The sequence below is a fragment of the Corvus kubaryi genome, unplaced genomic scaffold (genome assembly GCF_017639235.1).
Source record: "Corvus kubaryi isolate FWS band 111438036 unplaced genomic scaffold, C.kubaryi_AGA036_p1.0 37396, whole genome shotgun sequence".
Lineage (NCBI taxonomy): Eukaryota > Metazoa > Chordata > Aves > Passeriformes > Corvidae > Corvus > Corvus kubaryi.
The window spans coordinates 17,943,793-18,015,881 of NW_024581135.1; the positions used below are offsets into that span (position 1 = coordinate 17,943,793).

The 72,089-nt window shown below is 37.2% G+C and overlaps 1 protein-coding gene across 6 annotated transcripts; it reads right to left on the minus strand.

Annotated features, from left to right (window-relative positions):
* Nucleotides 1-13,657: 13,657 nt before the first annotated feature.
* GRB14 (growth factor receptor bound protein 14) lies at nt 13,658-56,794 on the minus strand. Of its 6 annotated transcripts, XM_042041085.1 has the most exons (14): nt 56,577-56,793; nt 38,341-38,497; nt 33,762-33,883; nt 31,557-31,631; nt 26,071-26,208; nt 24,917-25,027; nt 24,632-24,727; nt 23,983-24,063; nt 21,542-21,658; nt 21,369-21,426; nt 21,186-21,273; nt 18,319-18,412; nt 17,142-17,222; nt 14,411-16,148 (listed from the first exon to the last, which is right to left on the minus strand). In XM_042041085.1, the coding sequence occupies exons 1-13, from the start codon at nt 56,637-56,639 to the stop codon at nt 17,184-17,186; spliced, it is 1,239 nt and encodes a 412-aa protein (XP_041897019.1). In that variant the 5' UTR covers nt 56,640-56,793; the 3' UTR covers nt 14,411-16,148; nt 17,142-17,183. The 6 variants fall into 6 exon arrangements, with proteins under 6 accessions (XP_041897013.1, XP_041897015.1, XP_041897016.1 ...); XM_042041079.1 differs by lacking the exons at nt 14,411-16,148; nt 17,142-17,222 and adding an exon at nt 13,658-14,356 and having other exon boundaries at nt 56,577-56,792; XM_042041081.1 differs by lacking the exons at nt 14,411-16,148; nt 17,142-17,222 and adding an exon at nt 13,658-14,356 and having other exon boundaries at nt 56,666-56,791.
* Nucleotides 56,795-72,089: the final 15,295 nt, after the last annotated feature.

Genomic DNA, 72,089 nt, shown 5'->3' on the forward strand with positions numbered 1-72,089 from the left:
GTAGGAAGAGAGTGTTGAGTCCATTTGACTTAATTTGGAGACAGTAACATAAATCATAATGAGCATCTCTGTCCTACCCACTATTTGGGGATGAAGTGAGGAGAAACTCTTACTCTCAAAGTAGCTGTTTCCAAAGGCAAAGGGTACTCCACTTTTCAAATTGTTTAATCTCATTTCTTAGGGCTCCACTGTGCTTTCTCCATCTCTGCTGTAGAACCAGTCAGCTTGCATTTCTACCTCAATCATTAACTGTTTTCCAGATGCAGGAGTTTGGGGCAGAAGGTTTCACAGGAGAGAGGATACATCAAAATTATTCTTTGACCCAAAAGAAATAATACCCTTTAACTAATCTGCATGGGCCTGTACCTCCAGTTATAAACCAAATTACTGAAAAATTAAAGTAAGCTAACTGGAAAAGGTTTAACAAGGAACTGTACACATCTAGGTAGTTTTGACTAGATATGAAATCAATACTAAAAGGTTTATGTTTTTTTAAACTATCCTTAGGAAAGTGGACCTAGATATAGAACCAATTTTATAACATAAAGTTAACTGCTATTATTTCCACAGCAGAATCCAGAAGAATATGTTAGGATATGCTGCCATATGATCATATTTGCTCAGTTCCCCAGTTCCATCTATTTTCTTCTCTGATACAAGGGCAACTTGTGTTGCACCAAAAAAAAAAAAAAAAAAAAAAAAACACATAAAAACCAAAACCAAACAATAAAAAAACCCCCAAAACAAAACAAAAAATCCCACACACAACAAAAAAACCCAAACAACAAAAAAAAATACCCCAAACCAAACCATTACATGAGAAGATATTTGTCTAGGTATAATGCGTGACTTAAAGATCTGTTGGTCTGTATAAAACCATCACTGTTTACTTATTTGACTAACTCCTCTATGCGGCAGGAAAAAAAAACAACCATGAATGCTTACTCAAAGACATAATATGCTTTGAATTATAATAATAAAAACATCTGCACATAATAGTCACAGCTGAATACCATTAAATGTACTAATAGCACACTAATATATTTGGTACACTGCTATGCTCTGTTAGTACATACAGAGTACATAGGTTATACTTCAGAAGATGTCCTGCTGGGTACCAAGAGTCTAACACTTGAACATGTTCATGGAATTATTTTTGAGCTTGCCATCTTAAAAATAGTTTGGCTAATGTTCAGTAAAAAGCAAATGACTAAAAGCACACCTCCTCTGACCTCAGTGTACCACAGCAGCATGATTCTTTTCCATCTGTCACCAGGATCAGCAGTAAATGAAGTGGCAGATATCTCAATTTTTAAGTGCAAGACACCTCAGTGCAGGCACCTACTTCTTTGGTACTCTTTCACAGTTTCATGTACTCCTGCTCTCTATTACCTCTGCAGAAAATTCTACTCTTTTTTGGTCAGCAGAGGAAAACTGAAAATCTTCCACAAAAAATTGTAAACACTATATTTATTCCACATTCATCAACTTGATATGATAAGCCTTTATTGTTCTTCCTTCTAAAGATGTTTTTCCAGCACAAACACCAGGCAATGCAGAAACGTTTAGGTCAGACTAATGCGTTTCTGGCTGTAGGCTACAGTGCTTTTTTTCCCTTCTTCAGTGCCAGTGCTGTTTATCCTCATGCAGCATCGCTCTCAACCTTTCTCTGCCACTACTCTTTTTCCTAACCTGTTAGTTGCCCTTGTCTAGAGCTGTCATTGTGTCTATCCCAAGTTTAAAAACTGGACAGTAATATTTGAGATTTCCCATCGGAAGTCCATGGTGTAGTCATGATATGATTCTGGAAATGTCAGTTGAGAACAATGTGCAAAAGCCACTACTCTTTGAAGCATCATTTTTTTCTTGGGTTTCTACTATATAGAGAATCTCCTATGCATAAAATCACAGAATAAGCTGAGTTGGAAGGGATCCATCAGGATCATCAAGTCCAGCTCTCAGCCCTGCACAGAACCCTCCCCAAGAGTCACACCATGTGCCCAAGAGTATTTTCCAAAGGCTTCGTGAACTCTGTCAGGCTTGGTGCTGTGACCACTTCCCTGGGGAGCCTGTTCCAGTGCCCAACTGCCCCCTGGGTGACAAACATTTCCCTGATATCCAGCCTAAACCGCCCCCTGATTCAGGTTCACACCATTCCCTCAGGTCCTGTCACTGGTCAAAAGAGTGAAGAGATCACTCCTTGTCTCTCCACCTCCCCTCATGAAGATGTTGAAGACTGAAATGAGGTCTCCCCTTCTCCAGGTTGACCTCAGCTGCTCCTTAAAAGGCTTCCCCTCCAGACCCTTCACCATCTTCATGGCCCTTCTTTGGACACTGTAATTTGGATGAATAAAGTTTGGTTTAGACTTTTTATTATACAAAAAAACCCAAAAAAATTTAAAAACAGCAACAAAAAACCCCACAAAAACAAAACAAAAAAACATTAAAAAACCAACCAAACAAAACAAAGAAAGAAAGAAACAACAACCCACTCAGACTGAGGGTTGTTTCCCTGCCCTGCTCATATCAAAGATACCAGAATGCATTACAAATAATAAAATTGAGGCAGCAGTCTAATTCAATACACAGGAAAGTAGTAATATGCTGGGATTCACTGAAAACTGCTACTGATACACTTGATTGAGATATCGATTTACTCTTATTCTTCTTCTTCCCACTACCAACAAATAACATATAGTATAATGAGAGATGAAAATCTGTTTGAGACTAATTAGACATAAAGAAGTACTTTGTACAGATTCTACTTTACCAGATGGTTTCCACTAATATTCACTAATAAAAGCCTGTTTGAGGAGCTTGCATTCAGTTAGACTGGAGAAGGCAAGAAACAGCACAACTATGTCAGCAATTAATTTCCTTAGAAAGATTCTGTGTCAGTACTGTCCAGGAACTCTGTAGTTTTTATGGCTTCCTTTACTCTGTGCAGATTTATTTTCTGCAGTGCAAAGTACCTGACAGCCTTTCTGTAGCAAAACTGGGGTTTTTGGCTGTGAAGACAAAGTCTTAAGTGGAGCCCTGTCAATATATGAACATGCACATATTAATGTGAATCCTTGAAGGTAGTACTATCTCTGTCTTTCATTTATCATCAGTGTAAACATACTATTTACCTATCAAAAGTTTTGAACCACCACACTATGACAGAGGTCAGTCGATGTATCAAAATCTCTCTCATAAATACTGTTTCCGTTGGCAAGGTACTGATTCATCTCAAGTGTCATCAAATTATTTTTGGCACAATTTCTCTCTCTCCTGTTCCTTATTACATCACTGCACAGATAGAAATTCAGAGAAGTATATTTTCTATGAAAAGCATTTTAATTTAAGTAGTAGGGGAAACAACATAGTCCTGGCTGTTTGTCAGAAGATCTGAGGCAACATACATTTAAGCATGAATTGCAAATCCTTCCCAAGCAAACAAAATATTATCATGTAGAACCTAGAAGCTATTTGCTAAATATGACAAAATACAAGTAATTAGGTTGTACACACACATTTTAGATATGAAAAGTAACCACAAAAATACCTACCTACACAAAAAAAGGGACCCACCTCCCTTAAAAAAAAAAAAAAAAAAATCATATTTTGTGTTTCTTAATGCCCAAGAACCATTTCAACCCATGGTCTTGTCCCTTGCTCAGATCGTCTCCATCACCTGATGACTTTTTGCCATCTTCCTGTGCTCTTTCTGGTGGGATTTCTCATTACTGATCTTCACTTAAAATTATTCTATCTTCTAAATAACATCTTGGTTACACCCACACAAAGCAGACCAAGTGATTTGTTCCTCCTCCTTCCTCCCACACCAGTGAGAAAACAAACCTGAGGTCAGGACTGATTGTTTATTTTGCCTGAGAATCTACATCCACAGGCAGAATACTTGTCTCCCTCTGTACCAATTACACTTCTACCAACTGCATTGATATGAAATCCCTACCTTACTGAAACCATCTTAAATATGGGTGTACCTTGAATGTCCTCTGGCAGAAAGGCACCAAAAGGAGAGATTGTTTGAGATGATCTTGTGCTGCCTGTGAGGACTATTATATGTCCAGATAGAGCAGGAATAGAACACAAGAACCTCTTCACCCAACCTACTGCTAGAGCCAAGCACTCTAAACTCACATTATGATTCCTGGGACACAGAAATTCTTTGCAAGAGCACTGTACAGAGGTACAGTTTATAGACAGGTTATTTTGTTTGTTTAAAAAGGAAAAGAATGGAATTATTGAGCTTATTTGATACTTTGAGCCTGTATGTAAAGCGTGCATTTTTAAAAATAATCATCTGCATTATGAAGTCTGGGACATCATGAAAGATTCTATAAAGCACTTTTAAACTGTCCCAGTTATATATGTGAAAAGAAACTATAAAAATCAGAATGAATGAAAAATTCTTAAATTAGTACAAGGGCAGAGCAACAGCTTTTTTCAAAAATGGCTTTTATGCTGAACATGTTTGCAGTTTTCAAATTTATGGGTGTAGCTGTCAACATGCATATTCACTTTTAGAATATCGTCCTGGCTTAATGAGGTCTCCTGGAATGATTTCTTTTAATAAGAAGTTAACATGCTTACATATGTGATTTCCACCTTTCTACTTTTTTTAAAAATATCTAAGCTACTCTTCAGCAGAGATATCACAGTAAAGTTTAAAAGTAAACTTCACAGCACATTCAAATACTTCAACACTTCAAAGTCAGCTTCCAATGAAACTTTCAAGTAACAATTGTCAAAGCTAACTCCTAACAAGTGTAGATCCATATCTTCAGCATAAGAAACCTAAGCCAGAAAAGAGTCACAAGACAGCTGCATTTTAATTACAATTACATACCATAACCAAATGATGCCATATTAGTAAATAGAAATAAGACTTCTTACTAGTCTCTTCATCTTTGCTCAGGCCTCATAATTGCAACCCATACAATGTGTACACCTCACTTCTTTGTCTCACCATCTTTCCACCTGTCTCCAGTTTATACTGTTTCTGTTAGGCAGAGCATAAGATGTTTAGATTCAGATAATACACACAAACCTCTCAGAACAAAATCTCCCCTACAACATCTGGCTGAGTGATGGTTTGAAAATTATCCAGTAAAAATACCAGTGCTTCACTTACTCAGAACTGCTTCATGTGACTCCACAAGTCACTGACAGAACTGGTGAGGATTTTCAGATTCATACACATCCCTGAAAGAATGTCTCAGTTATGGGACAAACAGATTAAGACTCTTCCCCTGCCCCTGCAGCTGAAGTAGCTGTTCTTTTCAAATGTATTCCATTTCATCTTCTCATTCACTTTTCTGCTTTTCAGGGTTCAAACTGCCACAGATCACTTGGCTAAACTGCCATAGTTCTCTAGCTGTTACTTGGAACTTGTTTCCTCCAGATCCATCATCACTGTTCTCTTCTTAGGAGATCCCTATTTGTTTAGTTTTTCTTCTCTTGTGCTCCCCGCAAGCACTCTGATATACTAAAAAGCAAACCACACCACTATAAAGATGGTCAGTTACCTCAAGACTGATGGGGGTTTTTTTGTCTGTATAACCTAATATAGCAGAATTTCTCCACCATCACATTTATTTGTGAAGAGTCTGTATAAGATCAAATACACATTTCTCCTACTGTTACAACTTTGCAAACATCCTAAACAGTACATGTGCATGAATCCATTAAATACCATGCTTTCAGCGCTAGATTAAGCAACTGTAGATACAGAACCAATGCTGCTTCCAGATTACATCAAAAATTTGCTCAGAGAACTTACAAACCTCTTTTCTATAGGAAAATATCTAGGAAAATAACTGAAAAAAAATACTTGAGAGATTAATTTTTGCAACTAATAAAATATAATTAGAAATAATTATATACAGAACACAACATAAGTTGAAAGCCGAGAAGAACATCAATAGTTAACAGTCTTGCAACTCCTTGGATAAATGTGATGGCAAAAGCATCTTCATTCTTCCCTGTGTTTCTAAATCCATGCTGAGTGATATGGCCTTATTTCAAGTGGAAGTAGAAGCAGAAGTGGAACACATATTCCTGCAGACAAATAAGCATTTCACTTCACCACAGAACAACCTAGAATTTGTTTGCAACAAACTTCCATTATCTCTACCAAAGGGTAATACAATTCAGGTGTACTTCTTTTCCACAGGAAAGCCCTTTTAAGCATCACCTATACTGCTGGTACTCTAGATTAGCACATTAGTTTTATTTCTAGCAAAGAAACAGAAACAATTCGATCACTCCTCTAATGGTTTTTAGTTCTATAGTGATAAGGGATGAAGAACTTTTAAAGAAAAAGTGTCATACATCTTTCACAAGGCCAAAGCCACTTCATATATAGATTCCTACTGCAAGTTCTTACCTGCAGGAAAGCTAAGGGCCAGAATGGGGGAGGTTTGGTTGGATTTTTTGAGAGTTTTTTTTTTTTTTTTTTCTTATGCACACACAATACAGGATAATAAGCATAAACAGCAATATCAATGTACAAGAGAAAACCATTCTTAATTTTTAGTTCAACCTCATACACTGCTCTTCATTTACCTCAAAAATAGAGATGGATATTGTTCAGTCACAGTGAACCCAGTGACCACAGTCCATCATTAAATGTAATACCAGCTACAATTTCCACTTCAGCACCAATTGAAGTATCACCTTATTACACTTTGTGAATTTCCACAAGCCCTCCAAGTTATTTTTGACATCTTTGACTCTGATCCTGCCAACACTTACACACATTATCTTAAGCATACTGAAATCCATAGCACTATGCACAGCACACAAAGTACATGCATCATTTCAGAAATGAGGACTTCATTAATTGTTCAGTACAGAAGCAAACCCCTCCAGACGTGACGTGCACAGGTTAGGAAAAATCACTCCAACGGCATAGCTATTGTTGTTCCAAGTGTTAGCATCTCTTAAAATTCTCTCAGTACCCTTCCACCCTCCTACACATATCACCTCCTTTACATTCTCCTTAAATGCCTAAAAATAACTAGCTATGCATATGGTCTGAGCACCACAGCCCTATACCATGTAACTGGGGAAAAAATATTTTAGTTTGCATAGTTGACCTCACATCCATCATCAGAAGATATTTTTCCATGAGTTATTTCCCAGAACTTAAACATTTAGCATAGGCTGCAGATTTGGCAATTGCAAAGTTCCACATTATTTAGCAGAACAAGCTTTTTTGTTAAAAAATTACCACATCAAACTACGAATTAACAAAAAAAAAAACCAAAAAAACCCCAACCTGTGAAAGCTTCATGTGTTTTTTTTCTCCCACCTGCATTCTCTCACATTGCAAAGGGATTTGAAATTATATATTTCATTTCCCTCCGTTTAAGGATTCTTTTCATTTTAGAAAGTTTTCATTGACATTAAAAACCAGTCTAAACTTACGACCTCACATAGCAACATAGCATTCCATGCCTTATTCAGGAATGGGAGACCAAGCACTCATCCTTTGTTCAGCTTCAGCCACAAGGAGAAAAGCAGGAAGCACCTCGGTCAATGCGCTCTCAACTTTTTTCTATCAACATTCTTGCTCTAGCTAATGCTTTTTCCTCCGCTTCTTCCCTGTCCCCAAGTAGGTGACTGCTATAGAAGAAGCTGAAGTATCTCTGTCAAAAGTGGTGTTTTGAGTTATCTCAGAGCAAGAAAAAGGAGAAAGGACAGTTGTACATCCAAGTCAGTGCATCTCCAAGAGCACTGCAGAAATGCTTCTTGAGATTGCATTCTGCTAAGGCAGCTCCTAGGTCACAGTCTTAATTTCTCACCATCAAAGAGTCACACCTTCTATTTTACCTAAAGAACAATCATTTTTACTTACGCTTATCCTCCCCACTGAGCTCCTAGCCATGCAAGCTCAGTGGGCACAGCAACACAACACTGTTGTTGGGTCTCACTCTAGTGAAGTCTGAGCTACAGTTCTGTTTCCTTCTACAGTCAGGGCTAGAAACACACACTGCACTTCATGGAACTGAGGCCTAAATACTACTACATAGAGCGTAGTACTTGAGAACAAAGGCACTCTAATTTATAAAAAGAAGAGAGAAACTAAAAGAGGCAACAGAACATATACATGACACCCTCCACTCATTTTCCCTTCCCATCTCAAAACCTCAGTCTTAAAAAAATAAAGAAGTTCACTCACTATTCATACAAACCTCAAAATACGACACACCTACTATCCAAACCCAGACCCCCACATATTTATTAAGGGCAACTCATTAACTCTGACAGTTTCCAGCTGGTGGGGCTCATCAGCATCACCTGAGGGGCAGCTGCTGCTTTTCCAGGCAGCTGGGCTGCTCGCAGCCTCCTCTTCCAGGCCTCCCAGGAGAAGCTGGGGCAGGCCTTCACCTTCCTTCAAGCCTCATCCACAGCAACTCACTCCTGTGGTGTGCCTGGGGTTATCAGCCTTGGTCTTTGGTGGCACTGTACCAGGGAGAGCTGGAAGGAGAGGGGGAGAACAGAGAGCTTTGGCTGTCCCTGCTGCGGAGTGCTGAGTTGCGCTGCCTGCCCCACCCTGCCTGCCCTGCTGGGATGGCAGCCCACAGCTCATGCCTAAGCCTCCCTCATGTCCCCAGCCCACTTCAGCTCCCACTGTGTGGCCACGTCTCATTACCTCCCGAACCCTCTCACAGAGGTACCACAAACCAACTCACACCCCACCGCACGTACCAGCAGATGCCAAAAACTGTTCCATGTCAGCACCCTTGCTGGGCACCATCCACCTGCACTCCCCGCAGCCATAGCTGCTGCCTTGAGGACTCGCTTCTCTCAGGAACATGGGAAGGCAAGAAGCCTGGCCCCAGGACTGACTTCCGCTCCAGCTACTCCCTTAAGGGGCAGTAAAGTCATTTGTTTTCTTTCCCCCATGGAAAGGAGGACAGGCCCATCTCCTGAGCCAGCCCTGCAGGTCCAACAGCGCCAGGCTGCTCCCCCTCACGGGGGGCTCTGGAGAGGCCCTGCTGCCCACACCCCAAACAGGCCTGGCTGCTGCCACGGGCACAGCCATGAGTGGCTCACCGCCCACACCCCCTCAGAAACATGGTGTGAGGGCAACCCCTCCCTTGGAAACTTCACCTGGCACTGGCCACACTGCCCAGTGGCACCCTGTGGCATTAATGCACCTGTACCTTCCTTCCCATGGAAGCCCTAGGGCTCCTCACATGCTTAAGTCCAGCACGTGCTTAGACGTCCCAGGAACTGCATCTTGATAGTTTTAAATGTAAAGTTTAGGGGAATCATCTGTATTATCAGTGTTAATCACATCAAGTTCTATTTTGAAAATACGACTCACTAGTTGGTAAGAGTTTTCCCAAATTGCTTAGAAGATTAATAAAATAATCAACTTAGCAGAGGGGAAGAAAAACCACAAACTATTCCTGTAAGGAAATCACTTTATTGCCTATACATGTGAATGAGCTGTTTTAATGCTCAGGTTCACTGCCTCCTCTGCATTTAATCTCTTCCCTTTTATGTCCTACTCTGAATTTTTTTAAAAGACTTTCAGGCTTTTATAAAATTAATTATACAAATCATTAGTATTAAAAAAGTAATATAATGGTTTCAAGAACAAGCTTCACAGACTATCTGCATATTTAATCATCTCTGCTAATAAATTTTTAATCACTCATTGAGTTCAGGTTCTTGTCTTGAAGCTTAACTTGATAACAAACCTAGCAACTGGTAGAACTAATTGGTACAGAGTAAGTGAATAATTTATAAGAGGAAAAAGCACTGGGTGTTCTGGAGGTGGGCAGAGACCACAAGTCACAGATAGTTCTGGGAGGAAGCATGAAAACAGCGGCTGATTACAGGAATTTTGTGATACACTGCTGACATCCAGAGGCCAACAGTCAATACTGTTCACATATGTGAGCCAGGCTGTAAAGCGTGCTGTAAAGTCAAATTCATTAAGTTTTAAATATTCATGCATTTCATTAAAGTTAACATTAATTGCACTACCATACACATTGATTATGCATAGACCATAAGTGTTTAACCTCTGAAAGCTTGCAAGTATATTCAAGTAATGGGGTATGTCCCATCTTCGATGATTTCAGCTACAAAGTTGAAATTAAAAATGGAATGCATTACAGTGTGAGTACTAGAATAGTACTTTGAAATACTGGAACAGTAATAAAAATAATAATTTTTCTAATCAAACAGAAACACTGGTGTAAGCTGCAAATTGCTTTGTATTTTCCTAAACTAATTTAATAAAGGTAACAAAAACTAGATATAAGATTTCTTAAAGACAAATGCTAGATGGATTTGCAAACCACAGCTAATAAATAGGTTTAAACAGTTAAGACTAATCGGTGAATGAGTGGCTTCTGTTTAGATGAAGATGAGTAGCTTTTAAAAAATGTTACAACAAAAAAAAAAGGCTATTCTCTTGAAATAAGCTGATTTTAACTTGAGATACCCCAAGCTCGCTATAGAATAATTCTACCCCCAGGGAAGCACAAAATGCTACCATTCTTAAACCAGGATGTAACAGACAACATTTGACAGAAATTCAATTATCCTTGAAAGATCCCACTTGTAGCTAGTTACATACATAATCCTCTTTTATTTAATGGGTTAAAGCTCTCTTTCAAAACATTTAGTTGGATGGCTCGAAGACTTACTACATTTCAAATAATTCATTAAGTGACTTAATAAGATTGTTAAGTAAAAACACTCAGAAGTTTAAAAATGTCATTTAATGCTGCCCATGCAACCTTAATTCCGGCCGTGTATATATATGCGTTACGAAACAGCAGTGAATTAACTTTTAATCTCCTTTGAGCCAAGATTTTAAGATTGGAAACTAAGGCACAAAGGGCATACCAACAAATACAATGCTGAGCTTTAGCACAATCTCTGCAATAGCTCTCATCAGAGCATACCCCTGCAGGGCTAATTACCCCAGATAGCAAGCTAGGCTTGTGCACTTACGCTGCTTCTGGTACCTCTGCATGGCAAGCTCAGTTCTCTCTTCCTGGCAGTGCACTACACATAAACACTCACAGAAGCATAACATTTTAAAACTGAAGAAAGCATGAAGAGTTTTTCAAATACCATGCCTCAGGTGCTCTCACACTGACTTTCCATCAAGGTAAATACATACCATTTCTTTAAGTATTAAAAAAAAACCATTTTGCAAATAACACCACTTTCTATTGTTCTGTTTAAAAAAAAAAATTCTGCCCTTAACACTCTGTGAGGTAGATATAACATAGATATAACACTGTCCACATTTTATAGAGAAGCAAATGTTGGAGACAGATAGACCGGCTTGCCCAAAATAGTACTGATTTCTTCCTGAGCTGTTAACAGTTCCTGATTAGCCAATTCTCTTTGTGAAGGTGGGCACTAAGTGTAGTATTCCTAATTAGAAGTGACAGTTAACACAGTGAAATTCTGTCTAAATAGCATTGCCTACACCCCCAAAGAACTTTATGGTCAGACATCTCATGGGTGATCTCATCATAGAAATTCCTTGCTGTTTTTTCTGACAGGTTGCTAGCAAGGATCTTGAACGTCACGTATCAACCGCTTGTACCATTTAGTACATCTGGAAGAAGTCTGGGATATCAGAATATTTTTTCTTTTGAGGGGTGGTGTTTGGTTCTTTGCTTTTACACATTAAGACTACCTCCTTCATGTTTGTTTCTTCAGTAATATTTAAACAAGGAGGTAGCCTGTGAAGTCATTTAAACACCAAACTAGATTTTATTAGTTTTATGGGCTTGTTTTTTTCTGGCATAGTCACAAACAACCACGGAGTTCAGGAAAGGTATACACATTTATATAAAGAGATTATGTATTCTCAGCAACATTTCAGTTTAGATTTTAATTAAGGGAGCTGTCAAAATGCAGGAGGAAATGCTTTGCAGTGTAAGAAAGTTTTGAACTTGACAGTTAAAAAATTTCAAATGTCCAAATCCCATGCTCATTAAGAAATACTTCCTTTTACTTGGGTTTTTTGATTATTATTATTTTGGTTTTTCATTTTTTTCAATTTCACTTGTGAGACAAAAACTGAAAAAGCAGGCAAAGCTTCTTGATGGTCAATGTCTCTCCACCATGTGACATAATCCCTACATTCTCTTTTCTTTTCTTATGGGTCCAAAGGTAGCAGGTACTCACTCACTGAGCTGAGTTGGCTTCTCTGTCAAGCATGCATACAAATAAAATAAAACTTACAGCAAAGCTTTCACACGTCCAAGTAGAAATGGACTACAATAGACAACGCATTTGTCAACAGATGATTAAAAGAAAAAGGATGCAGAGAATGTTTGTCCTTATTCTATACCAACATCTGAAATAAAGCTACCTGAGAAGCAATCACATTATTAAACTCAACCTGAAGAGGTTTTAATTAAAATTATTTTTTTAGAGTATAATTTGAAATTACGTTTGAGGTTTAAGAGTTAAATTTATTAGACTGTAAAGAGTTTTACAAGGCTTTCCTAATGTAATGAGCTTAGGCACCACATATGTTGCATCTTTGGTACACATTAGGAAGAGTTGCTTTTTTAATGAGCTTTAAAAACTGCATTTGCATACCAGAGGAAAAGGTCAGTGATGTGTGGATCAAGTCGGTAAATTAAGTATCACAGTATTATGTTATTATGATTGCCTTCCAGAGACACACAATAACAAAACCACAGGCTACAGTTACCATACTGTTCTAATGCTTCCATCTCCATGACCTTGTCAGCTGACACATCCTGGCCCTGCTGTGCCTCAGGGCCCACTGGCTCCATCCCTCGCCCAGGCCTCCTTTACCTTCTCTCCCACCACCTCCTACAGCACAACAGCTGCTATGCCTGACAGGGAACCCAAGCAAGCACAGGAAGGGGGAGCTGGATTCAGTGTGACAGCCCATCTTCAAACACCACTTTTACTCCAGCCTTTACCCTATGTAAAGATACCCAGGACAACTTCCTGAACCATCACAACAAGATCAAATCTCTTGGACAGCAAAGCATCAGGATGGGGATGCCTCTTTCAGTCCAAGTACCATTCCACTCAACTTTTTGTTCAAGGATGCAGCAGTATCAACTCTCTTTCAAAATACCAAAAATTACTTTTAATGCTGTGGTCCAAAATTTGACCGGGTCTACTGGCACGGTTCTGTTTAGCTGGAATGTTAGACACTTGGTAAGCTGTAAAGACTGCTTCATTGGTAGCTACATTGAGTTTTTTTATGCAATAAATAATAAAATAAGATAGGAACTGACTGCAAATACACTTTCATGAGGTTTTCAGTAGAGTAAAGTCCACTGGATTTACCTTTATTCGTAAGTATTGTAAATTATTGTTAATTTGCAACTATTATAACATTACCTTTATTTTTAAGGGCAATTGAAATCAATTCCCTCCTCAACTGTGCAGAGATCCACACTACGCAACAAGTCTTTCTGCCTCTCTTTGTGTCAGAGATTATAGGTATACACTGAACCACATTATGCACTACATAATAATTTATGCATGTTTATACATTTCACAGCCAAGTAAGTGATAGTCCAGCTCTGTATAAAGATGTAGATTTAGTCATTAGATTAGAGAAGAAAATCCTTTAAAATATTACAACAAGAACAGCACAACTCAATACAACTGAGCAGTTATAAGTGGTTTTAATGATTTTTCACTTTTTGGATATGATAATCCTCAAAGTAGCATTCAAAAATATAGTGCAAAATATTTATTCATTTTATTTACAAATAAAATGTGCAGTTCAGCTTCTTATCCTTGCCACAGTAAATGTTATTCTTTTATGTGATGAACAGAAGTTATGAGAACCATTCATAGAGAAAAAAGTTAATTTTAAACCTAAGAACAAAGACCTTCTTTCAGTTATATTTTTGTAGGAGTTACACAATATTTTTCAAAGGTGTTTTCATTTGAAAATAAAACCCAGAAAGTCCAAGACAACACTAAAGAATTACATTGGAAAGAATGGTTTTTCAAAACCATAAAGTTAATTTTGCTGTGACAATCACAAAGCAAAGTTCTTATCTACATAGAATATAAATTTTTTTTGCAGCTTAAACATAGAATCTTTACAATGTAATGGGGTTTTTCCCCCTTTTTGCTATACAAATTTCCTTTAGGGGAAAAAGTATACTAGTATCTTCCTCTCCCTCAGATGAAACAACAAACGCTTTGGTTAAAGAGCAATTCGCGCACAATAGTGTTTTAACTTGCAAGGCAGCACTCCTTTATTAAGTTGGTAGAATTCCACTAGCTGGATGAGATCAGTAAATCTGGTATGACCGTCATCAAGGGTATAGAACAGCTTCCCATCATCTTCCAACTGTAAAAATGGAAAAACAAGATTCAGTAAAATCCTCTTTTGCTATGGTATTTCTTTCTGACTGGAATACGTGTTTGACACGTGTCCTTACAGACCAATGTATTATAATCTTATGAATACCATGAGCAGGAAAAATACAGTGATCATTTACACAAAAAATAAACAACAGAAAAACATTTTTTTGTATTATTTGACTTCAAGTACACACCTTAAAGGAAAGAACAGTTAAATCAGTATAGGAATACTCTTTCTGCACTAACAATACTACTCCATGCCTTTGCTTTGGAATTATAGATGGAGTTAATATGAACCCTGAGTTCTTACAGAGGTGACATGAAACAACCAAGTTTGAAGTTACTCATGGATTTCAACCTTTGTTCCACTCACTTCCATGATTTTCTATCACTTTTGTAAGGTGTGATGAGGCTACACACCAGTGCAGCGGTGTGCTGGGTGGTATTAGCTACACAAGACACTGCCCATCACAAGAGTAACATGCTTGCTCTAGTAGTATGGTCTTGGTTGCAGGAGGAAGAATTGCCGCAGCTCCAAACACTCGTATTAGCACAGACACAGAAGAGAAAGAAGAAACTTCAATAGATACCATTCCTTTTGACTTTTAGGTGCTTAAAAATTTGCAATCAGTATTTCCCTCTTCTAAGTTACTGAATGTTAGCTCTTGCACAATTTGTATTGCACTGCTGACTATATAATTTCTTGATTTAGTTCCTCTACTGCTGATTTGTCTAATATCAAGAGGATTAGTGAAATAGTGACTAATTGGTATTCATGTAAATATAGGGTGAAAAAACATATTTAAACTATTTTTAAAAAGAAAAGGGGAAAAAAGATACTTTATAAGATTGGAAAAGTAGGGAACAGAGGATCCTGAAGTAGGGCTAGCACAGAGTAGCAGATGGTGTGCTAGGGGAAGATGCAACTACCCTACTTGAATACAGAGGAAGGGAGAAGATATAATTAGCTGTCTTACCTGTAATTAAGATGTTTTATCTGAAACAGCTGTTGAACTGCTTATGACTCCTGGTTATTCTACCCCTTTCTACCATGTCTGGAAGTAGTTTGTAATTTCTTTATTCTCAGATTTTGGTCAAACCAGGTCAAACACTGCTAGTTCAGGAATTACCAATGTGTGAATGTGTAAACTACTGTGCTCCAGCCAAGAACCTGAAAATGGATTATCATTCATTGGACTTTCTTTATGCATGCAATTTTCCTTCCAACACAGGCGAGGAAAGTTAACAATTCAAATGTCTGTTATCCTCCTAACAAGTTAATTCCAAACCTTGAAATAAATACCAGACAGATTGCTAATTCTAAAGCTATCAATATTTTGCAAAGTAAAAACTCACATCGAAGTTCTGTTGCCCAAGAACCTAGCACCTTCTGCAAGCCAAGAAGGCTGTTATGAGAGAACATTTATGAGAAAAAGACAGTCCCAGAACTGTGTATCAACTCTTCATCTTTCATATGGACAAAATTTCAGGATAGAATACACTGAAGTGAACTTGCATCAGCTCAGAGTATAAAGGCTGAAAAATACCTTGAAACTAACAAGCTCTTCAATTTTCACAGTACAGGATCCCAAAAGTATCCCAAAGGTTTCCTTTTGAACTTTTTACAATCAATTCCCTACTACCCCCCTGCAATACCTGTTGCACAGGTTACCAGTGTTAACATGAGGCACCTGTTAACATGGGTGAGGCATGAACTAGCACGGTGCACACCCTATCTAAAAGGAGACATTTTTAAGTGCAGCATAACATGAAGCAACCTAAAATACAAGAGAAAAATAATGTATTTAGAGATTGAATTGTTTTTACCTGTAAAACTGCTTTCTAAATGACATTTATTTATTTACATTTTGTAGGAAAGTTTGCCTTCACAATGGCTGGAAACAAGTAAGAGCTTAGAAGAAAAGTAGAATTTGAAATTCAAAGAGAATTTTTGATCTCCAACTAATAAGCTATGGAGTTACTACAGTAATACAAAATGCCTTGTTTCTTAGAAAATGAACACTACATTTAGATCAGCAGCAACTGGAACTAAAGCCCTTCCTCCCTCAAACAACAATTTTCTGAAATCTTTAAAGAGCACTGTTCTAGCAAAAACAGAGCATGTTTAAGTCAGGGTATTGAGAATGGAATGAGGGTACTGAATGCAACCAGAAACTGACAGAAAGGAACTGAAATATGCGGATATTTGTGGGACAAACAGCTTCCATGCTGACATACTCTCTCTGGATTAAGCTGTTCTCATCACAGATTTATTTTTTCTGGTTACTAGCATAGGAGAAATTGCTTTACTTAAAAAACAATTCAAAAATGTTTCCTTCAAGTAAGTCAAGTTTCACAATGAAATGGTACAGGTCTTCTCGATGAACAGCATGGAAAATATGACCCAAGTCTATAGACAATGATATCAAAACAAAGAATTCCTAGTGCCTCCAAAGATCCCACAACAGGAGAGCAAGGTTTTAGCACAATCTTTTGAAGGGAAGAAGAGAATCATCCATTTCAGAGGAAACTGAAGATAACTACAACTTCCTGCTACATCTGTGGTTAGAAGAGAGGGTCTGTTTCCTGATAGGGAAAGAAAATTGTCTCTTAAATTTGAGAGTTAAAGGACATCCCAATAAAGTAGAACCATACACTCTTTGTATGGAGTTCAGAAGGTTTTCTAAGCCACACAGCAGTTATACCAATGTAAATACTAGAAGCGACTACAGTCAATAGATGCATAGAGATCTTACACCTGGGATTCTTACCATGGATTATATGTTGATGACCCCATGGAATCCAGGGCATAGCTACCACTTCTGGATGAAGGACTCCTCCATTGTCTGTACCTAAACACAACAAAATCCTGGACAGTTCTTCTAGCTAACACTGATCCACTTCTTTCATCCTCTCAAATAATTCCTTCCATTTTATTCTACATGAACTTTTTTTAGGGGAGGATATCAGCTACAAGCCCTAGGTAAGGCATACAGAAATTTAGTGAATGATCATAGGGTATCAACAGATCAAAAACAGAAAAAAAAGTGCCACTTGACTAATTTCTACTGAGAAACAGTGGAATCTGCCAGAAACTTCAGCAGGAAGATACATGGGGGCTAGAGTATTATGTGGTCTGGAAGAAAGGTTCTTGTAAAGAGAGATGAAAAAGCTCTGGGTCTGCTCAGTTATGTCAAGTATCTGCGGCCAAAACACAAAATGCTCAAGTGTTTCTCATCTCAAGAGAAGCAGCATGTAAAGAAACCCACATAAACCACCTCGTGAGAGAGTGGAAGAAATGGGGATGGCTGACCATTCTGGCAGGAGAACTGGACAGTATGTTAAATAAAAATTAACAGAAACATGATTTCAGCTTAGGAAATTTCAGCTTACCTATAAAACAGCTGGACTAAATAAGGAATTTTTTTTGTTTTGTTCCCCTGAAGAAGACCTGGACATGACTATACCACAGTAACAAGAAGAGAAGTCAACAAAATATGTTTGACTACAAATATTGATACTATCCTGAACAGAAGAGTCAGTGAGATATGGACACACATCTTAGGCAGTCCAAAAGAGATGACTAAGGAGTTGTGTACATACTGAAAATTTAAAAGGAAACATGAACTCTATTAATACACGATTTCCATGTCATCAGGGTTGCTTCTATTCCAGTTGAAATAGATTTGTTTAGTTTTTCAAGAAACTTTTTAGGATTTCATAACACTAGTCAAGCTTTAGAACAAATCAAACAGCAAAGCTCAAAAATATTCAAGTCTGCTAAAGAATACTAATTATATTTAGTAATATTTGGTATTTATGATACAGGTATGATGTTTACCTCTTCTACAAAACAGCAAAAGAAGAAAAAATCCATCAATATTCTATCACAGTTATTCAATTGTTTGGTTTTACAACTCCATTTGTAAACTGAAAAAACTTACTTACTGGTACAATTTGAAAATGTTTTATTTTTAATCCATGACTCAGTGACAATACAAATGTTTTGGGGTTACTTTGGCTATCACGTACCAGGAATACCCTAGAAGAGATTGAAAAATTTCAAAGTAAGATCATTTGAAATCCTTTTGTAAATATCCAGTTAAAACTGTTCTAAATTTGTTACAGTAAGTACTAGTGAAAAGCGTAAATAATATCAATTACTTAAGTTAGGCTTTTAATCAGTATTTCTTTGCAAATATGTCACTGGGAATACTTACTCTTAAATTCTTCTTCACCTTGTCTATTATGTGAAAAACATGCATTCTCAGAATAAATGACACTGTAGGCGTTGGTTTTTACACTGCATAGAATTACAATACATCTCTTCAGACAGAAAAGCACCCTCAAAGTTTGTGCTTTGAACAAAATTTTTCTTTGGACTCTGACTTGAGAAAACTTGAGTTTTCTAAATCACAAGCATTATAAGAAAAATCAAAAGGTAGTTAAACAGGAATTTGACAGAACAGGTAATGCAAGACACACAGAATGTTTTTCACATCTGGCCAATCCTCATAAATGCACTCTCATTTCTGCACAGTAGCAAAATTCCCAACAAGACAGAGCTATACACTGCTTGCTTTATGGAATCATTATTGAAATCATGACACTGAATGGCCAACAGTGCCACTGCAACTTATTCACTGATACATTATTCCAGTCAGAACGTGGACGAACATAACTTTTTTTTTTTTTTTTTTGCCATAGTCCTGGTAGAATAATTTGGTACAAGCAAAGAATGATTACCAGCATGAGACACTTTGCATTGAATCACCTGATTTGGAATACTGGCAGAGAACATTTTGGAGGACAGGGAAGAACCTGATTGACAGATTTGCAGTGGAGAGAGTCCAAACCACTTGTACTGTGCAGGTGTGGAACAGATATAGCTGACCAATGTACCAAACAAGGGAAATGGAGGGACAGCCATAGGCAAGCATGCTCCTCTTTCAGGACACAAAGGGAATGGGCAAAATGGACTTGCAGGTATCAATCAAGCAAGCATTAGTGACCACCTAATCGTAACTGTTTGTCCCACCACACACCAGAAATGAGAGCCCAGCTACTACATGAAAAGAAAGAATTTCAAGAGGGATAAAAAAAAAACAGCCAAAGGTTTGCAGTGGATTTTCACTGACTACCGGCATAGATTCAAAATACTAATTTCATTCTTAAAGTTTTTAAGAGTTCTACTTTTACGAAGTAAGAAGCTATCTGGAATTAAGACATTTGGAGTCCATATAATCATTACCATCCCTGTGCAGTCTAGTTAGAGCCCCGTTACTAACGCAGTCTCTCCCGAGGGCTGCTGCCAGCTCAGCGTTCGGCAAGGCAGGGACACTCGGAGCGCCGGCAGCGCGGGCTCTGCTCAAACCGGCTCGCTCCCACCACCTAGTGGGCTCTCACCCTCCCCGGGACACGAACGCGACTCTTCACAGCAGTTACCACAGATCCCATAGATCCTGTGCATTAATTCAGTATTTTATGTATTTGTCATTAATGACTGGCGCTTCATTTTATTCAGAAAAATGACACTGTAAAAATGTGCCACTTTGCAAATATTCAAAATGGGGTCTCTACACCCAATTACTAGGATCCACATTAAAGGATACACAATGTAATCACTTTGATGAGGATTTATGTTCCCATTCATCAGTTCTTTTAAAGTACATTTTCTTACTTTTTTCCTTGTTTTATCACACATATAAGCAACGTTTCTTCTCCCTCAGATAAAAAGACCTTTATTCTTTTCTAACATAATCACAATAGACCTACTTTAGTTGTCAAAGAACCTTTAAAAGCTTTATTATGAAGAAAGGGTTATAGTTCACATAATCTCAGAAATGTTAGCTGGAAGGAGCTTTTTAGACATGCTGGATGACTCCAGTCAACTTCTCCCTCATAAAATTCTCTGAATCACCAGTTGCACTTTTTCATGGGCCTTTTGGTAATGCTCTTTTTTCACAAAAGTGAAAGTCCAATTAACCATCCTTGTGCTGATTATGACTGGGCTTGTCTCTCTTTCCTCCCCTTCACTTTTTTTTTTTCCTGGAGCCCTTTCTGTAGATGTAGAAAACAGTACTACAACATACTTTATCTAAAAAATATAAAACTGAAGGAATTCAACCAGGAATCTGATGTTCCAGGTATCTAACTGGAAACAGACTCAAAGAAACTGAGATTTTTATGGAATTACTCATTGAATGAAGGAGGCCCAAGCTTACATTTAATACAGGACTAAAGATAAAAATGCAGAAATGAAAAGCAGGAGGATTTGAACATAAAATACCTACTTGCTTTGGCATTTTTAATTAATATTTAAATGAAATATTTTAAAATTTAAAGACTTATCCTAACACTTACTGTTTACTATTAAAGGATGACACAATTTTTAGTCAATTCATGAGAAAAGAGCATATTTTTTTCCAATGTCTGTCCCAGCACATTACCTTAGAATAATTTTTTCAGACTTCCTTTTATTCTTTCATCACTAATTGAGATACAAAAGACAGTGGTGCCAAGGTTGACAGTTCCCAGAGAATACTGTGCAAAGACACAGCTCAAGTGCGTGGTCTGAACAGACGTAAGTAATCGGTCAGGGACAGAATCAAAGTCTTAGATCACCACTTCATTGCTTCCAAATGATACAAAATAGGAACCAACTGATCCCCAGATAGCCCCATATAAACGAACTTTTATTCCTATTAGGAAAGTGCAAACTCCTCCTGCCTTCACCTCCCCACAATAACAGGCACATGAAAATAGTTGTTGGTTAGAAACATGTCTCAGAGAAGCTATGCAAAGAATTAACTTACCCATCTACAAGTCCATGCTGCAAAATAAGTCTCTGAGCCTCTTCTCTAGAGATTTTATGATGAAACCATGACTGAGATCTGTGTATAGCTGTAGAAAAAAAAAAAATCAGTGAAAAAACACTTTCCCTTTATTGAAAGAACCAGTTACTGCGTTTCTCTGGCAAGGAATTAACTCACACATACCCATGTTAGACATGGCAATAGGACTACCATGTGAGTTGAGTCGGAGACACCCTCTCCTCTGCATGAGAAAGAAGCAAAAACATGACTTCAAAGCTCTTTTGTTAAAAAAAAAAACAAAAAACCAAACCTCCAAACCAGAAAATACTATTCTGATAAATCAAAAGTGTTTATACCCGCCATGCTAATCCTTCTTCAACTGCAACTGAGAGGGCTTCTGTTGGATTTTCTATAATTCTGCTTCTGTGTCCTGAGAAATCCATTGCTACTAAAGAATTTTCTGAAATGCTTCTCTGCAACAAAGAAAAATGAATTTAGTTTTCTCATTTTTTATAAGATTCATCATTTAATAGCGAGCTTCTGAGAAAACATTATGTTTTGTAAGTGATATTTCAAGTATTGGCAGTGTTTCCCATCAGAGCCAAACTCGTTGTACCCTAGGGAGCATTTGTAATTCCAGTATGCTGCTGCAAAGCTCAATTTTACAGTTTGGCAGGACAGATCATCTTTTTGCATTACTGCAAGGGATGATAAATACATCACCTTACCATAAACTGTATTTATATTTTTAACTATAACTAGCCCTCTGCATGTCAAAACAAGTCAGGAAACTGTTATTAAGATGTCCAAGTAACAGGGAAAAAAAGGTAAAATACAAAATTATTATATATAATGATCAAATGGAAAAATATTCAAAATATTTCATTAGAAATATGTCAAATTTATTTATTTGCTATATAAACTTCCATTCAGTTTACCATATTTAAACATTGAAAACAGCAATTTTTATGGAGTATAACTTCTATTTTAATACATCCCTTCTAACTCTAATCACAGACTCAGTAACAGCAGCATCTGTGTCTTGGGGTGACTTGGGGTCTATTTTTTCCCGAACCTGGTGGGGGAGGGCTGGTTGTAACCTGCCCTCTCTCAGAGGATATATTTCCAAATTTGTCCAAACTGGCACAGTCTGTTATAAAAAAAAGCTTGGGTTTTTTTCTCTCAGTGAAGATCAAATTTGTAACAACTGAATAAGAACACTGAAGTTTGACAAAACAGTCCTAAAAATCACCAAAATGTTTCTCAGAAACCAAGGTTTACAAAATCAGGTTGTATAAAGATTGCAATGGCTCAAATGTTGGCAGGCACTGGAATATCTAATAAATAAAAGAGCATTCTAGCACTCCATAAATTAAAGCAACATCTGGACACAAGAGGCCCAGATTTCTGTAGGGTTAGCAAAGCTTCCCAGTCCAAAACCAGAGCAGCTCTGTTTTGTTCTTGCTTGGTTACAAGCATGGATGTAACTAGAAATGGAAGACAGCAATACTGTAGTTCACTTGTCTTAGGTCTATCTGAGTAACTGTAACCTGTACAGAACTTTGCAAAAGTAAAAAAACAAGGGCAAAATAAGAGCAAATGTTTGCCTCTAGCAGAATGGAGGGAACTCTTTGTAGCTGACATGGTTGAGAAATTAAGGAATGTGAAATGTGGAAGCAGCTTCCTTATGAAGTATGTTCATTAGCATGTGCACTTAATCCCCAGATTATTCAATTTGCTGTTTAACTCATGAATTATACACAAGTAGAAAAACAGTGCCACAGTTAGCAGTAGGTATAGATTCTGCCTGTTAGAAGCTATGGGAGCTAAAATGCACACAACAGTGAAAGAGGAGAGAATCAGTGATGGCTCCCAGATCCATCATAAGAGCAGCTGCTGGCTATTGCAGTAGCTTCACATGACACAAACTAAAGACATGGGCAGCGTATTAAGCACATGCTTAATAAGACATGGTTATTAGCAAGGTCACTGAAAACTACCTTTGTGAATACCTGTGATAGCAAATGCATTTCTTAGGCATTTTATCAGCAAGAACTATAATAAAAGCTAAAAAAATCCACCATAAAATCACTGTCACAGATCTCGGCAACAAGTAATTTTTATCCAATTTAGCCAACAAAAACCACAAAATGGATATAAATCATCCACGAAAAAGTCTGAAATCAAATGACTCATAAAGAGCTGGGATAACATAAGATACTAAGAAAAGGACAACCTCACCCAATCCCAACTATCTGACTTAGAAAATGGACACAGTATCTAGTACAGGCTGTTTTTTCTCCAAAACAGGGCAGACTATCTGCCAAATTATGGTCTTCCTCTGAAGTCCAGTCAGTATTACACCAGCTGAAATTCATCTCAAGTAAATATTTTATATTTTTTTAAAAATTAAAAGAGGAAGTATACTGAAAAGGATTTGTTACAACCTTCTTATTCATCAGCATATAACCTTAAACACTTTGCTTCTCTTTTAATGCATTTACAGTTCTGCTGCTTTGTTTTCAAAATCTTCTTTCCATTCAACAGTAATAAGCCAATGAACTCCCAAAATACTGAAGACTTTACTAAGGGAAGAGCCTTTTAACTGGTTTATTCTAAGTAAGAAAATTAATTAATTAGCTCTCTAGTCAGCCCTGGCAGCCCTAAATATTTTGGCAAGCGTTCGCACATGCAAGGTTTTGAAGGAGCAGGTCAGTAGTATAACTGACACAAGTTACTTGAAAAGAGCACAACAGCAGAAACATGTATTTATTCATGGAGCTACTGTGGCACATACCATAGGTGTTATATTCAAAGGGCTGCAGCCACTTCTACCTTGATATGGTTGCATGTAATTCTGATAGAGCTGCATCCCATACTAAAACCAGAAAATAACATGGTTAGCATTTTAAATTACAAACCTAAGCCAAGTAAGGTTTTTTTTTCAGATGTAAAAGATAGCACAGGCTTTACTTTACCATTAAAAACCAGGGACAAAAGCTAAGGAAATGTACATCATCATTGTTGCCGCTGCCTTTATAAATGTACACTTGTGCATTAAATACTACCCATTTAATATATTAACTGGCCCGTTCCTATTTTGTCACAAACAGTCACATTTTAAAAACATTAAAGTTCCATTCTTGTGTATTCTTGTCGCTTTGTTCAACAGTACTCAGCAATCTCACTGAATTCAACATGGTTACACAGAAGCATATGCTTAATGTTAAGAATTTTCAGGACTGAGGCATCATTGCCTCCCCTAAAATGATTCCAGAAATTTGGTCTCTCTCTACTTGTTGGGATGAAAAAAACAAGCTTTCAAAGTAAAAAATTGATATTGCTATTGCATGGGAACCTAAAAATTATGTTACTTCTCTACTCACAGCATCAAAATATCACATACCACACTTAAGCAAGAAGTTAACTCCACACAGAAAAATTACCTTGAGTAACCTAATTGCTGTCATCCAACAGGTCCTACTTTGTTCATCATCTGCACAGAGCTGTTTCAGGTCTCTGCTTCCTCCTGATTTGTTAGGCTAGAAGGCCACAGCACATTTTTTTAGCATTAAAGCATATCTTGAAGATAATACCTGTTGAAATAAAAGCCACTAATTCTCCTATTTTATAATAGACAGCTGAATATTGCTTTCAAAGCCTTAAAGAAACTTAAGCTTACCTAAAAACTGTGGCTTGCTTTAATATGTATCAGAATAATAAGCTTGTACCTTAAAGCAGAATCCATAGTTTGTTGGTGCTCCAGAAATCTTTTTGCCTGTTAAAGACATGTACATATCACTATTGCTGAATTCACAGAAAAACTGCAGATGCCTTGGCTCCTAAAAAGAAAAGCAATGTAATACAGTTAGACTACTTTTAACCAGCCTCTCCAAATAAGAAACTTGGAAGGTTACAGTTATCCTGTTCCAAAATACAGTTTTACAAACTGCAGTTTTAAACATGACATCATGAAATCTAAAAAGAGGCAACTCAATATTCATTTCATAATGCAGAGGGAAAAAAAATCAAATTAGTTAAAACGTTTATTCTTCTAGAGAGGAAAAAACCCCAAACTACAAGTTATATAATTTCTGGGAAAACTTCCACTAGATTCAAGCAATAATAAAATTAGAGGAGACAAGTTTTGAGAGCAGTATGCATTTCAAACATCAAAACAAACTAAACTTTCATAATCTGAAAAACAACATACTGTTATAATTATTACTCAGTACCACTTCTAACCATTATCTCTACCAGCTAAGCTTAATTATGCCAAGGAAGCAAACAAAAGAAATTTGCCTAAGGATAAAAACCAGCTCAATGCAAACTTTGGCAGGTAATCACAGAAAATCCAAAACAACAATAAACGTTGGTTTAAGTAGTTTATGTAAAAGGTTTCTCAACTCCAATGTTTAATATGATAAAGCTTAAATTACCACCATTAAAAATTTGAACTAGTAAAATGAAAAACTGTCCAGTGAAAAATTTTGAGAATTCCTAAAGTTATCCTGTAAAAATTCTTATTTTATATAATTCATTACTATATCCATTTTTCAGAACATCTACTTATACTTCAGAAATTTAACTAGTATTTGAAAATTTATTTTAACAGGGTACTCTGTTATGAGAAATATCAACCAGAATGAAGCAAACTTACCAGGCAAAAAGAAACTACAGTTTCTAAGACAACACCTTCCCAGTTTTGTATAACCATATCTCTCTAGATTTTATCTATAATAGCTAGATTTTTTTTTTTTATCACTACAAGTTTAATTATTTGGTTATAAATTTTGGTTGTTATTATTACAGCAAATGATAAATACATCCATATTTGCTCTCACTTCACAATTCTTGCTCTCTCTTTTTTGTTTTCCTCCCTTACCTTAGATGTACCTTTAGTGGAAAAATAAAGGCCAGATCTTCTCAAGAGAAAGTACAGTTTTTTCCATGATTTTTTTCCCTGCTCCTTTGCATACAAATAACCATGAATCTCAGGATATGTACTGGAGCTTACGAACATCTGAAAGAAAGAATCAAACATTTTTCTTTTCCTCTGAAACCAGCTTTGTGTTTCATTAACATACTCAGGGCTAAGGGGAATAACTCCTAAATACACTATCACACCACAGTAATTCAGTTATGATTGCATCTAATCCCATTAACAGTACCTCTGATTTAAGGCATGTAGAATGTTACACAACTCCAAGGTATGCTAAGCAAGTTACATATTTATATGGAACCATATGGTTTGAAATGAGAGCATTACTTCTGCAATATGCGAACTTCTGCAACTAAACCAGTGTAAGAATCCCATGCTTCAGACCCTATTTATATAAAACTGCTAATCAGTGCTAACAACAGAAGAAAAAAATTACATCCCTCCCCTCACCCACCATGTTACAAACCAGAGAAAAGAACTGATCTGAGTTAAAATTAACGCAGCAAACCACAAACTCTGAATTACAAAACCATGCAGGTCAGGCAGATATTAGCATAAAAGGAGGGAATAAAGGTCTCTGCACATGAAAGGTACTTAAGTAGGAGCTTTAGTAGAGCCAAAACCAGAGAGACTGGGCCAGTCCTCAAAACAGCTCCTGCCTCTACCCAAGACATCCAGTGGCTTCTCTTCAGCCTTTTCATCAGACATTGCCAGAGGGCAACAGAGCTTTTACCTTGCTGAGGCTTAGACAGTTCTACTCAGTCTGCAAAAGTACCACTAAAAGTGAGCAACCATGTTATTAACTTTATTCTCATTCCATGTAATGCATTCATTTTTATCAGTGTTCTTCCAATAACACTACTCAGAACTATGACTCTACACATATTAACCCCAAATTCTTCTATTTCCATATATGCAAAGGAATCTGTTATTACTGAGCTCTTTGAGGAACCTTCCCTCAGGACTGGTCTGTGGTATCATAAATTCTGTCAAGTCTTATAAAGAGGTATGGAACAAAGGATTTTCTGGTCAATATCTGCAGTTTTCATTGCTGAATTTTCCTCCTATCCACCGCCATTTCCAGAAAATCTTATTTGAGGAGTGAAACAACAGATTACAAGGCAAGAGATGGACTGGCCAGTACTAGATTCCAGCAGAATGAAAAAGTGAACGTGATTTTGGAAGCACACCGAGTTCTCTGGCCACTAAATAATGCAGTCCAACCAAGATACACAAGGTTTCTTTGACTTTTATTATCTTCCTGCCTTGCAGTGAGATGCATGACTGTACCACCTGCAGACCAACCTGAGCTGGTGTGAATGCAGTAACACGAGTAGGTTCCACAGGCCAGGGGAGTGCCCCAGCCCACCACCAGCACTGCATTATGAGCAGCTACACTGCTATTCACCTGAACAGTTTCATTACAGTAAGCCTAGGTACATCTATCTACACGTGCTGCTGGCACACAGCTGTGTGCAAATGCAGTTTAAGCTATTTTAGCCACACTGAAGCAGATGGGTTCGTCTTGGTACATGTTCTGGCTGTTAATCTTCCCATTTGCCACATACTAACAGGTTTACAGGTGGGAAATATAAAGGTTGAACTGGAAAAGAATAAAATCCAGAAACAAAGTCAAATGAAAGCCTTAGGAAAATCTAAACGAGTCAATGTATGCAAAAACAAAAGAGCATCTCTTTAGGCTTTAATGTCTCTGCTGAAGCTGAAAGGAGTGGTTGGCTTCCTGCCTGCACAAGTGTCTTCCCCAGGATTTCTGCCATAAGAGCTTCAAACCAGAAATGCTGTCATGAAAAACACTTTTCTTACTCAGCAGACCAAAGTGGAGGAGCAATACAATGCTAAGTTTCGACAGTCACTGTTGTACCCGTGCTATCAATTAAAATAAAGTAGCAGTAATGCTAGGAAAAAGGCAATCTTAAATCCATCTTTTCCTCTCTAAGACAGCTGAGGACTGAGTGAGAAAATAGAACATGAACAAGCTGTAGTCAAAACCATTAACTGTCAGAAGGATGAGCAGTAAAAATATTTCAGAGTGAGAACTGAATGTCTGTAATAAATGCCAAAAATGAATGATAGTAGAAAAGAAAATTTCCTTGGGCTGTTTTTTGTTTCAGGTTGGTTTTTGTTAGGGGTTTTTCATTGCTCTTTTTTTTTGTTGGGTTTTTTTTTAATAAAGGTACATACAAGTTTGTTATAAGAGGGAATGGATCCCTGTTTATGCAGATAAGAACTAATCATAATAGGACAAAAATAAGAAAAATCCTTAATACTGGAAGAAGAGGGGAGAGCTAAATGATAGTGTGCTGCAGACAGGGACTACTGATCACACAACATGCAGAAATAAACTTGCACCATCTTCCCCACACAGCGAAATACATATCCTGATACGCAGAGTGGTGTCAAAAGCCACCACGTCTGGCAGATAGTGATATAGACAGCACTAAGGACTAGATTACCATTTGATTAGCTGTAAACCAACTCATTTAAAACCAATCTGAACGGGAAACAAAGCAAATAAAAGTCTTGTGTTGCACCCCCCCCCCCCCCCCAACCAAATAAACAACAAATGAAATCAATCAGAAAGTGAAAAAACAACAGAATGGGAAAAACATTGCACTACCTCAGATGAATATAATAATAATGAAAAACACAGAAATCCTAGATGTCACTGAATGCAATAAAGACTGAGAGCTGCATTCCTTACTATAAAACTTATTTGTCTACATGTTAAACATTTTCAATGAAAGAATGGCTGCAGTAGCAGAAATGACATCTGCTAAGGTGGATGCTTCTTGAGCATTTACACAGTGGTTTGGGGAGTTAAAGAAGCCATCATTATACTAAGACTTTGTGAATCATGTTGAATTTGATGACTGATTTCTTCAAAGATGTGATGACAGCCATGATCCAGACCAATACTACTAGGAATGAGCTGGATTTTTACCCTGAACCTGCTGAAAAATTTTGGGGGCACCAAGCAATTCTAGTGAAGAATTGATTCTGAATCTCAATATTGTGTCCTGTAGACTTCAGTCCACCTGAGAGGTTAAGACTGGGAGGCCAACAAAACCTAGAGCGGAAGACAGAGTAAGGCAATGGGGAGATTAAAACAACATCCAGGAGATTGACAAGAGGCTGAAATTCAGTGCAGGTCTGTTTCAGCCTGAAGCCCAGAATGGCAGTCAGGTGAGAAACTGGTTAGGGAAAGAGGGACTTGCTACAGCAGGGAGATTAAAGAAATGAAATCCTGGTTCTTAATAATAATCTTAAAATTTTCACACGATGTTCCTTTTTGACATATTTTAAAACATCCAATTTGCAAAAATAGCCTAAAGCAAGTTCCAAATGACCCAGACTGCCTACCATTAGACATGTACACACAGCGCTGTGTCTCAGAGCAGTTACACCCTGATCGATACAGTGACACACTTCTTCTGTAGGCTAAAGATCTTCATGGCAGCAATTAAACCTCTCTCTTTGGTATACACAGACTAGTAATTTTACTTAGCACATGCTAAATGGCTAGGATGAACCTCTCCTTTGTTTTTGTGGCTCTGTTCTACAAAGATGTTCTGATTCAAAATGATCAGCCAAAATACTCACTCTTCCACTTTCAATGAGAGTTAAGAAAAACATACCTGAAAAACATTTTACCTGCCTACAGCTCAATCCATGAAAGGACGTAAAAGTATCAGAAGTGATTTTTTAATCACTTGTAAGCATTGAATTGTCAAACTAATGTCTCTTTTGATACTTAACCAAGCACATCACAAATAATAATGCAAGCCCATTAACTTGTCTTAATGAAAGTTTCCAAGGAAATAGTGACTCACTGTAAACAATTTACCCAACCGCTTCTGCTGAAATGTGCACAATGGCTGAACAACCCACCAAGGTATTCTCTACTTTGTGCCTATTAAGTTTTATTAGATGAAATACAATTAAACATACCGTGCAATACAAAATAGCAACAGAGGAGAGTTTGCAACATGTTTTTCAAGCTACCAAAATGGGAAGTAACTAGATACATTTAGAATGATTCTTAATATTACCTACCAGCTTTGAACATATTCTAGATCTCACAATATAGGCTTAAAGAAGTTCTGCACAAGAATATATGGCAAACAGTTCTCTTATAAAAGTCTATTACTTTTTTGAACTACTAAATTACATTTGTGAGCAAAAAATATAAAGTTCTATTAACATAGGGGACAAAATTTTCTGAATTAAATGTTTACGTTAGACTGCAAAATTTGTGTTATGTAGGTGGCAAAAGTGAAACAATTTTCATTGGACTTGCAGCAGTTTTGAAATTGCAAAAATTTTATTTAGGTTTGTAAATTTACTTAGAGAATCTAGTGTGTGTCAAATTTAATTTGCAAAAATTTTTACTATATTTGGGATAATCTAAACATCTTGATTAACATCCACTTTCACAAGGATAACTATATTTGGGATAATCTAAACATCTTGATTAACATCCACTTTCACAAGGATATAACTATTTAATATGTAGGAATGCTTTGAGAATTAGTTATTTAAAATTATTTTCATTTACTGGTGGATACTAAGGTAGACCTTATAGTACAGATTTTTAAAGTTGCAATTTCTATGTTCCTTTTACTTCTACCCCAAATATCCTGTGTTATCATGCTGCCTTTCCAATCATTCTTTATCCCCAAAACTCATGCATAGAGTTGCTGTCCTAAGACCAGGGAAAGTTCCTCTTCTATTATTTAATTTTTCTAATGACAAGCAAACAAGAGTGATGTGTATGTTTCCACCTTTATTACTCATTTTTCCCCTCTTTGAAAGCAAGACGATGATCCCTGATATGGTCATTCTGTATTATCATTTCATTTTTCCCACTGTAAATTAGAATCCTGTGTCTGCTTAAAAGATGACTAACACTGAGTGACCTACCATAATTTTTTTGGAAGGCTACAGTAGCCTTCAAGCTAACAAATCATACTAGTCAGTCTAAATTTCCTACTCGTTAAGTTTAACCATTTAACTCTTTTTTATATCCATTTGTGTCACATCACCAGTTCTTCGGTATTCTACCATAGCCTGCTGCTACGTTTGTTCAGCACTCCACCTATTTAAGGAAGAAAAAGGGTCTTTCACCTGAAATACCCAATAAAGGTATTTAATGTTTTCACTGCATTTTTTTCTGTTTTGTTGCTTCTTGATTCTTAAAGGATGTGCAAGTTTCCAAGAGTGGACATAGAATAGCTGCCTGGAAGGAACACATCATTTCATATCTCATGAGGAAAAAAGTTATCAACCATGTCTTGAGTTATTCAAAACCTAGCAACAGATCCAACAGCAATAAGGAACTATGCTCACACAACACACATAATGGGAAATTCTGAGCTGTGCTGGCTCATCTTCATTCAAGGATTATATACCTGTAATATCCCAGAGTGGCTTAGAGCTGCATTGGTCTCACTTGGAAAAGATATCATATGATCTGGAAAAAAGCTCTGTAACGACAAGAATTTGTATCAAAGTTCCGTAAAAATAAATATAAAACTTTTAATCTCTTTTGGATGTGCAATTTAAGTTCTCAATGCAGTGCAAGACACTGCAGGTTCCTTGATCCAGTAATTTAAGCTTACCTTAATATCATCCCAAAATTTTACACATGCTACAAATTGTTTGCTGAAAAAATTAGAATTTTGAGAAAACACTGATAGTCTCAGGAAGAGGGTTTCAGAGACCAGTGTAAATCACACTGCAATATTTGGCCCTTAGTGGGTTTTTTTCTAGTAGTAATTTCTATTGCTGTTGACATACAAGACTTGCCTGGGGATTCAATATGCTACAAAGTAAGGAGGCTATATGCCAACATGCTGAAAAGTGTACTGTTTTCCATTGTTTTCATTACGCTAGAAACCCAGTAAAATATTTTGGAATAATATCTGCTAACACAGAAAAAGTCATCTCAGGTTTTTTTAATCTTCAATTTTTTGTATTGTACAAATTGACAAAAAATCTGACTACATCAACATGGTTAGGTTTAAAAGTCTAGATTTAAAATGCCAGTTTCATTCTCAAGGAAAGTTCAAGGGATAATTTATGGGACAGATCTGTAGCTGGGGTGTTCAGTGTAGTCATGTAGATATGAACCAGACAAGGGTTTGATCATCACAAACAATGTTTTCTCAAGGACTGGACAAGCTTGACCACCCAATGTCCAGCAATTTCCATTTTTAATGAAATTGAACTGCTGGTAGGGTTAATTCATATTAACTCATTCTGATAAAGCATTCTTGCTACAGCTGGGACCAGAACACCCAGAAGAACCCTGCTTAGCTACAGCTGCTGCAGCTGGTGCAGCTGCAGGTCTGCCCTGCTCCTCAGCCAGTTCCACTCACTGGTTAACAATACATAAACTTAATCTATGGAGCCAACAGACAGAAACTGATGCACAGGAAGTTCCAACTGAATATGAGGAAGAACTTTACTATGTGGGTGACCACACACTGGAACAGATTTCCTAGAAAGGTTGTGAAGTCTCTGTCAGTGGAGATATTCAAGAACCCTCTGGATGCAATCCTGTGCCATGTGCTCTGGGATAACTCTGCTTGAGCAGGGAGGTTCACCCATTCTGTGATTCTGTGAAAGCCTCTTTACTAACTGCAGACCATTTCAAGCTTAAAAATTTTTCACTGGTACAGCGATATCTCCATATTTGGGAAAAATCTATCATGATTTGTGCAGAGACACACAGGTGAATAAAAAAAAAAAACTTCTCAGAATTCTTACATTTTTTGTTATCTTTATATTTACCTTTTTATCCTTTTCACAGATAGATAACTTGAGTTCCCTTTCACGTTTTACTTTTTAAGCCCTCAAACAATTCTGGTATTTCTCCTTTTTACATCTGAAACAAGCTGGCTTTGTAAAAGACAGCATTAGGAGTGGTCCAAATACACCATGGAGCAACCAGATGGCAAGTCCCTTCTGCTGAGCCAGGACTGCTTCCATGGCCTGTGCCATCAGCCAAGGTCTGAATCAGCAGCATTAACCTTTGGCAACATCCCTGAGTTACAAGATATCTCTGCTCTCTTTCCATTCCTTATGTACACTAACTTTGGCTTCACTTTCACTTACCCCTAATAGGTTATGGCTGTTCATGGCCTCTTGTGTCCGTTGTCACTTAGCTACAGCGGGGAGAAGCTGCAATTGGGCAGTCCTGGGCCAGAACATTCAATTTTAACTTCAACAATATAATCATTTTTGCTACAGGTGCCCCTCCTCACACTGTTTCATTTTATATTATGTTGTCACTTGATGAAAGCTCACTGAGTTGCAAAATTTTATCTCGTTTTAGGTCCGTGTGCAAATTTCAATAAAATTAAACCCGTTGCTGCTCCCATCACCCCCAAAAATAAAAAATGAACATGGATATTTTACAGTTGTAACAAGGGGACCAGCCAACGATTACATGCACTACAATACATTCCTGTATCTCACATATTCCCCCTCAATTATTCCTTTTGACTCATGTTACACTAAAAAATTTAAACTCTGACTATCTGGATTCAACAAAAAAGACTTTTTTAGCAACAGCAATTGCACAGCTTCACAGATACAATATCAGCACTTACCAGTGGATTTTTAAAAAACTCATATTTTGCATAATTTTTTCTAAAATACAGTTTGGTTTCCTCTTCCATTACCCAATTTGACTGGACTTCCATCACTAATTCATGGTCTTCTATAGCTCTTCCTATAAGAAAAACAAAAAAATCTTTAAAAAAAGCAAAAGCAAATATCAATCTCATGACTAGCAGAAGACAAAGAACTCTCATGATTTACAGATAAAGTGGAGCAAAGTTAAACTTTCATTGAATTTAACTCATTCTTCACTGAATTTAACCAATTCTTGAGTCCATAAAGACAGAGATTAAGGATGCTGTATGAAAATCACATTTTGTAACCAGATTAAATGAAGCAAATAAAACCATAAATTTAGAAAACAAAAAATACCCAAAAATAGTGAAAGAAAAGTAAGCATTTTAAAACCTTGTACAGGTTGCTCTACTCCAAAACTCATTCTTCAGATGCAAGGGCAAAGGATACAGTAAAGAACTGAAGCTCTTAGTTAAAAACAGCATTTTTTTTCCTTTCAGTTTTACAGAGAGAAAGTGCTCCTCTGGGATGACATTTAAAACTCTTAAATGCTTGGCATTGTGACATTTAAGAAAACACCATTTCCTCAAGACTTACTTCTTGGTAGAAAAATAAGACATTGTGCTCACCTCAAAGGATGGGTGAAGATGCTGCTATTTCTTTATTTTTAAGGTGTCACATCAAAAAATATTTTGTAACTGAGTAAACTTACTTTCTTGAAGGTAAACACTGAGTGCCCTCCAAAAAAAGCCCTGGAATCAAATCCCTAAATGGTGACATGAAAAAGCTGCCCTTCAGTTTAGGTAGATCATTTTTGTCTTCCACCTAGACTGGAGAGTTTCTACCTCCCTTTCTATCATCTCTTTATTACTGCTATCTCTAACATGAGGAGTACCTGTTACAATCCAAAACAGTCTCCTTAACTAATGGAAAGTATTTAATGCACATGGAAGATTTAATATTGAAGTATACGACAGAACACATTTCAAAAAGCCTCTTCTCTAACCACCCAGTGGGGAAAAAATTTAAACTAAATATAAAATAGAGACACTGCTCAGCACTATTTCACAGGTAGTGCTTTACAAGCCTACCTGAAAGAATGCAGAGAGTGAAATCAAAATGTAACTGAAAGACACTGATGATGTGCCTAGCCAAGGCACTACCCTGTACTCAAAAGAGGAGCCCTAGAACATGTGTGTTCAGCTGCAGAAGCGAACAGATAACTGTTTACAGTCAGCACAAAAATTTCTCAGTAGAAAAGGAAAAATTTCAAGGTGAAGATAGTACTTCCCTTACAAAGGAGAGCAGTTATGGAAAACTGTTGTGTTTTCAGAGCCTGCCCTGCTCAGGGGAATTGCAGTGGAAGTATGGGACTCCCAGCACCAAGGTATGTGGTGGTAGGCATGACATGGCATCATCCGAATCTAGCACACTTCAGCTGCTTTCAATAATCTTAGACATTGTGAAAATCATTCAAAAATGTGTTTGAATTCAAATGTTAAGATAAAGAGAACACATACCAGAAACACACAGTTCTAAAATATACTGATTTATAGAGCTGCAAGAACTGCTGAACTTCAGATATTTGAAATAGAACCCCTGCTACTGCAAAACTTTGGAGGTGGGGAGGAAGGCTGAGCTTCGTGGCTGACAGGGCAGCAGCAGTGGGCAGGGCGCAGTGAGGACACAACCATCCCTAATGCTCAACAATAGAGCTCTGCACCAAGGGCATACATGTTTGTGAAAACTGAAATATAGAGACCGTGGGTTTATGCTTTGGTTTAGGTGGGAGTTTTGTTGGGTTTTTTTCCTTTTTAAACCTTCACAGCAGATACCTCCACACAGAAATGAAAGTACAATCCAGTGATGTAATTAATGTCTGTCTTGATTAAAAGCAGAACACTGTGCTCAGCTCACTAAGATTCATGCAATTATATCTAATTCAGGAGTATTCAGACAGCTGTTGGATTTTAAAGAAAATGTTCACTAATTGATGGATGAATTATTAATCCACATCATCCTGGAATTTACACAGACACACACATTTGCTCACAGCACTTCTCCTTCCAATACCAATTCACTTAACTTATGAGATAAAAAAGACTTTCCAAATTTATAAGGGTAAAATATACAACAATAACAAACATAACAATCCTAAAATATACAACAATAACAAACATAACAATCCCAAAATAACTCATCATTTGAAAAATATTTGTTCAAGCTACTCATCCAGTTCTTAAGAATTACTTAAAAGCAAGTCAAGGTGAATATGTTAATTCTTTCTAACAAAACCAGATCTAACAATATCGTAATAATTCCATTATTGTTCAGTAGTCTAAAAAAAATATAGAGGATATCTCAAATTGTTTCTTTCCTTGGCCAGTAATGTTGAATTGCCAACCTCATCATCTAGGAAATAATTTTACTTTTAAAATGAAGTATTCACCTTTTTCTAGAACTACACTGAAAGCAGTTGGAACAGTTAGACAACTGCATAGTGAATTAAGGTCTTCAGCAATTTTGAGGATATCAGAATCTTAGGAAAATCAATTTCACTAACTGAAATATTGAAATCTTCCAAGAAATCCTTCGGATTGAAGAAAACACACTACTTGTCAAAAAGTGTACTGTGCAAATACAGAAAGCTGGAGAAACTGTCACTGTTGTTCTGGCATGGTTTGTCAAAGGTGTCTTCTTCAATAGTTACTACACTAACACCAGCTACACTATAAAATATAGAAAACACTTCTGCTATTTATATAGTACTGTTTACTAAAGCCATTTTGCTACCTCTTCTTCTACAGCAGTCATTTACAGCCTCAGCCCAGATTTAACTCTGACCTTACTCTAAGTTGGAAGCATCTTACAGCTGCTACATTCAGTGCAAAAGGTTACAAATATCTTTGAAATGTTACAAAGCAAGAAAAGAAATTTGCAAAAGTTTGTGTCTGCCTTCACAGGATAAAGGAGCATAAAAGGGCAGAAAATAGTTTTAGCTTTTGTAGTTCATCTTTAAATTACAGCTGTTAAACATAATTGAGTCAGAGATGCACAGTCAAGTTTATTTTCAACAAATGCACAAGGCTGGATTGCCTAGATACATTCAGAGAAAGGGACTGTAACAATAGCTTTTAGCCATATTTAAATATCTGGGGGGGAGGGAGGGGGTGGCCGGGGGACATATTTGTGAGGGTGTGTGATTTTTGTTTGTGGTGGTTTTTTTTTAAACAGCACCGGAGTTACCAGGTACCAGTACAGTCTCTTTTGAGAATTAGGAACTCCATGGAGTTTTCTATGTATTTTAGAAAGCAGGAAGACATCCAGAACATCCTCTTTTTCAAGCCACACTTTGCACTAGCAGATGGAACTGCCCTTGAAGTTGCAGAAGTACTATCTTTTTTAGCTCTAGTACAGTGCCAAAGTTCAAGAATAATATGGAAATTTTGAGCGATGAAATTATAACCATATTTCTTATGGAATTTGTCTTCTGGTAGATTTTTTCTAACATAATTTCCTATCAAAACCATACACAATACAGCAGTGAAACACAGTGCTGTAAAAGCAAGTAAGATGTCTAACTTGAGTTTCGGTTCAATATTACATCCCACCAGTGGGCTTCTACACTCATCTCTTGCTGAGTAAAGTCTTTCCTGTGTTCTGCATATTTTACATCTCTGCAAACATCCCCTTTCTCCCTAAAATTAATTTCCCTTATGTTTTTTCATACTGCAGAAGTATACCTATACACTTCAAAAAGGAACAGAGATCAGAAGTTATATTTTGAAACCATAGATTACACATTTTAAACTGTATAATAGAAAAAGAGGGGTTTTACTACACTAGAGGAACACTGATGATGTGAAGGGATTTCAGAATGTCTTGCAATCAGCAACTTAAAATACTACACATGGTATCACTTCAACACAATTCATTGGTTCTATCTGGAAGTTTAGAGGAAGGGTTTTGTTTTCCTTTTAAAGTAGCCCTGCCCCAGAGTTCACCATAAATTTAGCCAAACTGAATGTAGTGAAGGAAAATAATGACAGCCCACTCTGATATTATTTCTGAAGACCGAGTCCTATAGTAAAGATAAAATAGCATTGTGTAACCTCTTTCTGTCCCTGATGTCAGAGATTTCACTCAGGTGTGTTGAGAACAAACAGGATTTTACTTGCAATGAAAATAATCCAAGTCTTTCTAGAGATAAGCAGGAAATACCCATAAGAGGGGAAGAACTGCCAAAGAAAAGCAAGGTAGAGCAAGGAAGAATTTACAGTGAGAATTTTAACTCTCATTTAAGTCTCACTACTATTAGTGTCTTTCAAATCATTCTTACAGATGTAGATCAAGCAGTGTGAAGCAAATGTACCATGAAAAAATCTACTTTATACCTATGCTTTCAAAAATAATCAGAAGCAACAACCCCACAAAAGAACAAATTCACACAAGACTTCCCATCATTTTGTTTCCAAGCCTTCCTATTGGAATTGTACTTCCATGTGAAAATGAAAACCAAACACCTTATTTACCACCATATAATATTAGTCTTACCTAAACCTGTGTGGGTAAGTTGTTCAAAGAGAGTCCAGCTGTGGTCATCAACATAGTGGTTCTTCAATATCAAGAGCTGACACACATCCCTGGCTGTTATATCACTTGGTACTTCCAAAGTTCTGCTAGTATCATCTTCACTATACAGTTTGATTACCTGCAATAAATAAAAACTCTACCCATAAGTTTAATCTTTGCTTTGGTTACTCCATATATGTTGCTCTCTCAACTTCATGACTGAGGCAAGAACCCACACACACAGAATGTAACAAGAAAGGCAGCCATTCCTCTCTAGTGCAATGGCATAATTGAGAACAGAACATCCAAGCAAAGTATATTCCACTTCTAAATTTGGCTACCAGACATCCCTTGCCACTGGACAGACTGGTGCATTAGCTTCAAAAAAAAATGTTAATGGAGAGATAAATAAATGTAGTGAAACTGTTCATCCTTAAGTAAGCTGAAAAAGAAACCACAGAGCATAAACAGTGAAACTCAAGAACTCCATGCCTGCAGAACTGTAGAAAGATTTGATAAAGGAGTTAGTTCAGAGAATGGCAATCGGACTCGAGATGCTCTCAGTCCTGTAGACAATAAAACCAGGAGATGTTACAGAGTGGCTTCAAATTCTGACAAGCAAGAACTGGAGTTCTTGCACACACATCCTCAATATAAAGGGTGTCCAAGATGCTTTTAATTGACAAAATATTCCTCTCAGTTTTTTAATTTATCCATATTCATGAGGATGCAAGACACAACTCTCCTGAAATTCATGCACAAAACCTAAATACCGTTGTAAACCCCTCATTAAACAGAAAGATACAAGTTCTTACTGTAAAGACAAACAAGCCTGTTACTGTCAGTCATTCTTAACAGCTGACTTACTGAATACATGCTCATTTCAAGCATCTAATAAACAACAAGCAATGTATTGTGCCCTAACTTGTCAAGGCAGCTCCTTCTCTGGTTTCTGCTGAAGTTGGTAGGAAAGTGAGCAAGGAACTCCAACTGTATCTCCTGCCACCTGCATCTCTCCCACCAACAGAAAAAAATCCAAAAATAATTTTTAAAAATCAGGTCCTCTCACTCATGCTTTCCAAACAGCAGATCAAGGAAAAAGGACTCCATTTGTAAACTACGCTGAGATTTTAAAGCACACCGATGGCCTTACTCCTGTCCAAAAACCTATTTTTCTCAGTGGAACTAAACAGATACAGCAGTTTGGTTCCAAACTTTGGCCATGCACATTAAATGAGCATGAAGTCCATGATAATTTGCTTTAATATTGCATCTAATAAATGTAGACAGGTCAAGAGTTCCACACAATATGCAGCCACCCTTGCCACAACACCAATCTTCAGGATATGGCAAACATTAAATTCATGCTCTTGAAGTGCTAGAAAATCTCTCCCTACTCACAAATCAACCACCTCGAGCTGAGTCTTTCAAGGGAATTAGGCAGACCTCGAAGAAAGAAGATCCAAGTTTTCCATGGGCCTAAGCTACAGCCTAGTATTTCCATTTAATACAAAAGGCAAAAAGACCACACTGCTAGTGAATTTAATACTGCCAAAGCAGCCATGGGGAGTGGCTATGGTTGGTTTTGTAAGATGTCTATGCTTTGGCAGTGTTCCCACTGCTAAGCAAGAGAGACCAGCAGCAATGCAGCCTGCTTGCAGCAGAGTCTGGTTCCACACACACAACCTAAAGTCCTACTTCAGGCACACAGAAATTATGTTTGGCCATTCAGGATAAACCAGCATGAATTATTTAAATTCCTGAAGTATTTACAATGATTCAAAGATGAAACCAAAGGTGTGTGTGGCAGGGTGCAGAGTGAATGGGTTGGAGGGCTGTAGGGGTGACCAGACAAAACAGTGTCCCATCACCTTAAAATAGGTCCTGCTCTGGGCAGCACTGAAGGTCAGAGACAGCTTCATTGGTCTCTCCAGCAGGTCTTTGTTAGGCTGAACCTAAAGGATTTTACAGACTGAAATGCCAGAAAGGAGAGACACAGTAGAGAAGGGGAAAGCAAAGGAAAGAACTGAAGCAACTTTCCAAGTATTGATGATTGTTCTAAGTCCCTTCCAGCTGAAATATTCTATTCTGTTTCCCAATATTCTTGCAATAAAGCCAGGGTGGGAATCCATGTGAGCACGCTGGCTAGGGACTCTATGGCACAGAGCAGCAACTGCAGTTTTCCCCAGGCACTCATCAAGTTCAGTGATATGCTTGTTTTACAGCAAGAGCACGTACAGCCCATGCTGAGGCTCTTGACGGATATTTTAACAGAAATTCTTTTTAAAAGGGTTAAGAGTCGCAGTGCAGATGACTTCACTCTTATTGCCAAAGAAATAGAAAAAGAGTTTTTAAAATGCTGAAGATGGCAATGCAAGTCATGATAATGAGCTGCCTGTGGCCATTCACCTCGGGGAGCGGGAAGCCTTGGAGGTGGCCTTGGACTACTGGAGCTCAGCTAAAGCAAAACAAAACAACACAACAAAAAAACAAGGAGAAAAAAACCCAGTTTATATTCTCTGTGAGTATTCTCACTCAGCTTTCTCAGTGTAGAGAAACAAATCCTGCTCAAGTCTAAGGTAACACATCACCCCAGCTCACAGCTGTGATGTGGTACCTTGTAAAACTCAAATGCTGTGACATTTTTCTCTTCCTTGCAAGGGATTCAGATGCAACAGAAGACAACAGTCACCTAATAGACTCTTATCAACTTCTGTCACACATTTTGCTTAATGAATTGGTGTAAATCTCATCAGTTAGAGTGACCTCTGAGGGTTGTTTTAATTAGAAGTTGCTCAGTATGCACTTTGTGCTGTGTTTGAAGAAAAGTCTCTTGTAAGATTGCTGGGAATGTACTTATTCCAAGGGGAGTGAATCAGATGAAAGAAGATAAACTCAAAACCCCATTTTTCCTTGGAAATTTGTTGCAATATTTCTCTTCCTAGAAGCAGAGGATGCTCTAAGAATTAAAGCATGGCAGAGCTATGCTAAAGATGCAGCTATGCTGACCTCCTATAGAAATAAGTAAGCTTGAGTGATCACTTTATTTTTATTAGTGGTTCTCACTATGCATTTGGCTGGCCTGTCATCTCCACTTTCTTCCATTTTTTTTCCTCTCAAAAATTTCTCTGAGAAGTAGCACACAAGAAAAGAGCTGCTAATTGAGAACAAGCTCTCCTTACAGTCTTCATTACCCTACACTCTCAAACTTTGTTCCAAAGCAAGCTGTTTTACTTCCCTTGACTATACCTATCAGTAGACAGAAAAAGTTGCCTCAGCAGCACAGAAATCTTCTTTCCGGTCTAGTTTATAAATACATGACTTCAGTTCTTCCCAAGGGTAGAAGAAGAAACACCTCAATAGCTTCTATTTAAGTCACTGGAAGTAAGAAATAAGCAGCACCAAGATCTTCCAAAAAGAGGAAAACACCAAGCTCAGCATGACATCATTTTCACTGCCTAGGGGAGCAGGCAAAGAGGTACAGCATTTCTACATGTTCTCTTTCAGTTTTTCAGTGTACTGAAAATCCGCCAAGATCCCAGAATTATGTGCAGTGCATCTTTATTCCTCCAAAAATTATTTTTATAAGAACTGTTGCTTCAAAATAAATTATTGTTTGTATTTCACTAATCAAATGAGTTCAGAATGTAAAATAAATGTTGACAAATACAGTATAATATTTAACAAAGGAAAAGAAAAAGAAGACCGTAGTTTTTCCAATAAAAAATAACCTAAAGAAGCAAAAAATCAGAAATTTTTTCAAAGGATAAGTAAAAGAGCACATAAGGTAAGTAGTGTGGGAGGAGGGAGGAGAAAGAGAGGCAAGGCTGGGCTCCCCCGAGTCTTCTTCCACACTCAACCATCACCTCCACTACAATAATTAAATAATCTGTCCATAGTCTTTCAAGAGAGGATGTCCAAGTCTGATTCTTCAGAATCTTCATGCCATCTGTTTCGGAAGTTCCAATCTGCAGAAACAGCACAAACATATGCCCTGCACTGAGGAATTTAAAATTTCAAACCAGTCCTAACGTGTGAAAAAAGCCAGGTAGAACCACAGAAAAAGAACCACTAGCACACAGGTTCCATATTTAGGTGCCTACACCAATATGACGTGACATTTATATGATTCTTAATGCTTCTGTATAGCCACTGACACAGTGGGTAGTCAGCACCTTTAAAAAAAAATCAGGCTACTTTTATTTATAAAGATAAAAGCACCTAACTTTAGCTTATGGTTTCTAAAATTATTCCCCCCTCCCCCCAAATAAAACACTGCACATTTTTGTACTTTTATTATCATTTCAGTCACATTTTTGTTAAATGCAGACTTATTGTATGCAAAATCAGGCCTTAAAAAGTCGTACACTCCAGGGTGTCACACTTCTGAAATGTTGCCTCATACTCTGCTAACCCCTCCCTTTAGTGTCACCAACCAGGCTATTTGCCTGCAGCATTTGTTCTCCATCTCCCAATCCTGCTGCCTGCTAGACAAAGTTTTTTGCTAATTAGTATTGGCAAAGGGTAGGGGAATTTGGAGTATATTTTAACTACAATGGAGGTACTTGGAAATTTCTAGCATTTTGAACTTCTTTACGACTTCTAGCAATAATCTGTCTCGGTTTTAGTGAAAATCAACAAAATTCTGCATTCATAAAAATATTTAAGAGGTTAACTCATTACTTTTGTTAGAAACAAATAGTATGTTAGTAAAGTTTACTGTTTTCTTTATCAGGTGTGAATGCAAGATTTTCCCTTTAAATATCCCAGTCTGCAGTTAAACTGTCAGCTTCCAGTATTTCCTCCAAAGGGAAGATTTCCAGGCCGAAAGGATTCACACAGTTTGCAGAAATCTAAATCTGTCATTAAAACAAGGTGCATACAATGTTTAACTGTAGACGTCTTGGCTTCTCATTTGGAACACAGTATAGCTTTAAGAGGCAGAAGGAACACTGCTCCTATCTATATTCTGTCTTGCGAAAAAACCAAAGTGCAAGAGAAGGAAGAGCAAAGTCTAGGAAAATTGACTACCTTTCCTTCCACAACCTAGAAAAACCTCATACTTTTTCCATAATCTAACCTTTTTTAAAATGTCATTTCAAAGAGCAAAAATATTGTTAATTTCCAGCCTTTATTCCAATCAAAGACCATGGACAAGGTCAGATTCCCTAGCAATTAATAAATTTGTTACTTCAAAACATAAAGAATTTTTTTAGACCAAAATATTCTTTTAGAAGGTATTAAAAAACTCGTTAAATTTCACGTTAACTGTATGCATGTATTATCAATTAAAACCATTTCTACTTATTTTCTGTAATAATCTTCTGTGGCACTATATTTACTATGGCACTATTACACAGCCCACAGAGTCACCCCCTTCCCTCAGACTCCTGGTACAAGCTCCATGCCCTGCCTAATCCAACCAGCCATGACAATCCCATGAATGAAAAAATCATACCAAAAATAGAAATTCAACAGCAATGCAAAGAAGTAACAAAAATTACTTTATATTACCTATTGTAAAAAAGGTCCAATTCTTACTTTTAAAGGACATACTTGCCACCTCACTTTGGGCAAGTCAGCATTAGTCCCTCAGTTTTGTTTTTGCAAAATGGGGTGGGGGAACTGAAATCTGTTCCTGTACAGCAAGGTAACAGATTGAACTCGTTAAGATTTGTAAAGCACTTATACCTCCTCACATAACTACTGCTTTAGATGTGTAAATATGTTGTGTTATAAAAAGGGAGGTTAAATTATGCAGATCTCCAAATTGTAATAGGCTATGTGTAAAAATATACCAGCAAAGTTCTTTCAAACAAAGGTTATGACAATCACATCGTGATACTGGAGAAAATGGCAGAATGAGGACAATACTGACGTGCAATCACGGCAAAGACAATGTCAGTAAAACTGAAGAGAAACAGAGTTTGAAAGACACAACAGGGAAGTTAAAATACAAATATCATTATTTAAGCCTGAATTTGATACATTCAATTTTACAATATTGGTCAACAGAAACAAAATATAGCTATAAATAGCAATAAAATAGTTATAGAAGATTTCATTTCCCTGTATAAAATTGAACAAAAAGGCAAAGTCTAGAGAAAGTCACTGCCCCATTTTGGAAAATTAACTCCTAGTACAACTACTTTTAGAGCAGAAAGTGAGATTATTGTAAACTATATGAAAATTAGATGACACTTGGTCCAAAAAATACGATAACTGAAGAATTAAGTAACAACATCAAAACTGTGAAGTTCAGCATCCTGTAAATAGAAATAGCAGTAATAAATAGATTAAAAGGGAAAGATTTATCCCCATTAACAGCCATTATCACAAAGGACCAAATAAGGAATGAGAAATACAAAGGGATCTATAGAGGTAAAACCCACAATAAACTCCTTAAAAAGAATGCACATTATTTATAAGTAAAGTTAGATGTGGATCAAACAATTTATTTAAATAGTGTCAAGTTAATCTACCTTACCAAAATTTTTTTCAGACTATGGGGACTCCAAACAAAAGCAGTGTAAGAGATATTTCAAATACAGCTGTTAAGATGTGTGTAAATAACTAGGAAGTTGTGAGGAAATTTAAATATTGTCAGCATAAATTTAAAATAATACACTTCCATGGAACAGCAGAAATGAAAGAAAATTAGCAGACTTGTCAAATGATTAAGCTGTCAAAGGAGCACTTATACAAGATAAACACACCACGAGCAGCTAAATCATTTATTTGCATTAATTATTCACAACGGATATGGAAGAATAGGCTCCCAGATCTAGTCTTTCTAGGTGAAATAAAATTGTCAGTTTAAATAGAGGGAACACGGAAATCAAAAAGCAAATAGTTAACAGGAGGTTATACAGTCTAACATTTAAAGAAACTTAAATGGCAAACATCAGCCTATCCTAGCACCAGTAGAAACGGAGGCTATCACTTCACGTGATGTGCACTGAGTATTAACTTCTGCTCAGATCTGAAAAAGTGGAAAAGCCCAAGGGCTATTTCAGCAGATTAACTTTGGGATATCGCTTTGTAAATCTGTGAGCCACCAGTGCCTGTCAACAGGCAGGTAAGAAAGAATCCACTAACATCACCTGAATCTGTCTCTTCCTAGAAGAAAATCTACTCTTAAATTTATGAAAACTTTTCTCCATCTTGTTCATAGCAGTTCCTAGAGTGATTTAGAGTAATCATCATAATTCTGAAAAATCTCAGTGGGGTAATGCAGTTTACACTGATTGGTATCAATAACTTTTCCCAAGACCTTCAAAAGAAGAGCTATAATGAAAATTAAACAGTTATGAAGAAAGATACTTCAAAATAAAGATGAACTTGGAATGCACATTTCGTTTTTAGAATAGCTGTCTATAGCCAAGTAATTTCAGACTCTTACTCATATTAACCCTTAAATCAGAGTGGAAGACATTTTTTATCATGTCTTACTAGCCACGATAAAACTAAGTCATAGTTATTTTTCATTACATTATTAATGCTAACTTTATACATTAACACCTGACACAAGGCTATTTGCAAAACTTCTTGGCGCTGGGAAAGGCAAATGATTCCCTATTCCTGTCTTCTTAAGAGTACCAGTTAAAGAGAGCTAATCCAACTTAGGTCCCTTCTCAACTCCAGTGCACGGTATGCATGACTTTTCAATTAATCTAAACCCAATATATGGATGAACAGGAAGGCAAGAGAGTTTTACACCTTCCTCGCCACTAAAAATAATTAATGGTGAAATTTCTGTGAAACTTGGGTAAAATTCTTTATACAAGGGGAAGTAATTTCAAAACTCATTTGAGACCATAACGTAATCCAACCACTGAGTAAGCGTACACAAGCTATTGTCCCTCAAGCCAAGCATCACCACTTCTTAGTGTTGGAATCACAACACTCTTTCATATAGTTCAGCTTATACAGTCCACCCAATACAGCTCAGTTGTTTAGGCTAAATGTACATGCTTTATGACCCATTATCTTCCCTCAGAGCTACCTTATTATTTATCATTAAATCCACAGAAGATTGCGAAAATAACCAGCAAGGTACAAAAATTGTCTTGGTCATGCCTAAGGATTTCATATTTTGCCCCCAAAGCAAGCCCTTTCTGATAAAAGTTAAAAAAACTTATTGTTTGACTTAAGGAGATTAATATTCAGACCAAACTTGATTATTCAGGTTAATAAAAGTGTATGTTCACATGAACTTTTCTTCATGAAAAGTTAATTTAGTGGAGGTGATCAGCTTATTAGCCTTATTAGTAAACTTACAGTATTACCATCTTCAGTCCTTCATTTCCACACTGCCTGCTAAGTCTTAACTTTAAAGAGCTTTTATATATTTAATAGTAATACACAGGTTTACATTTTACTATATACAATAGGAATATTTAGAATGCACTTACCATAGACAGATGGAAAAATATCCAGTTAGGCTAACTGGACTTAAAAAGAGGGATGGAACAATCATAGTGTGGATTCAAAAAATCTGACTTAAGAAGGCACTTCAGTATTTCTTTTTTAAAAAAAACAAAGTTTGTCAAATAGAAAGTGAACAGAAAATGAGAAAAGTTACCAGTGCAACAGTATTTTTATCCCCCAACCTAGAAATATGGTAGAAATTATCCACACACTTCTCTATTTTCCAAAGAACTCATGTCTGAAGATAGAGGGAGAAAAAAATTTAAATACAAAGCCACTAAAATACACTTCTGGTTTTTGTTTTCTGTGTACAACCAAGATGAGGGCAAAATGTTATCAGCCTCATGTTCGAATAGCTTGTCCCTATTTATGTCAAAGCACTAACATTATTTAAATGAGGCTTTCTGTATTTAATAGTGCAGTTTGTCCAACATATCCTTTGGTTGTCAGAGATAAATAGAATGCTGTGTTCCAGCACAAGAGAAAGCAAATCTGTTACTGCCGCGTTCTGGCTGCAGTCTATGTTTCTGAAGAGATACCAGCTATAAAAAGAAGTACCTATTGTTTCTACCAGGTTTTTCACACCATGTTGCTGGTTTCTCAGTAGAGCAGATCTCTTGCAAAGCTGAGAAAGACCAAGTCTCTGAATAACACTGTTAAGAGACCAATTAGCTTTCTATTTCCTTTGCAGCAGTCCTGAAATAGATTTTTTAAATAAGAAAAAAAAGGAGAACAGATTTTTTCTTAAAACTCTCTTTCACTTTGGTCATTTTAAAGAGAAGTTTTGGCTTGAACTGTAACACAGCTTCAAAGAGAAAAATGCCTTTGTCATCAACTATGTCAACTGTGTACTCCCATGCAGGTCACTAGAGGAGAAAATAGCGTAGACTCTAAGACTAAGAGAAGTTTAGATTTTTAGCTAAAGAAGATACAGTTTGGAAATTTTCTCTGTATTTCTGGAGTGGTACAAAGAATGTCCACAGCCAACATGGTAAAGGCCATGTAGGGCAACCCACTGTAATAAATGGTTGTTTTACAATGCTGAAATACTTTGCCACTTGGTATAAGACAAAAAAACTTGCTTTGCTGGGTCAGACTACAACATCCTTCCAGTCCAGTTCTGTCATCTCTGGGTATCTGTTTCTAGTCATCAGTGGAATATAAGAGCAAGGTTTAAGTGTTGTAGGATAGCTATTCTGACAGAACATGTTATTTCTCAGTGCTTGTGAACCTTTTTTTTCATTCACATAGCACTGTTCCCTCTCGCCAAAGCATAAAATCCAAATAAAGAATAAATCCTGCAGTAAAGCTAGTAAGTCTACTCAAACCACGTACAACCTTCAACTATACACTGTTGTGTTATTACAGATTTGTCTGCATATTTTGCGGACAAATCCAAACCCCTAAAGGAACAGAAAAAGAGATGAGGGGCATCTGGGCATGGAAATCAGGCCCTGTAACTGTTGGGAAAAATGTAACAGTCACCAAATGCAGCAGACTAAAACGAGTGAAAAAGTGAAATAGGAAGATAGTAAGTGGGTGATGTAGTAAAAAGGGGGTAATAATTTCAGAAATTTAGTCTGTTTTGATAATGTTTACCTCTAATCATTTGTTCTAAAATGAAAATGAGATATGTAGACTGAGCAGTCTTCAGTCTTACAGGAAAACTGAGAAGGCAGCAGCACATTTCCCATCTCTACGCAAGTAGTGATACCCTACATTCAGAGGTCTGCTGGGTTGTCTGGCTGCTGCTTCGCTTGCCCACACACAAGCCATGTTCATATTACCATAAATGCATGCATTTTATTTCTGTTATGATCATCCTACAAGTCTTGTCAAACAGGATACCCAAAAAAACGGTGACAGACACCAATCCAACAAGTTACAGTCAACAGGACCAAAAGAAAAATGACAACATTGAGGGCTTGCATATGCAGCTGATGGTTATGATGAGTTATTGAAGTCAGGCTGTCAGGCTAATACAAGACAAGCTGAGGGCTCCAATTGCTATTTAGTCTAGATATCATTTAATTGCTAACCTCTTGGAGAAGGGAATTAACTAGTTCAGAAACGCAGTCTCAGTGGTCTAAGAAAAAAGCACAACACTATGTTAGGGCAAAGGTTGTCGGTAGAAGTGATACAATAGGCAACAAGAGTGATGAAAAGATTGTGAAGAAATCAGAATGCAATAAAGAATAGTGGGGGGGAAAAAAAGGATTCTAGTAGAAAATAAAGGAAAAGTATTAAGGGTGTCAACTGAACACCTCCTCCCAAATCTCAGTCCTTCATATGAATTTTAGTGGTGACAAACAAAAAAGGTATCAGCAAAAACACAAATTGCAAGAAGTTGCAACTGCAGGGATGTGCAAAGCATGGGAAAGAAAGGAACCAAAGATGTCTCTCCAAGTTAACATTTTTGATGCCCAAGCATGAGTTTTGGTGAAGATATTGATCAGCAGTCCAAGACAGCCATTTGGATCTGCCAGAAAAAGGAGATGAAATACGAGAACTATGATGAAATATGAGATACATGCCAAGAGCCTATCAACTCTGGGTCAAGAAGGTGAAACGTGTGTTCTTGGAAAGTGTAACTTGAAGTTTGACTCACCTTGCTTTGTACTGTTCTCAAGGCACCCATTATAAACTGTACTGCGGCAGAGTAAATTTGTTTTTATATAACTACTTTAAACTGTGAAAACCTGGTTGCCTTGAAATAATGTAAACATAAATAAAGGGTTGAAAGCAACAGAATAAGGACAACATCAAAACAGAAATTTTAGGAAGTCACTACTAGTGTGAGAGACTTAGATGGACTGGAAGTGGGCTAAAATTTCCAGTGTTACCTCAGAATTATATTGGTTCAGGTGTTTTGATCTGTGGTGGGTTGACATTGTCTAGACACCTGGTGGCCACCAAAGCCACTCTATCACTTCCCTCCTCAGCTGGACACAGGAGAGAAAATATAACGAAAAGCTTGTGGGTTGAGATAAAGACAGGGAGAGATCGCTCACTAATTACTATCACAGGCAAAACAAACTTGACTTGGGGAAACCAGTTTTATTATCAATCAAACCACAGAAAGGCAAGGACAAATAAAACTAAATCTTAAAACACCTTTCCCCACCCCTCCCTTCTCCCAGACTTCAACTTCATTCCCAATTTTCTCTACCTCCTCCCTGCCACTGGTGCAGCAGAACAGGGAACACAGGTTGCAGTCAATACGGCACACGTTGTCTCTGCTGGTTCTGCATCCTCAGGGAGAAGACTCCTCACACTCTGCACTTCTTGCAGCGTGGGTTCTTACAGGCCCACAGGTCCTGCCAGAGCCTGTGCACTGTGGGCTTTCCACAGGTGTCACAGCCTTCCTTGGGCATCCACCTGCTCTGGCATGGGGCCCTCCAAGGGTCTGCAGGTGGATCTCTGCACTGCCATGGTCCCAACATGGGGACAGCTGCTTCACCATGGTTGGCACGATGGGCTGTGGGGGAATCTCTGCTCCAGCGCCTGGAGCACCTCCTCTCTCTCCTCCACTGACCATGGTGTCTGCAGGGCTGTTCCTCTCACATGTTCTCTCTCTCTTCTTCTGCTGCAGTTGCACAGCAACCTTTTTCCCCTTCTTAAATATGTTATTCCAGAGGCACTGTTGATGATGGGCTCAGCCTTGGGAAATGAAGGTCTGCCTTGGAGCCAGCCGGCATTGGCTCTATTGGACATAGAGGGAACTTTCTAGAAGCTTCTCACAGAAGCCACCTGTGTAGAGCCCCTCTCCCCCTGCTACCAAAACAGTGCCATGCAAACCAAATACATGATCAAACAGTCATAACTTCTTTAGGTCATTAAGGTAGCTGTCGTTTTGTTGGGTTGGTTTTGCCTCTGTTCCTGACCAACAGGCAGAAAAAAAAGGAGTGGGGAAAAATGGGGCATGGGCAGTACCTACAGCAACTGCATGAAAATGAGGAAGAGAGCATGTTTAAATATGAATAATTCCTTGGTTCAACGTAGTGAGTTTTCTTTGCATTCACTGATGTAGCTTCAGTTTATCAAAAGTAAAGAAAATTTTCTAATTTTTCAGGTACTTACTTATGTATTATAGCACATTGAAAGTAACACGTAACACACATATAAATAAGGGAAATTTGATCTTTTGCATAAGACTCACACCAACACCTTGTGTGCTGTTTGTTGAGTTTCTCCCTTCACATACAGCAATGCAGCAAAATCAGTATGAGGTTTACTTTAGCAGAAATAGCTATTCAGCAATAGCTCTTGATATACTTCAAGGCTAGATAACACAGTCTGAAGGTCAAGTTCTGACTTCTTGAAGCCTAATTTATTCAAGAGGAGACTAAAGTACTAGAGCTAGAAAATGGCCAAGCACTTTCTTCAATTGATGAAAAAGCTGGGTTTTTTTCCAAAGGATTTCTGCCCACAGAAGAGGATTATGAGCAGAGTAGGGCACTAAACACTGCCAATTTCCTTGGTTACTATATGAAGAATGTTAGATGTTCAAAGAAAGCAAGAAGAAACTGAAAAACATATCAAAGATCTGTTCAAGAACTGAAGACAGAGAGGAGACAAAGTGCAACGTTAATTGTACCACTAAACCTTGTCAAACTATACAAAGGACAAGTAATGGCCAAGTGTATTAAACCACTGAGATTTTAAAAGACTTTTTAAAAAGCTCTGTGCACTTACTACTCACCCTGTCATACACACATACATCTCTATCTACCCTTCATGGCAACTATGCAGCATAGTGCTGTACATTTGAAATTTCAAGATCATTGATGATTTTGTGTACAAAATACTCTGAAAAATTTGATTGTGAAGAGACTGGAATGTCAAAGGATAGAAAAAAACCTCTCTTTCCCTGCCTGCACCTGAACCATAGGATCTGCTAAAACTAGTCCCATTTTGATTTCATTTATGCATGTGAGATCATTTTTATACACAATAAAAACGGTAGGAAGCTTTACTGGTTTCATGGTAGTCAAAGCAGGAACTATGATTGGTCAACCAATGTGTGATGGCTATACCAGAATCCACTTTTAGATGCCTGCTTGAGTATAATGACTACATATTCAGTGCAAAAACTGGTCTAAAACTCTTTTTAAGAACAGTATCAGATCTAGATTTATTTGGTCTACATCGTAAGGAAGGGGATGAGTGCTGCAATACCTTCCCTTGAGGAGGCCCTGTCAGTAGTTTTCTCCTAAACAGTCCCTGGACCTAACCAGAGTTCTTCCACAATGACAGAAAATGCTGGTCTGCCACCCTCCTTCTTCCCTCTCATCCATAATTGAATCACTAGCCTCTCCTCATCCTCTGTCACAAGTAGGTAACTTAATTTAGTATCTGCAAGTACTGTACCACAGAAGACTGAATTTTAGGCAGTTTATCAATCCTTTCAGAGCTAACAGGCTCCCTCAAACAAGTATCTCAGGTAGATGCTTACAAAGGTAGTTTCACAGAGTTTAATGTTTTAGGAGACAGCAGGAATTCCTGATCTCCCCAAACAAACTGCAGCTATTTTAGCACACATTAGATACACAAAGGTGGCAAGACCTTTCTGTAAGCCTACATCCTGGCTGGGCCTTCTAGCAATCTTAAACGTAAACTTCTTTCAAAAAACACACTACCATTCTTCTGAATGCAGTTTGGGTCTCTTCCCATTCCCATATATATTCCTCCTTCTCAAATTGCCTCAACTCTTTTTCTGGCTCAAACCCTTTATTAAATTTGTATCAAACTCTGAAGATACAGAAGTAGCCTATCGTGATGCTTTATCCTAGTAATTTATATCTAAGACATAATTCTACACTGAATTTCGAGTCGCACCCATCCTAATAATTTACCTATAATTTTCCCCATTACCTTCTCTCAGATCCCTCAATAATTCATTAAAGAAAATATTCCATTTTGAATAAAGACTTTAAATTCAAATATTTCACCTCAACCACGACAGTTTTTCTGACCACTGTTCCTTAAGCCTTTAAAGCTCACTCAAGTCCATCTCCCACTCTCTCCAAGAAACCTCTCAGCTGTCTTCAAAACTTTGCAGGATGCTGCCCTTTTATTACTGTATTATAGAAATATTTTATTACTGTATTAAAGAATCAAAGAATCCTAGAAAGGCTTGGGTTGGAAGGGACCTTAAAGATAATTTAGTTCCAATCCCCCTGCCATGGGCAGGGACACCTTCCACTAGACCAGATTTCTCAAAGCTCCATCCAACCTGATCTTGGATTATATCATTTATTATTGTATTTCTTTTATTTCTATTATTGTACTTCTTTTATTTCTATTATTGTACGAAAGAAAAAAAAGGGCACTGGTGTTGCTTTTGCATTTTTAAATTACTATTTTTCAAAATGTCCTTATGAAGTGATGTTTCATACATGAATGCTTGGTCTGCATCCAGTAATTTTATAAAAGGTATCCATTTAATGACACCATTATCATGTCACTTAAAGTGCCTTATGTAAAATTCCTGGATTAGCACATTGGCCTTTCATCTCAGGGATCCAAACGCAAAACTGAAAAATTACTTTCATGCTCTTAGCCTTGCAGACAGACATTACCAATTCTCAGTACAATTTGGCTTAAGTGACCATTTTTCCTTGGGGGAGGGATAAGTGTTGATTAAAGCAGCATGTGATTTTGGGCCAGAAAAATAGATGGAATAAAGATGCAGGAGAATCTTGAAATTTGCATGCTTACACCAGTCCTAGATTTGAGCAATCTAAAATCACATCTTCATTTTCTGATCAATATTTCTTCCTCTTAAAAGACACTACAAAATCTCTTCAAAAATTGCTGGAAATTATTCAGCAGCAATACATATTGACTGTGTACACAATGCTTTTTATCAGCATCTGACCTAGTGTGCTACGAACTTCTCAGCTGTTGTGGAAAAATACTACAGTTCTCTGTTTACATGCCTTGTATACAACATCAGGTGCTTAAATCTTCCACCTACCACGTAACAAATCTAATAGACTTGTGAGTGTTTATATTGAAGAAATGGTTGGTCTTTGACTGTAAAACAATGTCTTGAATGCATTATGACCTTTCAAATCTAATTTTTCTTAAGTACTTTTAGAGGAGTACGATGTTATTCATACAAAAGATAAAAACATTTACTCTGTGTTGGATTCACTATATGTCTGGTCTATCCATACCATAAATCTGGTTGTGATAGCACTCAACATACATAATTCCACATGCTCATTAAGCATGTAATTTTCCCATCTGTGTTACAAGACCCCTTGGAATGTAAACAAGGCCTGGTAGCTTTAGTTAAAAATATATTACTTAAGAATAAAACGCATCAACTCTGATAAGTATTGGACAAAGTATATTAGACATTTTGAATGAAAACGAGAAAACCCAAGTGTTCAAGAAGTTGGTAAAACAGTCAGATTAGCACATTGACAATGCAAAATTTTACCTTTTGTGAGATGGAAAAAGAAAGACCTGTAATTTTTGCAGTACCATAATTAAACTAGACTTCTTACACAATTACCTATTACATGAATTCAAGAAATAATTATTTGGAATGATTGATACTCTAAAACAATACTTCATGAGCTAATGTTTAAGTTTCTCTTGACTATGTAGTGTTAATATAACAATTCTAGTTTTCCAGGTCCTTCTAGTGCAACAAAAATTAGAAATTGCACTACTTTAAGTCAAATGTTCTAATGTCCATGAGAAACAAGAACAAACTTACACATGCATGTATGTCACCCCTTACCAGCATGGCTCTTTCTTGCCTACCTTTCTACCTTCTCTTCCTCCAGTATTCTAGTTCTAGAAATAAAGGTATTGCTACACAAATAACAAAGCCCCTTCTGAAAAGGGAAAAAAGATACTTTCAGAAGGAAATTCTATGTGCACAGATAAAACCATCACAAGCCTTAACAGACCTATTAAATTTGGCACACAGTGAGACCTCAGTGAGGACACATGCCTTCAAGAATTTTTTGGAAGGGTGTGTAACCCAATAGCTACCAACCTAAAGCAACACTCTATGCTGCTTCCTCCTACTGCTTCCATTAATTTTATTTTGGGCTTACAAAGCACATAGATAAAGAGAAGTAAAGCCAGTAACTGTTGGCAGCTAATTTGATAGCAGCATGAAAAAAAAAAAGAGAGAGAACGTGCAGAAAATTATCTTACTGTGAATTTGTCAAAAGAGAAAAACTCTCGTATTTTCTCAGAGAATGATTCTTATCTTTCGACATCAAAAAAAGAAGTATCAATCCATTGAAATATACACTACAGATAAAAATGAGTTTCCTAGCCTTCTGAATGCTAGATTGAGCAAAGTTACACCTCTCTCCTCCCACACAGCACCAAGTACTGCTGTGTGCATACCAGAGGAGTCTAACACAACTACATGCTGCAAGAACAAAGACCTTCCTCTTCTAATATACAATAACAAAACCCAGACAAAAATAAAATAACTATGACAACTGAAGATTTGAGATCTGTGTTAGGGGTAGGAAGAGAGGACTGGCAGGTAACCACAATACTGAGAGGATGAGATCTGAGAAGTTAAACCACAATTTTTAAAGGAGTCTTTTTGAGACATGTAACAGCAACATTGTGAATTGTTAGATAACACTGTGTAAGAGCACACCTTGCACGTATCTAAAAGTTACTATACCAGAAAAGTAGTATATTATCATGCTATTAAGACAGCAGAATAATCTAATCCGTACCAATCAATCCCAATAAAACTGTATGTTCACTGGCTCTCGCGCCAGCTCAAACAATGAAATAATATAAATTAATACTATATATCCCAAATCAATGGAAGTTCTGTGTTTATATACTACTTTAGACCCACTGGACTTATGCCATAAATATATGCTGCATTCCACATCAACTGCTCATGAGAACCATTTAATACTGTAGTAGTATTTCAGTGAACTTTCATTTTTCACAATGCTGCGACATTAAAACCCACTGAGTAACAGAAGAGTCCATTAACAATGAGTCAAGCACATTATGCAGCAATGAAGTTTTGAAAAATATCTACACATTTACAAAATAAATCGAACTAATTAATAACTTACAGCTTGTTTGAAATAACTTCTCATAAGTTAATATATCTGGCTCAGCAGAAAGTAATATTTCTGTACTTCATTTCCATGTGTATTTTTAACTTCACAGATACCCCCAACGCATTGAGTTACACTAGGCAATCCTAGAGCATACAGATGTAATCATTTTGCATTGCTTACACTTTTTATTGAGATAACAAAAACAAGGCAAGCTACAGTGGCCATGGAAAAACATTGTACAGTGTCACCCTGGTTCCCAAAATACATGATGGGCCATCCACTATAAAGGCATTAGCCAGAAAAGGTGAGGAAAAGTATGTCATGTTTAAGGCTGATGCAAAACCTGTGGAAGAAGACTCCAGCAATCATCTGTTAGGAACAGTATCGTAGCCTTCAACAGAGGCATACTTTAATGGAATCATGACACTTTAAAAACTACATTAATCTGTAAGAAAAATAATTTCCTGCACAAAGTACAAAATTACAGTAGCAGAGAAAAGAGCACTGGTAAAAAAAAGTCAGTTATGGACACATATATTTGTAAGCAAACATATTTCACATAATGAAATTTTAAAAATCTACATTTATCAGAAAAGAAACATTATTATTACACTAGAGAAATTTTTTAAAAAGTTAAAAAATAAATATAGCCATGTTTAAACATTGTTATCAACACTTACTAATGTCAGAATTAAAAGACTGATTTAAACGCCATACCCTTTTCGGCAGAGTTATTGGCATAACTGCAGGCAATGTTACTCTTCTGGAAGACAAACTCATGTCTGCTTTTCACAGAACTTACCAACCTTCATCCAGGTGATAATATGAAGCAGAACAAAGTAGTTAGCAATATTTCTTGAAACCTAATTCCTCATAACCTAAATATTGGATGGTTAGCACAAAGAAAAGACTAAGGCTCTAGCAATGTCATTCCATTTATGTGAATTCAGTCCTAGTCAAAGCCAATGACAGAACACACCGGGGTAGGACAAACCAGAAATCAACCAACCAAAGAGCTTGAAAACTTTTGTTCTGTCCTTGGAAATGCCCACACTATCTCTTGCTATAAAAATAAGCAGAACAACATGCATTTCTATCACTCAGAGCTTTGTCTTTACTGTCAAAACAAAAAGCAAATCATTAAAGACTGAGTGGTAACAGTCTTGGGGCTTTTTCCCTGGCTTTTTCCAGCAAACAAAATATTCTTCAGCACTTCTGATCTTAGGGTTTCAGGAAAGTAACTGAGCTTAAGAACAGATTTAATGAATCCATGGAGTTTAATTATACAATTCTTAACTATCTTTATTCAAAGCAGAAGAAAAATACGACTTTTACTTTAAGTAATGCAATTACTACCTTTTCAATGCAACCAAGGCCTGAAAAAGTGGCACATAAAATGTTACAAGGAGTGACATTTAAGACTGTTTTATGAACCCAAGTCTTTGATCACCCCCACTCACATGATTATTTTATGTATCAAATATCTGCATAACAAATCTGTTTTTATTGACATGGTTTGACAAAGGAAATCTGTTTTTTGTCTTTCCTCCTTTGTCAAAAAAGGTAACATTTTGTATTGCTTAAAAGATAAGGCAAGCTATAATCTTTTTTTAAAGGTCTCATAATGCACTTAATAGCAGAATTTTTTTCAGCTTTTATGCAGCATGACTAAGCAATATTCCTGTTGTAAACCAACTTATTAAACAGATGTTAGAACTGTGATATTGGGTATTTCTTTTATAACTCTCAGACAAACAGTTCTCATCAGAAACATTGCTCATTGTAGTTGAAGATTGCAGATACTCCGAAAAAATTATTTGTATTAAGTATTCATAGCATCTTAAACAATAACATGTCAGATATGCAGGGTACTCTATTTCATAGGCAGTCACTGCAAGTATATTATTGACAATAAATCTGATGTATTGGTCCTAGAAGTATTCAGAATTGACTTGGTAAATATTACAACTATCCATACTAAATTTCACTAGACCATATTTATAGTTTTTTTCCCTCTGTAATTGGAAATGAGAACATTCTTTAGTAATCCCAAAGTATCTAGAAAAGAATCTCATCTCCAAGAAATAAGTAACTGTACAATGACAAGTTAAAAATAAACAATTTGATTTCATGTAATTTTCTGTTTTGAGTTTTCCAGGTGGCAAATACATAACAAGTCTCTGGCACCAGTAAGATACTTCAGAATCTATGCATTCAAAGCATCTCTTTTCATGCTAAATCACCTTCCTGAAATCCTAAAATCAGTATGGCTTAAGTAAGTTGTGTTGATGAACAACAGGAGCAAGGACCATAAATACAAAAAATACAGCTCCCTCCAAAAACTAAAACCTGCATTGCACTGGCATTTTATCAGCAGCTCTCAAATAGTAATAAAATACTGCCAAGGAATAGGAAGTAAAGACAAATATTTTCCTAAAATTTCAAAACCTGTTGTCCTTGACTGAGACACACAGGATGGAAAAAAACTGATAAGAATCTGGTGCCAAGTCACAAAGAGAATTTCTTTAGATAGACATTTGATCCTCGTTGTTAGCTTTAAAACAAGAGCTTCTAATAAAACCATAAACCAATTAAAATACAGCAGATATTACCCATTTCCTTGTCTCAAAATAAAGGTTCAGTTTTAACTTTGACTCCTTTTACATTCAGTTTATAGCAGCAAGAGATCCATAGCAACTAATCTTTTAGGTTTAAGGTATTTATTTAATTTTATTTTTGTCTCTTAAACTCCAGTCCAAGATCCTTACGATTGTTTGGATAAAATAAAAAAGTATTTCTGAGATCAAGTTTAAAGTGTTAATTCTGTAACATTTGGAATTAACATCCTTTTCTACTAGAGATAGCTATGATAAATGTCAAGTGTTTGCAATTAGGTTTTTACCTTTCAGGCACACAGTTTTTATTTCCTGTGGGAACATGTTTTTAAAATTCTATAATATAGCTCCAAAATTTTGCTGTAAGAGTCAGAAAAAAACTTGTGGTACCAGAGCCTGATCCCATAGGCATTTTACTCAAGGAACATTAGACATGCATATATTTGCAGCACCAGGACAAAAAATTCCCTCTACTCTTTTATCCTTGGATCTTATGAAAAAATGTTCGGGTAATAGTGACTGCAGAACTTGCAGCCTTGCATTAGTGACTTTACTGGAAAAGAAACAAAAATAACCCAAGCCTTTTTTCCTTACCCCTGGGTACTGAAGGTCCTTGGCTCTTGAAAGCATGTGCAGCTTTTTGCTCTATGAATAAAATTGACCTATTTGTCTGCAAGGTGAAGCAAAGGCTTATTTTCTTCAGTGAAATTATCTGTATTGTATCTTTTCCAATCAGATGTACAGACAAGACCCATTCAGAAAGTAACCAAAACCTTAAGTGCTGAATTTGACTTGGTAATAAAAATCCAATATTCGAATAATGAAAAGGTTTTAAACAAAAAATACTACAGTAATTTATGTATACTAGTGACAGCAAACATGGCTGCACCCAAGAGTACTAAAAATAACATTAAGGAATATTTTCTTTTCTTAAATTTCACAAACAGCCATTTAAGAAAATAAATTGAATAAAACACAACTTCTAAGTGCAAGCCTTGCAGAATCACTTCACCATGTGAAAGTCAAGAGGAGTTCTATCGATAAATGTGAGATACAGAAAGGCTTTGAAAGCCAAGTATGCCTTCAGGGAAACATATATAACCACTTTTTTTTTTCTATAGATAAAAGATTTCACTTGTCCATGGCAGGTTTGCAAGAATTTCACTGGTGCTGGTGGACAGGAAGGAAATCAGATCCAGCTCACTTGCTTGAGAGCTCTGTGAAATGACTATGTTTATGCAGCTTTTCACTCCTATTTTTGTCACTAAGCTACCAGATACAGTTGTGAAAACATTGTGCAGATACTTTTTAGATACTTCAAAATATAAACCACTTCTACTTCTTGCCACTTAAGAAAGCGTGACTAAATGGAGTGGGCAAGAATTGAAATGCCCTTAGTAAATTAGTAACTCCAAGTAAGGGTTTTATAACAACATATGGAATAGAGATATCCTGCTTGAAGAGGAAGGTCAGTGATGTCCTTAAGGCACTGAATATGGAGTCACAGGAGCTGATCTATTCCTAGCTTTGCCAGATAGTATGCAGGAATATGAGCATTTATAGGTAACAAGAGCAAATCAGACTCAGCTTTTGCTTCCGTAGATGAAAAAAAAATCTAGATAATATAAATCCAGTAAGGTTTATAAAAATCTTTGATGCTATTTTTTGTACTTGTCTGAGCTGAGGCAGAAGTTTATTACACAATACCAACATAAATCAGGTAAGTTATTCGTGGTGCTATTTGCACTTCCTTGTGAGAGTGCTCCTGTCTGCCTGGCACAGTCACTTTAGCTCTTTACCAGAAGAAGAGCCCAATAATATGTGAAACACACAGAGGGTGTTTTTTGCACAGGTACACTTAAATACACTTGACAAATAATTATTTTCTTTAAAACCACCCCAAAAAAGAGAGTTTTCAAAGTGATTGAGTTGTTGTTGTTCTACTCATATCATCCCTTATGCAAAGAAAACTAATAGGTCTTAGTCTTCACACAGAACACACAGTACACCCTCTTGGAGGGTCAATAAGGACTGGTGCAGATTCAGTTGCACTAAAACAGACTGGATTACCTGTAAGGCAACACAGACATCATACTGTACCTAGGAACTTCACAAAGAAGTTTGAGCCACAAGGAACATAATGCAGTTTTCTATCCTCGCGAATTTTCCTCACAAACTTGGGGGATCCTACGGCGTTCTTCTGCATGCTCCTTGGAAAGCTTTTCAGCTGCCTATTTCTGTAATCAATAGGTTCAAGCCTGATAGAAAAGCACACTGATGAAGTTCTGTCAGCTGACTTATTTTAAAAAACCCTCATATGGCATGGCCTTCCCTCTCACTACATAGCAGTAAATTCTAGCGATTATGAGAATAAATTCTTGCAAACTTCCAGCTTGTTTCTCAACAGCTGATACCATTTCTGTGCCATTATCAAGAGCTTGCAGCTGTCCATAAACACCAAGTCTTAATGTGGTCAGCAACAGGAGTTATCATAACATAACTAATATAAAAAGGCTATTTATAGCCTAAGAATGCAGTAACTGAAAAATCCCATTCTGATCACAGGACAATCTAGTGTATCTTGATTTCCTGTGGGTATAATATCAAGAAGCTAAAAGATAGACCTACCAGTATGCAGTATAAGCATACCAGAAACAGGCAGGAACACCTCATCAGTATCCTAATTAGCAGCACAGGCACACCTCTAAGATAACCGATATACATTTCTCTCTTGAGACTTAAGTATTAAATATCATGTACACGATTGGGCTAAAATATGAGCTGATTAGCTGCAAATGAATGTTCTGTGACTGAAACAGGAGAAGAGCAAGTTCACATTGTTACTAGAGCAGAGGTCTAATTTCTTCTCCCTCTTAGTTTCTCCTTCCACGACTGCCCTTCTTGAAAAATTTTTGTTGGCCTGATTAGAATTTTTTTTAAATCTTCCCATTTGATGTGACTCCCATCAGGACTATAACATGAGAGACACGCTTAAATACTCTGTCTTGAAGGTTTCCCCTTCTGTTCATTCCCAAATCAAAAGCAGTCATAAAGGTGTGAATGCCTTTAGAAGTAGCAGCTTTAAATATGGAGACAAACAAGGAGAATATGGGCATTGGTCAACTATTATCTCCCACTTGTCATTGCTGAATTTCACCACTTGCTAGAGATACATGTGCCATCATTTTAATAGGAATAATCAACTGCTAGAAAAGTTTGGAAACTGAGCCCTGAAATCCCCAACTGGAAGCTCTACCAGTTACTGCCTCTGCACACACACAAAAAGAGATCAGCATGAATGTCCATAACAGGATGCCCTTCCACTGCCTGGGCATCGGCATTCCTGCTGTGAAAGCACCAACAGAAAACTATGATCCTAAAGATACTCATCTAAGTGATCTGCAGATGTTAAGACAGAGATATCTGTTGTCCTCTACTACACAACATGGTAACAAGGGTGAGAGATCTCAGGGTTATTGTCAGTTTCTATTTCTATTTCTATCCTTTTCTTATAGGGAAACTGAAAGCAGAAAGTGAAGCATGATATAAGCAGGCACCTTAAAAAATGAGGAGTCCTTTTCCTGTCCTAACAGTGACATCTCCAATTGATCCAGTTTTCATTACAACTCTAGCTTGATCTCTTAATTACACTGGCACAGCATAAAGATTACCACTGCAAAGAGTTAAAAAGATCATGAAGCAAAAATCATGAGGGAACAACCATACTGTATTAGTGGCTCTGGAATTATCATGTGAAAGAACAAGTAAGTCCTCAGTTACCTATTGTAAATAGATACAAGAAAAGATGAATGTATAAAGAATATTAAATTATTTTATCAATCACAAATATTCAATACTATTCTACATGCATAATCAAGTTCATTCCACCTGGTGAAAACTAACCAGGTTCAACAGTGGTGTTTATATGGAGGCACAGGGGTTTTTCAATGTAAAATCTAAATTACACCTATTGTGTCAACATTTATGCACAGAAACAGGATGGAAATACTCCTCTGCTTGTTTCTATAGTTCTCAAGTTCTTATTTGAGAAGATAATAACTCTCAGAACATCAGAAATGCAGCAATCCAAGGACATGCTAAAAACTGCACCAAAACTCCTAGTAAAAATTTATCTGAGTTTGAGCTCCATTCTTCAGTTAATGCCCCAACACTAGAATAACAAAGTTTTATGATGATAAAATCATAAAAATTCTATCATCTTTTAGTACTGTAAAAGGTATGGTAAACTACTTTGTATTTTCTCCTTCTGTTGCACACCTTTTCATTCAAAAGTGGTTGTAAACCTTTATTATGAATCATCTAAGTTGTCAACTTTACCAAACTTGTAGCATTTAAGGTAATTTAACTATTAATCATTGACTACCCTAATCTCACTCAATGCAACTATAAACTTGTGTATGATATAAAAATAGCAGTACCTGATATAAAGCAGGTGCTTACAGTACTGGGCAATGAGACAACAAAAGTAGATCAGAAAAGAACTACAGAGGTTTTATAAGACCAGAAAAGAACACTGAGAAAAAACAAAATGGAGAAAAAAAACCACACAAAAATACTTAAGGCTTGATCTAATTTTATGAATATTACTAAAAACTGCTTTGATTAATCTGGACTGTGTCCCCCAGGAAGTCAGAGGGGAACATGTATCTGTTCTGATCAAAAGAGAGTTCAGACAATGGTCTGTAAAAGGAAGATGTCAATAGTGTTCTGTTGTTACCATACTGACCTCTTCCATCCCCTCCTTACCACAGCATCACTTACTGACAATGCCATCAATGAGAAGAAACCTTGAAAAAGATCTGTCAATAAAATATTTCTTTAATCATGGATCTGTCTATGGCAGGTATGGAGAGACTACAAAATGACCCAAACTTTTCAGTTCTCCAGTCTAACCCTAAATAAAAGCACCATCCCTGGCAGCAATTGTAAATAAGAACAGTGTTAGTATCTATCACATCTCATTTCCTTATGAAAATTATGAGGATTCAAGCCCCATTCATGGGAGTTTAATCTTTTAATGCCAAATTCAATAAAACTGAATTATCAAAAGTGACTTAGCAGCATTAGAGAAAAAGTTTCCTGCAGTTTCACCTGACTTTAACTGAAGAGTCTCTTGTATATTCAAAGAAGCTGATACTGTTTGTATCATCATCTGCCCATGACACCTTGTATTGACACAGAGACACCACAGGACCAAAACACCAGACAGTCAACGCAGAAACTAAGAGATAAATATTAAAGATTCACTTTTTGGAAAATCAAGGTTTCCAAATTTACAGAGGTTTCTCTAGACAAGTTATTAGATCTACTGCAATGTCACAGAGGTTTCTTGTTCAAAACAGAACTTCCCAAATGGCACAGAAGAGGCAGCTTCTTGTACTAAGAAAACGGGCCTAAAAGAAAAGATAAGCAACTTCAGGTTTGACTTTTAGGCTGATGAATCCAAAACAATCAAAATCCAAAGGATTATCAAAATCATTCCAATCTGACAAACATTGGCAAAATGTCTACAAAAATCCTTGACAATACTGATGATTTTTTTTTTATTGTATATAAGTAAAAATTGTAAAACTTCAGGCTTAACACCTTCCTGATTTTACCCAATTAAGCAACAAGTTTGCAGAGGCAATATCTTAGTAACCACAAAAGTTAGAGTGACCTTGTTTTCTTGCCTATTAGAAAGGAGAAAGAAAAAAAAAAGAAGACATGCTATTTTTGTGAAGTTGGAATGTTTACAGTCATTGTCTGGGTTGTTTTCGGACAGTAACAAAGTTCAAGGTTAATATGTGAAAGAAAACATTGAGGGTTGATGTGAAGTTCGACAGAAAGCAACAAATTTCTCATCTCTATAAGAAAGATACACTAACAAATGAAGCAATGTAAAGAAGATAAAGTAAAATACAAAACAAAAAAAGGAAAGAAACAAACAGGTGATTATTCTGAAGTTTCCCCAGGCCAATGTATCAGACAGCTTGTGATAGGGCACCTCCTCCATAAACCAGCCAATATTCCTGATTGCTAAAATGAGAAATTGTTCAACCTTGCCTCCTGATTTTACCTGTGCAGACAAGTGACTTTCTGTCACAGTGTTAAGATGACTGATCAAAGTACAAAGGTACCTGCATTAAAACAGCAAGTTTTAATATGTCTCTAAATAATTCCAATCTGAATATATATACTGAAATATCAGTAAATTTTTCCTTGGTGGGCAGGTACAGCCATATAAATGAAGAACGGGGCACAGAAACTGGAGCAGACTAGCAAAGGAAACACCATAAAAAGGAATCCCACTGAAAACTTTTTGCAATTCTTATATCAGAGACTTCATTGAGCTCTTTACGTTGGTTCCGTACAAAATATTTTTACTGTTAATCTATAAACTGGTTGGAAGGACTTTTTCCTTTCCCTTCTGAATTTCAAATTCTAAGTCTTTTTTGTGTAATTTAAGGGGAAAATTGATATATGTTTAGAGGCTGTAAAGAAGAAAAGACTTGAGAACTGATAAAGGAGGATATGTGCAATTGTCTCCAGCTTGGAAGGAAATCTGGTAAGAAACAGACAGACTGGAATTACAGAGTAAATTCAAGTAATCCCTCTTTTGGTTGGAAAAGATGTCTCAACCCTTGGAAATTGAGTAGAAATTTATGAATCATTGCATTTAAAAAAAAAAAACCTTTTTGTTTTTGCATTGTTTAAAAGTCAAGAGTAAACAGATATTTCAGCCAAAAAATCTGTCATGGAAACATTTAAGTACCAAAGACTTAGCCCTATATGGCTGCTAATAGAATTATAATCAGTTTTGAAGAATGAGTCTTACATAAGAAGACCATGAACTATAGTTGTAAAAAAAATGGTACTCCAATTAAAACAGTCAATGCTCAATATTCATAAACTTAGAACAGCACACATTTAAAAAAAAAAAAATCTGCTTTTTAACATGAAGTTTCTGTTAGCTCTTCTTTGTCAAAGGGCTTTACATGAAAATCTCTATGAATACAAAAAGCAAAGTGACATTCCACTACAATCACAAGTATTTGAGGTCTCTATACAACTGATTTCCTGGAAAGAACATTGTGGGAGTATATTTGGATTCTACATGATAAAAATATCTACTTGTTTAGAACATCAAGAAAGACAAAAGAGGCAAGGTAAAATTTCAGATTTGAGTGTTCTTCACCTTGAGATTTACTTGAGCTTATTTTTGCACTTCTAATTTAATTTAAAGAAACAAGGCACTAATTACCTTGAACTACTTTTGTCATGAAACACTTTTTGGCTTATCCTTGAGCAGGGCAAGAACTATCACTGCAGTGCAAATTATTCAGGTTTTGTTTTCATAAAGCATTAGAAACTAAGCTTCCATAAAGCTACAGTAATCTTTTCTTAGTTTATCTGACCAAAGACAACAAGAAAGAGCAAGTTTTCCTACAGTTCATATTTTTCCCTAGTAATATTTATTTTGATCATAATTAAAGACAAAAGTACAGTGTTTTATATTTTCAGTTCCTTATCATTTCTAAGAGAACGCAGGCTCTGAGACACAATCAGATTTTCCATATGAGTTTATGAATTACACCTAATAGCAGCAGATGCTTGATTCCTCAGAGGAAGGCAACATTTCCCACTATCCACCAAGCTGACCATGTTGTGCTGGACACAAGGGGAAAGATGGTTTTTTTGGCCTATTCAGATAAAAGTCTTCCACCCTGGAACATGAAATTCAGTTTATCTGAACACATTTCATAGAATCATAGAATCATCCAGTTCGGAAGATACCTTTATAATCATCCAGTCCAATGGTCAACCCAGCACCACCACTGTAACCCCTAAACCACTAAACCATCACCCAGCACCAGACACAGATGCCTCTGAAACACCTCCAGGGATGGTGACTCCACCACCTCCCTGGGTAACCTTCTCCAATGCCTGACCACCCTAACAGGGAAAAAAAAATTTCAATTATCTAATCTGAATTTCCCCTCTCTCATCTTAAGAACACTTCCTTTGTGTCCCCTCACTGCAGGCACCGTAGAAGAGACCAGCCCCCACCTCACTCCAGCCTCTCTCTTCAGGAGCTGTAGAGAGCAATGAGGTCCCTCCTGAGACTCCTTGTGACTAAACAAACCCAGCTCCCTCAACCACTCCTCACAAGACACCTTCTCTAGTCCCTTCATGAGCCTTGTTGCCCTTTGCTGGACACTCTCCAATATCTCCACATCCTTTTTTAAAGTGAGGAGCCCAGAACTGGACACAGCACTCAAGGTGTGGCCTCACCAGTGCCAAGTACAGTCACTTCCCTGGTCCTGCTGGAACCACTATTCTTGATATAGGTCAGGATGTCCTTGGCCTTCTTGGCCACCTGGGCACACACACTGGCTCATGTTCAGCTGCTGTCAACCAGCACCCCCAGGACCTTTTCTGCTGGGCCACTTTCCAGCCACTCTGCCTCCAGCCTGTAGTGCTGCATGGGGTTGTTGTAACCCAAGTGCAGGACCCAGGACTTAGTCATGTTGAACATCATGCCATTCATCTGGCCTATCGACCCAGATGACCCAGGTCCCTCTGCAGGGCCTTCCTACCCTCCAGCAGATCAAAACCTGACCCAACTTCCCAGGAAGTTGAATTTGTTAATGGTAGGCTCAGTCCCCTCATTCAGACCATCAGCAAAGATATTAAAGAGGACTGGGCCCAACACCGATCTCTGAGGGACATCTCTAGTGACCGGACACCCACTGGATGCCGCACCATTCACCATCACACTCTGAGCATAACCATCCAGACAGTTCTTAACACAGGGAAGAGTGCACCTGTCCAAGCCATGGGCTGCCAGCTTTTCTGAATTTCTTCAGTGAAAGGGGTGTTAAGCACTCCTGGCAGTATTCAAAACAACTACTTGGTGCTATGGTTAATTGAACATGGTGGTGTTTGGTCAAAGATTGGACCCAATGACCTTGAAGGTCTTTTCCAAACTTAATGATTCTTTGATTCTAAGATAGAACACAAAACTCTTCCTAGCTGCAAGGGGGGAAAGGAGATGGACATCTGTGTTGATAAGGCAGACTGAACAATGTTCAGAGACATAGACATACTACTTCCCAAGCACAGAGGCACTATTCTGCTACGTGGCTTTTACAAATTTGCTTTTATAAACTTATTTTCAGTGAGTCAACCCCACAAACATGCTGTTCAAGCAGCATGTTCAACGTTTTGAGAGACTTATGATAAAAGATCAGCAGAAGACAGTAAGAATTTCAGCTTAGAAAAACAAGAATTCAAAATAATGTTAATAATCTATTTCAAAGTAGAAAGATTTCAGATGTCACAAGTGCTATGAATAAAAGAGCAGATATTCATGACAACTTCTTTCTTCAATAGAAGCAGAAAATCTTTTCTGGAGAGAAAAACAAGACACAAGAGGCATCTTTTTTTTTCTCTTTTAGAAACACCCATTTTGATAATAGTTACCTACAAGACATAAGTAGAAATTCACTCTGCAATTTTTCTTTCCTATGCTTGAAATTAAAAGCACAGCAGAAAAAGAAACTAAATCAAAAGCAAGCAATCTAAAAGAAGAATCACTGAAAACATATGTAGATCATCAGAGAGGCAACAGAAAAAATTCTGGCAGCTGTCAACGCTATGCACAAAAAAAAATTCTTAAGAGTAGCTGGTTTCTCTTAAGAGTTAGTAAACTATCAAATTGTAACAGTAATATTCATGAAATATTTGTATACAGATATGTATTTGCACACAGAGCTGCTACAAACTTGACAAAATAAGGACAGGGGTTGGAAACACGACATTTCCGAGCACAGTTCCCACAGCCACCTATGGGAAGTCAAAGTCACAGCCAGTTCATTTCTCTTCGCACACCTGCTTAGCATTCCCTCTCTTCTTAAATCTGAGTAATTTTATTAACCTATTAGAAGACTTCAACCTGAATTTCAAATATAAAAGTTTAATTTGACAGTTGTCATTTGGCCTTAACTTTAATAAATTTAGATGAAGAATGTAACAACAGTCATGCTGAGTCTGACAAATGTTCTGGTTGGCCTAGTCTCATTTCTCCTGCAGTGGCCATAAACAGACACCTAGGTGACAGAAACCGTGGTCTTGTTAAAATGCCTCCACAAAAGTAACAGGAAGATTTCTCTCCATTTTTCTGGTAGCTGAAAAACAGGTCAGGCCCTCCACAGACAGCAGCATTATGTTAGCTCACTTCTGTCAGGAAACCAGTTGTTCTTGTTCCTGCTTTTACCAGAGAGAGCACTACATTCTTAAATGAAAAACCAGGAGAAATGGAAGGACTATGAGCAGAAATGACCACAAAAAGTATGACATGAACCTTTATGAAGAACTAGAAGTCAGTGAAGATATGAACTTCAGCTTCTGGAAGACTGAAGCTAACACTTAGCTGGTTTAACTGATCAAGTCTGTCAGTAATGTTAAACATGACTGGCCAAAAAGCAGTTGACCTTTGTGTGTTAAATCATGCTTACCAACTGCAAGTCCAAAGATTACCACAATGACTACAATTTAAGTCTGCAATGTGACTAAGTTAAACTATTTTTTTAAAAATGTGATCTTCAGTCCTTTTGTTCTGAAAGATGCTACCAATCCAGCATTTTTCCTGCCTCTGCAGAGACAGTCAATGCTTCCACCATGCCCAAGAAGACGAAACTTGCACAATTTTATCCCACTGCATTAGCAACACTCAGATGCACACTGACCAGAAATGCTTTGGATTAGTATTGCTATTGTAGGAGAAGAACTGAAATAAATAAAAGTAGTCTAGAAAGACACCATAGCTTATAGAGAGACACCTTGGAGTACGTGCAAAATATGGCAAGATAGAATCAGTGCAGTTTCCCAGACACATAGATGTTTTTCACTGGAGAAGTGGGGAGAAGGTTCCTCCTTAAGGTGCTAGCCACAACTGGCTAACAAAGTTCTCTGGCAGGTGCACAGAAACAGCTGTGGCAGGTTAGCTTCAGAAAAGTTAATACAACTACAAGAAACTTCAACTTCCAGGCATATTCTTCATGCAAATCTAAAAGCTGAAAAACCAACAGCAGTTTAAGTTCTTACACCTCCAATATCCCTTTAAAACTGTTAAGACAGGGATCTTGCAGACCACCAAAACAGAGAGTGTGAAGGAGGGAGTACTCTTAATCCCACAGATGTTCCTTGTCAGAACTCCTCCCAATCTCAAGAAGAGAAGAGAGAATGAGACAGGTAAGCTTTCAAAGACTGAAACTGATCTTTGACACCAGTAACCTCCATTAACTGGAAACCCTTCCTTCCTCTACCCCTGCTCAGGATAACAAATACAGTGTGTCTGAATAGTACTGCCAAGTCTGTCTGCCCACTCAGATCTTCCCCTGGCTTACAGTTTAAGGTCTTTATGGAAATACAGTAGCATCAGCCATACATAGATAAACACACACATGTATAAAATATAGCCAGGTACACAGCATTTGCTCCTTCCCCATCAATTTAGGTTTTTTCCATTATCCTGGAAAAATCAGAACTTCAGAAAAGCTGTTCAGTGACTGTTAAAATCCTCTGTTCTATAACACTGATGACAGTAATTGGAGGTGGGGAGGAAGGGAAAAAAGAAATTAACTTCTCATTTAAGGACATAAAGTACTGCCTGCCTAGCCCTGGTTCTACTTAAACTGAAAAATCTGCAGAGCCACACACAAACTCTATGAAACAACAGTCATGTCTTAAGTCACAGATTCCAAAACCTCATTTTCTACAATCACTGATGACCTACAGAGAAAATTTCACCAAATTACAGAAATACGGAACACCTCTAATAGAAAAATAACTTAATACATAACTGAGCTTTTCCTCGTGCTTTCATTTAACCAATTTAGAAACTGTCAAATAATAATTTATAAATCTTACCTGTTTTTTTCTTGAAGTTGCCTTGGGCAACAGACTGGTTGACAAAACTGATGCAAACGGCGAGCAACACAGCTCAGGAAAAGGATTTGGAATCGATGGGTTCTCCAAAATACTGTCACCTTTCTTTTTTCTCCTGTTTCAACAGAATACATAATATCAAGCAATAATTGTAACAGCTGCTGTTAAAATTGCAATATCCAACCACAATACATGAACTACTAAGGCACTAATACCATGATGCTTCCTGGTTGCAGCAATTAGCTTTTTTTTTTTTTTTTTGCAGTTATTTTATTTAATCAGTAGGCTGAATATATTAACATACAGTGCCTAACACTACTTGAAAGCAATCCAAGTATTCAGCTCTGAATATAAAGTTGTTTGAATATGCGTAAGTCTTTGCAGAGTAAGAGCAGAGATATATTTATATTGGCTTCTAAGGACATTAGTAAATATTTTGTTGTCCCTGTGTTTATGCCATTCCCTATGTACACATATTACAACAGTAGATGCATGTAACTTCTCAGCAAAACTTCCCAAGTACATCACAACAGTATTTTAAACAAATGGAAACTTTTTTTAATCAGAATCAAATCAAAGTAACTGACAAGGCAAAATAGTGCAAAGCAATCCACTCATTTCTGTTTTCAGTTCGTTTTGTATTGGAATCTCTGCAGCTCCATCATAAAATAAATGGCTCAGCTGTTGCTGTCTGCTGAAACAGGATTGTGTCAGAAGTATCACCAAGCAGCATTTGCAGGAGTAGTGAAGGTAATCACTAGTGTAGTTGCTGAAGAGCTCAGTTATGCAGCGGTTTAAAGTATCACATTAATGATGTGGTTGTTTAGACTGCTGTGTACATTACAGTGCATGGTGTTCTCACATAAAATATTGAAGAGCACTTTGTCTACTCGATTTCATCTGGAAACCTGCACCCAAAGCACCCGATGTATTTGCATCTGCCAACACGTAATAAGATTTTTCTACATGTGTGAGTTGATGCCTCCAAGCTTAGTATTTTACTTTATTACCTTTTTTATTATCATTCCAGATTTCATACAGTAATTGGTACAAAGTAGGGAAAACCATCAGAATAAGGTAACAATACAGAATAAAGGTGCTTTACTTACTGAAAATCCTCACCAAACATTCATTAAAATGATTAAAGAGATATTTTGCTTTAGGAGGAGCAAAAAATCCTGTAATGCAGTATTTTAAGATTTTGTAAACTTCAGTCTACCAAAACTCATCAGATGCTTCATGAAAAACCCAGCTCACAGCTCCCTTTACTAAGAATAGAGACCAATGCCTTTAAGAACAGCCTGAGAGGTAACAAACGGGGTGCACACCGCTGACAGCGGCACCGCTCCTGGTGAAGCGGTTTTATCTCACCAACACTCTGAGAAAGACACTGCAAGGATAAAGAAGCGGCTGGCTCAGCCTGACAAGACAGGCTCGGCACCGCCGGCTCCTTCCACCTCAAACTGGGAAACCTCAAAAATAAAAAGGGGCTGGGGGGTGGGACACACACAGGCATCCGCAGCGGCGGAAAGTGTCTGCAGGGCCGGGAAACAACTTTTGAGCTCCAGGAAGGCGCGGGCCGGTCCAGAGCCAGGCCGCCCCTCTCCTGCGCTTCGCCCCCTCCCCAGGCCGCCGCACCCCGGCCCCGCGTCCCGCCCGCAGG

Excerpts from the sequence above, each read along its gene's own strand:
- GRB14 (XM_042041079.1), bottom strand. The coding sequence starts at position 56,639 with ATGAGTTTGTCTTCCAGAAGAGTAACATTGCCTGCAGTTATGCCAATA. Across the intron at positions 26,209-31,556 it reads GCCACTCTGGGATATTACAG|ATGTTCGTAAGCTCCAGTAC; the intron begins GTATATAATCCT and ends TCTTTCTTTCAG. Across the intron at positions 21,427-21,541 it reads AAGAAGGATTAGCATGGCGG|AGGAGAGGGTGTCTCCGACT; the intron begins GTATAAACACTT and ends TTTCTCATGCAG.